Source organism: Sphaeramia orbicularis, chromosome 10 (assembly GCF_902148855.1).
Source record: "Sphaeramia orbicularis chromosome 10, fSphaOr1.1, whole genome shotgun sequence".
Classification (NCBI taxonomy): Eukaryota; Metazoa; Chordata; class Actinopteri; order Kurtiformes; family Apogonidae; genus Sphaeramia; species Sphaeramia orbicularis.
The window spans coordinates 33292647-33364735 of record NC_043966.1 but is presented as its reverse complement, the minus strand read 5'-3'; the positions used below and the strand labels follow the sequence as shown (position 1 = coordinate 33364735).

Sequence of the window (72089 nt, the reverse complement as noted above, 5' to 3'; positions counted from 1 at the left end):
CCTCCCCTCTTCGGGCTCTGCGTGCTGGGTTCCACACACACACACACCCCCACACCCCCCCCCCACCATAGCCATATTAATTTAAATAGATTCATATAAACTCAAAACAGATAGTAACTGATACAAATACACTGTTACAAATATTCAATTATTTAACTAGTTGTACTGTGACTGCCTCCGCCGCTACCGCTGCCACAGTAATACTAGCAAATTAGGCTACTGGTATTATTAAATATTTTTGTATTATTACAAAAATTATTATTTTCCCCCTCACTCCCCCCTCTCTCTTTCTCACTGTCATTTACACCCCCCTCTTCCCCTTTTCCCTATCACCCCTAACCAAGCTATATGGTTTAGTTGCTATTTACATTTATGATCTTTTTCTTTGTAATATGACGTTGTTGTTGTTGTTTGTCAATACTCTGTCATTGTTGTTGTTTTTGGTTTGTTTGTTTGTTTATTTGTTTGAGCTTCCCTTTGTTTATGTGTTGTTGTTTTTCTGTCCACATTGTCTTGTTAACTATCACTAATAAATTAAAAAAAAACAAAAAAACAAAAAAACAAAAAAAACAAGAGCCCAACAACATACAATGAATTTATGCTGCCTTCACGTGCTATCGGGAAGATGATCCTTTCTACTTTTACATTTGAAATTATAAGTGCGTTGTGTTCAAGTGCTTTTGTTGTTGCAGCAAAATGAAAAATGGCTGACGCACGATACATTGTGACCTGCTACTTGGGTAAAACAGTTTTGGACATGCTAATGCATCTGCTACAGCATTTTTCTGTCTTTCATTCATTCATTCATTCATTCATTCATCTTCTGAACTTTATCCTCGAGAGTGTGGCATGGACATGTGTGCACTAATGCATATAGAGACGAACAACCAGTCACACTCACATTCACATCTATGGCAACGTGACATCATGACTCTATGTAAATATACTGTACATGCCACTTCAACTGGCGTGTTATCTGTATGCATTACAAGCTTTCCGCGTGTGTGTTCATGCTGTTATTAGCCCCCAGTCCAACCTGAATTGATGCATCAAATACTACGGACTGAGGGTTAGGGTTAAGGTTATGGGAACCAGAGATCTTGGTGTAAATTGACACGCGATTGCTAGTTAATGTAAGCCAACAGAGGCCAAATGGTGTTGAATAATACACAAAAGGTTGAAAATGCGTCTGTGTAGCACGCCAAATACCATAAGAACTGACATAATACGCTGAACCGATTAACCTATTAAAGCATGTCTTTACCCAGAGAGAGAACACACACACACACACATACACATACACATACAGGGAGAACATGCAAACTCCACTTTTTTTTGTAAAATATTTTTTTTTTTTTATTGTTTGTACTATAAATGCGCAAAATCCTCAGTTAACAGCAGCAGAACGTTAATAAAAGCAGCGTTTATCATTCACATTTAATCCCTTGTTGCTCTCCATCATATTGAAAAGTTCAAAGGTTATTTTCATTTTAGCAATTCGTGTATCAAAATTTTTTTCCCAGTTCCCCAGTGGAAAATATGACATGAGGGGGCGTTCGTGAGCAATTTTTGAGCTCGTGAGTAGTATTTACCATAATTCCCAAAGTACGTGAAGGCAGTATTAATGCTTCAGATGTTTTTTCTTCTTATCTGCGTGTCTGTAAGTCGGTTCAAGCAAACTCCAGTCAGTTGGTCTTTATCTTCTGGGCTATCACCTCAGTCTCATGTTTAGAAACAGGACATTTATTTATGGAAGAAAATATTTGTACCTTTTATCACTAAATGATTGTGGTAATGTGATTTATTCCTGATAGATAAAGTCTAACTGGGACTCAGTATGTAATCACTGCACCAGGTTAACCCTTTAACCCCTGACGTGTCTGTGGTGAGCATTCTGAATGTAAGATGTATTTTGAATATTCATAAAAATTCAACCATTTATTCCAGTGTTTTTTAACCTTGGGGTCGGGACCCCATGTTTGGTAACCTGGAATTCAAATGGGGTCACCTGAAATTTCTAGAAATTGATGAAAAAAAAAAAAAAAAAAAAACTTACTAAAAAAATACATGGTGAGTTGACAGAGACAATCACAATCCAGAAAAGACATGACAAACTGAAGCTGAAACTGCAGCACTGTGGTACTGTTTATCTTTCAAATGGTCATTGTGGTCGGTTTCAGATGTTGCAGCTCTTTCATAATTCATAGTTTGAGTTTTTATTTTTCCAGTATTGATTTGCAGCCTTGTAAATACAAGCTGGACTGACTGTACATAAAAAAAAAAAAAATTTCACTGTGCAGTAATCTCAACCTGGTTTTTCTGCCTCCGTCCATAATAATATACATTATATAGATTAAACGTTGTCTAAAATTAACATTTATTTGCAACATAGAAAAGCCAACTATTACATGATCAAAAACAGGTTAATTTTAGCAAAAAAAAATGTCTCAGTTTTGAATGTCTGGGGTCGCCAGAAATGTGTGATGTTAAAATCGGGGCCTTGAGCCAAAAAAACACTGGGAACCACTGATTTACTCAATAAGAAAATTTCTAAAACATGCTGACAGAATAGACTTTGTTCTTTGCACAAAAAATAAAAAAAACCACGGCACTATGTTATCATTTTAAAATGCCTATATTAATTATGACACCATTATGACACCATTAAAAATCGTAAGGGCGCGATATGAAAAAAAAAAACGCAATTTTGATCCAAAATTTTTTTTCCTTAAAAATAATTCTAAACAATCCCAAAGGCATCAATGAGTCACATGTGAGGTATTTCAGATGTTTTGAAACCATTTTTCAGGGTGCCATGTTTCCCTACCGGTATAAAAAATTGTAAGGGCGTGATATGAAGAAAAACGCGGTTTTGGTCCAAGATTTTTTTTCCTTAAAAATACTTCTAAAGAATTCAAAAGGCATCAATGAGTCACATGTGAAGTATTTCAGACTTTCTGAAACCATTTTTCAGGGGATCATTTTTTACTACCAGTATGAAAAACTGTAAGGGCACGATATGAAAAAAAAAAACGGGAATTTGGTCCAAAGTTTTTTTTTTGCTTTAAATACTTCTAAATAATCCCAAAAGCATCAATGAGTCACATGTGAGGTATTTCAGATGTTTTGAAACCATTTTTTAGGGGGTCATTTTTTTACCACCGGTATGAAAAATCATAAGGGCGCCATATGATAAAAAACGTGATTTTGGTCCAAAATTTGTTTTTCTTAAAATACTTCTAAACAATCCCAAAGGCATCAATTAGTGACATGTGAGGTATTTCAGACTGCTTGAAGCCTTTTTTCAGAGGGTCATTTCTGACCACTGGTATTAAAAATCGTAAGGCCGTGATATGTAAAAAAACAAACGTGATTTTGGTCCAGATTTTTTTTTACCTAAAAATACTTCTAAACAATCCCAAAGGCATCACTTAGTCACATTTGAGGTATTTCAGACTGCTTGAAGCCATTTTTCAGAGGGTCATTTTTGACATCCGGTATGAAAAATCGTAAGGGCACGATATGAAAAAAAAACGCGATTTTGGTCCAAAATTTTTTTTGCTTAAAAATACTTCTAAAAAATCCCAAAGGCATCAATTAGTCACATGTGAGGTATTTCAGAGTTTTTGAAACCATTTTTCAGAGGGTCATTTTTTACTACCGGTATGAAAAATCGCAAGGGCGTGATATGAAAAAAAAAAACGCGATTTTAATCAAAAAAATTTTTTTCTTAAAAATACTTCTAAACAATCCCAATAGCATCAATTAGTCACATGTGAGGTATTTCAGACTTTTTGAAACCATTTGTCAGAGGGTTATTTTTTACCTCCATTATAAAAAAATCGTAAGGGCGCGATATGAAAAAAAAACGCGATTTTTGTCCAAAATTTTTTTTTCTTAAAAATACTTCTAAACAATCCCAAAGGCATCAATTAGTCACATGTGAGGTATTTCAGACTGTTTGAAACCATTTTTCCGTGGGTCATTTTTTACTACCGGTATGAGAAATTGTAAGGGCACGATATGAAAAAAATGTGATTTTGGTCCAAAATTTTTTTTTCTTAAAAATACTTCTAAACAACCCCAAAGCCATAAATTAGTCACATGTGAGGTATTTCAGTCTGTTTGAAGTCATTTTTCAGAGGGTCATTTTTTACATCCAGCATGAAAAATCGTAAGGGCGCGATATGAAAAAAAAAAAAACGCGATTTTAGTCCAAAAATTATTTTTTCTTAAAAATACTTCTAAACAATCCCAAAGTCATCAATTAGTCACATGTGAGGTATTTCAGACTGTTTGAAGCCATTTTAAGGGGGTCATTTTTGACATCCGGTATGAAAAATCGTAAGGGCGCGATATAAAAAAAATGTGATTATGGTCCAAAATTTTTTTTTCTTAAAAATACTTCTAAACAATCCCAAAGTCATCAATTAGTCACATGTGAGGTATTTCAGATTGTTTGAAGCCATTTTTAAGAGGGTCATTTCTGACCACTGGTATTAAAAATCGTAAGGCCGTGATATGAAAAAAAACAAACGTGATTTTGGTCCAAATTTTTTTTTACCTAAAAATACTTCTAAACAATCCCAAAGGCATCAATTAGTCACATGTGAGGTATTTCAGACTGTTTGAAGCCATTTTTCAGAGGGTCATTTTTTACTACCGGTATGAAAAATCGTAAGGGCGCGATATGAAAAAAAACGCGATTTTGGTCCAAAACCTTTTTTGCTTAAAAATACTTCTAAAAAATCCCAAAGGCATCAATTAGTCACATGTGAGTTATTTCAGACTAGTTGAAGCCTTTTTTCAGAGGGTCATTTTTTACTACCGGTATGAAAAATCGTAAGGGCGCGATATGAAAAGAATAGGTAATTTTGGTCCAAAATTTTTTTTGCTTAAAAATACTTCTAAAAAATCCCAAAGGCATCAATTAGTCACATGTGATGTATTTCAGACTGTTCGAAGCCATTTTTCAGAGGGTAATTTTTGACATCCGGTATGAAAAATTGTAAGGGCGCAATATGAAAAAAAAACGCAATTTTGGTCCAAAATTTTTTTTGCTTAAAAATACTTCTAAACAATCCCAAAGGCATCAATTAGTCACATGTGAGGTATCTCAGAGTTTTTGAAACCATTTTTCAGAGGGTCATTTTTTACTACCGGTATGAAAAATCGTAAGGGCGTGATATGAAAAAAAAACGTGATTTTAATCAAAAAAAAATTTTTCTTAAAAATACTTCTAAACAATCCCAATAGCATCAATTAGTCACATGTGAGGTATTTCAGAGTTTTTTAAACCATTTTTCAGAGGGTCATTTTTGACATCCGGGATGAAAAATCGTAAGGGCGCGATATGAAAAAAAAAACGCGATTTTAATCCAAAATTTTTTTTTCTTAAAAATACTTCTAAACAATCCCAGTAGCATCAATTAGTCACATGTGAGGTATTTCAGACTTTTTGAAGTCATTTTTCAGAGGGTTATTTTTTACCTCCATTATTAAAAAATCGTAAGGGTGCGATATGAAAAAAAACGCGATTTTTGTCCAAAATTTTTTTTTCTTAAAAATACTTCTAAACAATCCCAAAGGCATCAATTAGTCACATTTGAGGTATTTCAGACAGTTTGAAGCTATTTTTCAGAGGGTCATTTTTTACATCCGATATGAAAAATCGTAAGGGCGCGATATGAAAAAAAAACGTGATTTTGGTCCAAATTTTTTTTTGCTTAAAAATACTTCTAAAATATCCCAAAGTCATCAATTAGTCACATGTGAGGTATTTCAGACTGGTTGAAGCCATTTTTCAGAGGGTCATTTTTTACTACCGGTATGAAAAATCATAAGGGCGTGATATGAAAAAAATATGTGATTTTGGTCCAAAATTTTTTTTGCTTAAAAATTCTTCTAAAAAATCCCAAAGGCATCAATTAGTCACATGTGAGGTATTTCAGACTAGTTGAAGCCTTTTTTCAGAGGGTGATTTTTGAATTCTGGTATGAAAAATCGTAAGGGCGCGATATGAAAAAAATATGTGATTTTGGTCCAAAATTTTTTTTGCTTAAAAATACTTCTAAACAATCCGAAAGGCATCAATTAGTCACATGTGAGGTATTTCAGACTGTTCGAAGCCATTTTTCAGAGGGTCATTTTTGACATCCGGTATTAAAAATCGTTAGGGCGCGATATGAAAAAAAACCGCGATTTTGGTCCCAAATTTTTTTTGCTTAAAAATACTTCTAAAAAATCCCAAAGGCATCAATTAGTCACATGTGAGGTATTTCAGACTAGTTGAAGCCTTTTTTCAGAGGGTGATTTTTGAATTCTGGTATGAAAAATCGTAAGGGCGCGATATGAAAAAAATACGTGATTTTGGTCCAAAATTTTTTTTGCTTGAAAATACTTGTAAACAATCCCAAAGGCATCAATTAGTCACATGTGATGTATTTCACACTGTTCGAAGCCTTTTTTCAGAGGGTCATTTTTGACCACCGGCATGAAAAATCGTAAGGGCGCAATATGAAAAAAAACGCGATTTTGGTCCAAAATTTTTTTATCTTAAAAATACTTCTAAACAATCCCAAAGTCATCAGTTAGTCACATGTGAGGTATTTCAGAGTTTTTGAAGCCATTTTTCAGAGGGTCATTTTTTACTACCGGTATGAAAAATCGTAAGGGCGCGATATGAAAAAAAAATGCGATTTTTGTCCAAAATCTTTTTTGCTTACAAATACTTCTAAACAATCCCAAAGTCATCAATTAGTCACATGTGAGGTATTTCAGACTGTTTGAAGCCATTTTAAGGGGGTCATTTTTGACATCCGGTATGAAAAATCGTAAGGGTTGCGATATAAAAAAAATGTGATTTTGGTCCAAAATTTTTTTTGCTTAAAAATACTTCTCAACAATCCCAAAGCCATCAATTAGTCACATGTGAGGTATTTCAGAGTTTTTGAAACCATTTTTAAGAGGGTCATTTTTTACTACCGGTATTTAAAATCGTAAGGGCGCGATATTAAAAAAAATTGCGATTTTGGTCCAAAATGTTTTTTTTCTTAAAAATACTTCTAAACAATCCCAAAGTCATCAATTAGTCACATGTGAGGTATTTCAGAGTTTTTGAAGCCATTTTTCAGAGGGTCATTTTTAACCACCAGTATTAAAAATCGTAAGGGCGCGATGTGAAAAAAAAACGCGATTTTGTTCCAAAACTGTTTTTTTCTTAAAAATACTTCTAAACAATCCCAAAGGCATCAATTAGTCACATGTGAGGTATTTCAGACTTTTTGAAGCCATTTTTTAGAGGGTTAGTTTTTACCTCCATTATAAAAAAAATCGTAAGGGTGCGATATGAAAAAAAACGCGATTTTTGTCCAAAATTTTTTTTTCTTAAAAATACTTCTAAACAATCCCAAAGGCATCAATTAGTCACATTTGAGGTATTTCAGACAGTTTGAAGCTATTTTTCAGAGGGTCATTTTTTACATCCGATATGAAAAATCGTAAGGGCGCGATATGAAAAAAAAAAACGCGATTTTAATCCAAAATTTTTTTTTCTTAAAAATACTTCTAAACAATCCCAGTAGCATCAATTAGTCACATGTGAGGTATTTCAGACTTTTTGAAGTCATTTTTCAGAGGGTTATTTTTTACCTCCATTATTAAAAAATCGTAAGGGTGCGATATGAAAAAAAACGCGATTTTTGTCCAAAATTTTTTTTTTCTTAAAAATACTTCTAAACAATCCCAAAGGCATCAATTAGTCACATTTGAGGTATTTCAGACAGTTTGAAGCTATTTTTCAGAGGGTCATTTTTTACATCCGATATGAAAAATCGTAAGGGCGCGATATGAAAAAAAAATGTGATTTTGGTCCAAATTTTTTTTTGCTTAAAAATACTTCTAAAATATCCCAAAGTCATCAATTAGTCACATGTGAGGTATTTCAGACTGGTTGAAGCCATTTTTCAGAGGGTCATTTTTTACTACCGGTATGAAAAATCATAAGGGCGCGATATGAAAAAAATATGTGATTTTGGTCCAAAATTTTTTTTGCTTAAAAATACTTCTAAAAAATCCCAAAGGCATCAATTAGTCACATGTGAGGTATTTCAGACTAGTTGAAGCCTTTTTTCAGTGGGTGATTTTTGAATTCTGGTATGAAAAATCGTAAGGGCGCGATATGAAAAAAATATGTGATTTTGGTCCAAAATTTTTTTTGCTTAAAAATACTTCTAAACAATCCGAAAGGCATCAATTAGTCACATGTGAGGTATTTCAGACTGTTCGAAGCCATTTTTCAGAGGGTCATTTTTGACATCCGGTATTAAAAATCGTTAGGGCGCGATATGAAAAAAACCCGCGATTTTGGTCCCAAATTTTTTTTGCTTAAAAATACTTCTAAAAAATCCCAAAGGCATCAATTAGTCACATGTGAGGTATTTCAGACTAGTTGAAGCCTTTTTTCAGAGGGTGATTTTTGAATTCTGGTATGAAAAATCGTAAGGGCGCGATATGAAAAAAATACGTGATTTTGGTCCAAAATTTTTTTTGCTTGAAAATACTTGTAAACAATCCCAAAGGCATCAATTAGTCACATGTGATGTATTTCACACTGTTCGAAGCCTTTTTTCAGAGGGTCATTTTTGACCACCGGCATGAAAAATCGTAAGGGCGCGATATGAAAAAAAAAGCGATTTTGGTTCAAAACCTTTTTTACTTACAAATACTTCTAAACAATCCCAAAGGCATCAATTAGTCACATTTGAGGTATTTCAGACAGTTTGAAGCTATTTTTCAGAGGGTCATTTTTTACATCCGATATGAAAAACCGTAAGGGCACGATATGAAAAAAAAAACGTGATTTTGGTCCAAATTTTTTTTTGCTTAAAAATACTTCTAAACAATCCCAAAGGCATCAGTTAGTCACATGTGAGGTATTTCAGAGTTTTTGAAGCCATTTTTCAGAGGGTCATTTTTTACTACCGGTATGAAAAATCGTAAGGGCGCGATATGAAAAAAAAAATGCGATTTTTGTCCAAAATCTTTTTTGCTTACAAATACTTCTAAACAATCCCAAAGTCATCAATTAGTCACATGTGAGGTATTTCAGACTGTTTGAAGCCATTTTAAGGGGGTCATTTTTGACATCCGGTATGAAAAATCGTAAGGGTTGCGATATAAAAAAAATGTGATTTTGGTCCAAAATTTTTTTTGCTTAAAAATACTTCTCAACAATCCCAAAGCCATCAATTAGTCACATGTGAGGTATTTCAGAGTTTTTGAAACCATTTTTAAGAGGGTCATTTTTTACTACCGGTATTTAAAATCGTAAGGGCGCGATATTAAAAAAAATTGCGATTTTGGTCCAAAATGTTTTTTTTCTTAAAAATACTTCTAAACAATCCCAAAGTCATCAATTAGTCACATGTGAGGTATTTCAGAGTTTTTGAAGCCATTTTTCAGAGGGTCATTTTTAACCACCGGTATTAAAAATCGTAAGGGCGCGATATGAAAAAAAAACGCGATTTTGTTCCAAAACTGTTTTTTTCTTAAAAATACTTCTAAACAATCCCAAAGGCATCAATTAGTCACATGTGAGGTATTTCAGACTTTTTGAAGCCATTTTTTAGAGGGTTAGTTTTTACCTCCATTATAAAAAAAATCGTAAGGGCGCGATATGAAAAAAAACGCGATTTTGGTCCAAAATCGATTTTCCTTACAATTACTTCGAAACAATCCCAAAGGAATCAATTAGTCACATTTGTGGTATTTCAGACTGTTTGAAGCTATTTTTCAGAGGGTAATTTTTGACATCCGGTATGAAAAATCGTAAGGGCGAGATATGAAAAAAAACGCGATTTTTCATCCAAAATTTTTTTTTTTCTTAAAAATACTTCTAAACAATCCCAAAGGCATCAATTAGTCACATGTGAGGTATTTCAGACTGTTTGAAGCCATTTTTCAGAGAGTTATTTTTTATTACCGGTACTAAAAATCGTAAGGGCGCGATATGAAAAAAAAACGCCATTTTGGTCCAAAATCTTTTTTTTCTTAAAAATACTTCTAAACAATCCCAAAGTCATCAATTAGTCACATGTGAGGTATTTCAGACTGCTTGAAGCCATTTTTAAGAGGGTCATTTTTAACCACCGATATTAAAAATGGTAAGGGCGCGATATGAAAAAAAACGCGATTTTGGTCCAAAAATTTTTTTTGCTTTAAAATACTTCTAAACAATCCCTAAGGCATCAATTTGTCACATGTGAGGTATTTCAGACTGTTTGAAGCCATTTTTCAGAGGGTTATTTTTTACATCCGGTATGAAAAATCGTAAGCGCGCAGTATGAAAAAAAAAAACGCGATTTTTGTCCAAATTTTTTTTTCTTAAAAATACTTCTAAACAATCCCAAAGCCATCAATTAGTCACATGTGAGGTATTTCAGACTTTTTGAAACCATTTTTCAGAGGGTCATTTTTTACTACCGGTATGAAAAATCGTAAGGGCGCGATATGAAAAAAAAAACGCGATTTTTGTCCAAATTTTTTTTTCTTAAAAATACTTCTAAACAATCCCAAAGGTATCAATTAGTCACATGTGACGTATTTCAGAGTTTTTGAAACCATTTTTAAAGGGTTCATTTTTTATTACCGGTATCAAAAATCGTAAGGGCGCGATATGAAAAAAAACCGCGATTTTTGTCCAAAATTTTTTTTCCTTAAAAATACTTCTAAACAATCCCAAAGGCATCAATTAGTCACATGTGAGGTATTTCAGACATTTTGAAACCATTTTTACGGGGGTCATTTTTTACTACCGGTATGAAAAATCGTAAGGGCGTGATATGAAAAAAAACGCGATTTTGGTCCAAAATCTTTTTTCCTTACAAATACTTCGAAACAATGCCAAAGGCATCAATTAGTCACATTTGTGGTATTTCAGACTTTTTGAAGCTATTTTCCAGAGGGTCATTTTTGACATCCGGTATGTAAAATCGTAAGGGCGCGATATGAAAAAAAACGCCATTTTGGTCCAAAATTTTTTTTGCTCAAAAATACTTCTAAACAATCCCAAAGGCATCAATTAGTCACAAGTGTGGTATTTCAGACATTTTGAAACCATTTTTAAAGGGGTAATTTTTTTCTACCGGTATGAAAAATCGTAAGGGTGCGATATGAAAAAAATGTGATTTTTGTCCAAAATTGTTTTTGCTTAAAAATACTTCTAAACAATCCCAAAGGATTCAATTAGTCACATGTGAGGTATTTCAGACTGTTTGAAGTCATTTTAAGGGGGTCATTTTTGACATCCGGTATGAAAAATTGTAAGGGTGCGATATAAAAAAAAAAACGCGATTTTTGTCCAAAATTTTTTTTTCTTAAAAATACTTCTAAACAATCCCAAAGGCATCAATTAGTCACATGTGAGGTATTTCAGACTGTTTGAAACCATTTTTACGGGGGTCATTTTTTACTACCGGTATGAAAAATCGTAAGGGTGCGATATGAAAAAAAACGCGATTTTGGTCCAAAATCTTTTTTCCCTACAAATACTTGGAAACAATCCCAAAGGCATCAATTAGTCACATTTGTGGTATTTCAGAATGTTTAAAGCTTTTTTTCAGAGGGTCATTTTTGACATCCAGAATGAAAAATCGTAAGGGCGCGATATGTTTCAGTGGACGAGGGGTAAACCAGTATTTTGATGAAGGCCAGCAGGCTGAGATGTGTTGGAGCGCAGTGAGGTCCATTGGGAGATGTCATAATTAATAAAGGCATTTTAAAATTATAAGAGTGCCTAGGTTTTTTTATTATTTTTTGTGCATTGATGGTCCCTTCACCAAAGACCACCTCTCATGCTATTTGTCATTACTGTTTTATTACAGCCTAGAGGTCCAAGAAGCTTTCGTCTTTATCATTTGTTCAAGACTTTCTTTCCATAGACATCTGAGCATGCTCAGTGCACCCCCCCCCCGCCACATATGGAATGGTGGCAAAACACAAAGCAGTGAGTGAGACCGACTCGCTAAAAACATAGACGGTTTGAGCCTTTTTTTTTTCTTTGTCATTTTTTGTGTTTACTGTTGTTTGTAGTGTGGTGTTGTCATGATTTTTCTTTTCTTTCTTTCTTTCTTTTTTTTTTTTTTTTTACTGTATTTTTACCAAGTTTTGACTGTGTAACTGCTTTTTGGTGTTCAACCAAGTGCTGATTTAGAAAAAAGAGCCCCAAAATAAAAACTACTGGAGCAAAATTCAAATACTTTTTGTTCAGTGTGTTCCAGTTCACAGTTCATGTTAAATATCCTAAAGCTCTTACTGATGTACATTCTGAGTGCCTTATTTAGTAAAAACCTGTCAAACGTCAATTCCTCTCTTAGTCTTTTTCTGTTATTCCACCATTTTTTGACCCTAAAACACATAGTAAAACAAAACCACTGAAGAAAAGGAATACAAGCACATACTCACAGCAGCTTTTATGACACTGAAACAGACGACAATTCACAGCAGAAATAATATCTCAGGGGTTAAAGGTGATTACTGATGTGTTTAAATAGGAGAAAAAAAGATGAATGTGTCTGAGAATAAAATTATTCCAACTTTTAGGGTGATGTGTGTGATTCCCACCAGTTGGAAACATACAACTTTAGTGACTAATTCCATCCGGGCCTGCTGAAGGCATGTCTCCATCTGTATTTCTTAGAAAACAAGGCTCTAGTAGAGTGGAATATTTGTACCTTTGGAGCAGATGAGTTCAGTTACTTCATAGCTGAAAACGCTCGCCTCAGTATGTGCTCGATCCCCTGAGGAGGGGAGAAGATGAAGATCATATGATTGTCCGAAGATCCTCCACAAGATCTATGTCATCCGGTAAGCAGTGGGAAGGAAAACAAGCTCAGCAGGACCGATGTTGTGGTCAGGTTTTTGTTTTTGTTTTGTTTTTTTGTTTTTTTTGGAGGAAGGAAATGTTAAAGCTTGTACTTTATGTCAAACAACCATAAAGTGCTTCAACTAGAGCTGAGTACAGGTTGCATAACTGTACAACCTGATAATATGCATGATTAGATGTAGAGCTTTTCTGACATGTGTTGACTTATCGCCTGTTTCTATTGACAAACCTGTCCTGCTGGGCATGAGTCACAATCTGATCGACCATTTAATCAGAATAAACTGTACATTATAATGACATGCTGTGTGGAAAGGCATGTACAGGGTGTTTATGTGTTATGACAGCGGAGAACATCCTCACAGCTAAACAGCGCTGTTTTAGCAAAGATGTGTTTGCAACAGCTACAGGATTATGCTTTATTTTTATTCCTGCATTTTTGGTTTTTGCGTGACAAAACAAAATGAATGCACAATTAGCACTGATCAGAGAGTAGTAAACAAAAAGGTCTCTCATATCCAGTAGTGCTATGGGTTTGGCTGTTTATTTACAAATGCAACCAAACAGGCCAACATCTCTGCCCTGAGGATTTATGTAAATGGAAAATTCCTCCAAATGTGAAAACACTGAATGAGTATGTGATCCCTGCTCAGCACATTCTGACCTTTCCCATTGTAAGTATTCGTCACATGTTTGCAGCTTCCGAAGACACTATTTCGTATTGTCTTTCACAGCGTTAAATATAAACTAAACACTGACCAGAGCATGCAATTGACATTAGTGAAAGCCTGGAGCATTTATAGAGATGTTTATCTTATCTTGACAAAAAATCATATGACATCTAAGGCATGTGAACCAGACAGGGCAGGCTACTGTTTCATTTTTGTTGGTTTTCTCTCAGGATTGTTGCTCCAGAACTACAACAGACGCTTTTAGATTGGTTTAGCTGTGCCTGTAGTGCAGGGGGAAAAAATATATATCTGAGACCCTCCATTTGTGCACAATAAATTACAGCATGTCTGCTTAGACACAGACAGGGACTGAAATCAGACAAATAATCCTAATATACTCATTTTATTCTAATAAAGCATATAGACACTCTGGCAACTGTGACATTTCACTTCACATTTTCTTAATTTTATTACAGGCCCGGGGCATACCAACATCTATTCAATTAAATCTGTTCTCGGAAAAGTTAGTTAACTCTGTTATGCCCTCATTTTACTTCTCAGCCTCATGTCTGCAGTCCATACTTCATATGACATGGTGTATTACCATAAAATATGATTTTCTAGGGCAGGATATTCATCAGTATTACTGTCTGTCTGATTAAAGTTAGAGTTTTAATCATGCAAAACATGCATGTGATGCAGAATTGTAAATCCTAAAATACATTGTGTGTGTGTGCTTGCTCTGAATCCACAGTGACTGTAATATCTGCATCCATTCATATACTGTACACATGTCCACTCCAAGATATTCTTCTAAACAAGGTACAATACTGTTATTACAGTAATTCTGCCCACATGACTTATCTTAACCTATAAAGATCCAGTGCTACTTCAATTGGCAGTTCCCAAATTTGTGGCAGTTACTCACAATTTATGATTTATCACCAGATTTCATAATATTATCCTCTATATTTAGCATTTTTTTTCAGTGAAAATCTGGTATTTTCCTATATTTAATTTACTGATCATGTACTTTAATCATCATGATGAGGCTTATTATATCAAAAACAGAGAAAACTTAAGAAAAAAGGAGACTTTTTCAGTCAAATCTATCATTAACTGAATATAAATCAAGTGTGTTCATCCACTGTCATTGATCCAACTCCATGGGTTTTACTGGTGAATCAGTGTTGAAGATGATGGTGTTTCCATGTTCACTATGGAGCCTCTGAACATCCAAATGGGTCATATCTGATGACCATGAAAAGATGTCAAACTATGTTTTACACCAATTATTTTATATTATATTATATTATATTATATTATATTAGATTAGATTAGATTAGATTAGATTAGATTAGATTAGGTTAGATTAGATTCAACTTTATTTTCATTACTCAGTATAAATACAGGGTAACGAAATGCAGTTAGCATCCAATAAGAAGTGCAAATAGCAGAAGTGCAGTATAATACAGTTAAATACCGTATGTACAGATAAGCAATATGTACAGATGAGTGCAGTTATTTAAACATATTGATAAGATTAGTGGTTTTAAAGTTATTAAACATTTTAGATCAATAGATGGTTTTGGTCACTGGTGGATATTTGGGTCTTTAAGGGTTAAATATTTCTGTATACATTGTAATGTAAAAATGACCACAGATCAGTAGAAACTGTCAACAAAACTGTGAAGTCTGCCACCAGACGTTAGTCTGGTTTTCATGTTTGTCTGTCACTTCCTGTTTTATTTTGTTAATTTTTCCTCATGTGTCGTATCTGTTGTCTTTACTTCCCTTCCTTGATCGTGTTCACCTTTTCCCTGATTACCTGACTCCGCCCTGATGTGTGCCACCTGTGTCTCGTTGTCTTCCCTCCCTTCTGTGTATTTAAGTCCTGTCCTTTCCCCTGGTCAGACACCAGTTTGTAATCTCTCGCAGTTTACTTACCAGCGTTTTGATCTTGTTTGTTTGTTTGTTTGCCTTCCTGTTCTTTGACCTGTTTTGTCATCCTGTTTTGCCTGATTTTGCCTGCTCCCTGTCGGTTTTGTCAGCCTCCTTCTGCCTTCCTGGTTCTTGACGTCTTCGCCTGGTTTTTTGGTACGTGAGCTTGTCTTACCCTTATGTCCTGTTGCCTGTCTGTTCTCCCGTGCATGACCTGTTTCCGTCCCTGACCTCCCTCTGCTTTTCCCTAGTCGGGGTGCCGACTCAAAACCTGGAGTCAAACCGTGGGTTCGTGTCCATAGACCGGAGGATGAATCCCTCGAGGACTTCCTTGGCCGCTGTCCTCAAGATCCTGTTCATTATCATTATCTATCTGTACTACCTGTACAAAATAAACTCTGTAAACTTTTACATCCGCCTCCTAGTTCTGCATTTGGGTTCTGGGTCCGTACTATCAGCATCACAAAAACACTGTTTCCAGCACATTAAACTGTGGACGATACAAACTTCACATCATATTGGATGTTAAAGATGTGGAGGCTTTAGTCCAGTGTTTTTCAGCCTTGGGGTCGCCTGAAGTTTCTAGTAATTGATTTAAAAAATAAAAAAAAAAACTAATAAAGAATATGATTCAAAATCTATTTCATTATAATTAAAACACTACACATTTTCCCTAATAAAAATAAAGTTCAAATAAAATGCAGAATATAATATCTGAGAGCACATATCTTGATTGACCCAATCATGTGACCGCGTACGTTACCACACTTCAACCTACCCGGACACAGTCACAGTCAGAAAACTGAACCGAACAGAGAATGAAGAGGTTTCTTCACCCGCCTGGCCCCACTAAGACATCTCCAAAAGAAAAATGTCTCCGTTTTGAATGTCTGGGGTCACCAGAAATTTGTGATGTTAAAATGTGGTCAAGAGCCAAAAAAGGTTGGGAACCACTACTTTAGTCAGTTATGAAACTGAGCAGCAATAACATGTTAATTTAAAAAAAAAAACTTTGCTTGACATTGTTATTTTGGGTTGAAGTATGTTCTCATGTAGTAAACGTGTCGGTGCTGACCATGATCTACTGCCAGTAAAACACTGACCTTAGCCCTATTCACACAGGACCAGTAGAACCAGTGAACCTCTGGTCATTTGTAATAATTGCAAAGGTCACCTGTGGACTTAAACATATGTGAATGCACCGTATTTATAATTTGAAAAATACAAATTCCACTGCAAATCACCTTTGTTATTTCACCATCATATAGGTCCTGTGCTGTCTTAAAATTGGTGTGATAGGCAACTTTTTTTGTTTCCTCTGCACATTTTGTAGTTGAGAATGATGAAGAATGTACTGGTGACAATAAATGAACCCATAAAGGATTCCGAATGGATTTTTCTGTATATTTAACTTTTCTTAAGGGATTTATCATGACTTTTGTAATATTATCTTCTTTATTTTAAGTTTTTTCAGAGTAATTCCTGTATTTTCTTAAATTTAATTCACTGATCATGTAGATGTTCATAAAAGCTCAGAGTAAATTCAAAGGTTATTATATCAAATCAGAAAAAAAATACCAGGAAAAAGCTACTTTTTCAGCAAAAATATCATTGACTTAACATAAAAACAACTGTGTCCATCCACTGTCATTGATCCAACTCCATGGGTTTTACTGGTTGATTCACCAGTAAAACCCATGGAGTTGGATCAATGACAGTGGATGGACACAGTTGTTTTTGTGTGGTAGAAGATGACGATGTTTCCACGGTAACTACAGAGCCTCTGAACATCCAAATGGGTGATATCTGATGACCATGAAAAGATGACAAACTGTACTTTACACCAATTATTCATGTGTATTGATAGGATTAGTGAATCAACAGTTTAGATCAGTAGATGGTTTTGGTCGCCAGTGTGTGTTTGGGTCTTTGTAGTTTAAAGTTTGAAAAGTGTTTTTGGAGGAAATTCAAAAGGCACATGTCGTGATACGGCATAGATGTTCACCGAAAGACCAAACTTAACATGCTTAACTACAATAGAAAACGTTTTTCTGTGTTTCAACACTTTTATGTAAGTTTTGAATCTGCTGTTGACATTAGAACTAGGGAGTAATGTCACTAAATTCCAGTGATAAACAAATTTTGTTACATCTGTGTGATACACAGATATGGTGATTTACACACTTATTTGACCTACACTGGTGTTTCAGGTGAATGTTTATTACAGAAACAAACAGGACTGAGTCTATCATTTCTGATCTTAATTTTTCTTGAAAATCTTCTTTTCTGAAAATGTTTGATAAAATCTCTAGTAGTTAGCTAATAAAGAGGCTAATTGCTAAGCCAAAGGGGAAAAAAAGCTAAATTTTTATGGATATTTGGCAGCTTTAAACCTATTAAACTCTGGGCCATTTTTATAAAGAATCTACATCATTCCAATGTAACACAAAACACCGGATTAGCCGATAACAGAAGCTTCATTCATATAAAACCAGAAAAGGTTCATTATTGTCTATTCATAATGCAATGTTTATTTTTGCTCTTCTTTGTCTTGTTCGATGTCTTTTATTGGTAGAGAAATAGTACTTATACTGTTGGATCTGTTTAGTGTTAGCTTAGCTTTACAAACTTATTCAATTATCCATGACATATGCTGGTCTCAGACTGTTCAGATATTTGCCCATTTAAGTACTGGTTGTTCAGACTGTGTTCTGTTTTCTGACAATTGGTTTTGTTGAGCTTTTAGGTGATGTTCTTCCGGTTACACTGATGTTCAGAAAGTGTATATTGCTACAAGTGTCATGGAGCATTACCATGGCAACATTGATGGAACTGCAGTAACAGGGGCAACCAGATGTAAGAGGCTACTGTGGAGTGTAGTGGTCCACTAATGAAGGGTACGTTGGATTTGAAGACCTCCGGATGTTGTTGCTTTAGTGTTTACAGACGGCACTGTTTCTGTTTATTGTCATTTTGAAATAATAGGCTTTTGGATTATTTGACCTAAAATGGGCTTTTTATTTATAGTATAGTTTTTTGCTATTTATGTCATTTCTGAATTTTGCCGAATGTTTTTTGTTTTGTTTTGTTTTGTTATAATAAATAAATAATAATAAACTTAAAACCTGAAACCTGACTTAACAGTACACTAATAAAAGTGAGTGATTTTGTTGTTAGTTTTAGTTAGTCTCATATTTGTTTGTTTGTTTTTTTCTTTAATTTAAGCATCTGTGTTATGTGTGGATGTGAAGTCCAAACATGGAGAAAATATAGGATGTATGCATATTAGTGTGTACAGGACTATAGTCTGCATGCTGCTGTACATGACATGTACATTGTTATACCAAATATGACCAGTATGACATTTATTTCATATGGACAGTAGGATGATATCCTTATCGAGGTTTTGGATGTGACTAATACTTGTGGCAACAATTTTCACAATATGTTTCAGATACCAAAATCTGTTAGAGTGATGCACATTCAGTCAATGAACTGTAATTATATCCAGACCCAGGACACGCTGGAGAGACTATGTCTCTCAGCTGGCCTGGGAACACCTCGGGGTCCCCCGGAAGAGCTGGAGGAGGTGTCTGGGGAGAGGGAAGTCTGGGCATCCCAGCTTAGACTGTTGCCCACGCGACCCGGCCCCGGACAAAGTAGAATATAATGGATGGATGGAAGGATATTTAAAATTTTCCTCTGTTGCATCCGCTTCACTGCACATGTTGTGTGCTGTCGATTTGTTCATGCCAACATACTGTACTTTGTCCTTTGTCACGATTTTTCATACCGGTGGTAAAAAAATGACCCTCTGAAAAAGGGTTTCAAAAAGTCTGAAATACCTCACATGTGACTCATTGATGCCTGTGGGAATGTTTAGAAGTATTTTTAAGCCAAAAAAATTTTGGACCAAAATCGCGTTTTTGTTTTTCATATCGCCCCCTTACAATTTTTCATACCAGATGTCAAAAATGACCCCCTTAAAAATGGCTTCAAACAGTCTGAAATACCTCACATGTGACTAATTGATGCCTTTGGGATTGTTTAGAAGTATTTTTAAGCCAAAAAAATTTTGGACCAAAATAGCGTTTTTTTTTCATATCGCGCCCTTACGATTTTTCATAGCGGTAGAAAAAAATGACCCTCTGAAAAATGGCTTCAAACATTCTGAAATACCTCACATGTGACTAATTGATGCCTTTGGGATTGTTTAGAAGTATTTTTCAGCAAAAAAAACTTTTGGACCAAAATCGCGTTTTTTTTTTCATATCGCCCCCTTACGATTTTTACTACCGGTGGTCAAAAATGACCCTCTTAAAAATGGCTTCAAACAGTCTGAAATACCTCACATGTGACTAATTGATGTCTTTGGGATTGTTTAGAAGTATTTTAAAGCAAAAAAATTTTGGACCAAAATCGCGTTTTTTTTCATGTCGCGCCCTTAAGATTTTTCATACCGGTAGTAAAAAATGACCCCTTAAAAATGGTTTCAATCAGTCTGAAATACCTCACATGTGACTAATTGATGACTTGGGATTGTTTAGAAGTATTTTAAAGCCAAAAAAATTTTGGACCAAAATCGCGTTTTTTTTTTTCATATCGCGCCCTTATAATTTTTCATACCGGTGGTCAAAAATGACCGTGTGAAAAATGGCTTCAAACAGTCTGAAATACCTCACATGTGACTAATTGATGCCTTTGGGATTGTTTAGAAGTATTTTTAAGCCAAAAAAAAAAGTTTGGACCAAAATCACGGGGTTTTTTTTTCATATCGCCCCCTTACGATTTTTCATACCAGTGATCAAAAATGACCCTCTAAAAAATGGCTTCAAACAGTCTGAAATACCTCACATGTGACTAATTGATGCCGTTGGGATTGTTTAGAAGTATTTTTAAGCAAAAAAAATTTTGGACAAAAATCGTGTTTTTTTTCATATCGCGCCCTATCGATTTTTCATACCGGTAGTAAAAAATGACCCCCTTAAAAATGGTTTCAATCAGTCTGAAATACCTCACATGTGACTAATTGATGACTTGGGATTGTTTAGAAGTATTTTTAAGCCAAAAAAATTTTGGACCAAAATCGCGTTTTTTTTTTTAATCGCGCCCTTACGATTTTTCATACCGGTAGTAAAAAATGACCCCTTTAAAAATGGTTTCAATCAGTCTGAAATACCTCACATGTGACTAATTGATGCCTTTGGGATTGTTTAGAAGTGTTTTTAAGCAAAAAAAATTTTGGACCAAAATTGCGTTTTTTTTCATATCGCGCCCTTACGGTTTTTACTACCGGTGGTCAAAAATGACCCTCTTAAAAATGGCTTCAAACAGTCTGAAATACCTCACATGTGACTAATTGATGTCTTTGGGATTGTTTAGAAGTATTTTAAAGCAAAAAAATTTTGGACCAAAATCGTGTTTTTTTTCATGTCGCGCCCTTACGATTTTTCATACCGGTAGTAAAAAATGACCTCTTAAAAATGGTTTCAATCAGTCTGAAATACCTCACATGTGACTAATTGATGACTTGGGATTGTTTAGAAGTATTTTAAAGCCAAAAAAATTTTGGACCAAAATCGCGTTTTTTTTCATAAAAAAAACTTACAATTTTTCATACCAGTGGTCAAAAATGACCGTCTGAAAAATGGCTTCAAACAGTCTGAAATACCTCACATGTGACTAATTGATTCCTTTGGGATTGTTTAGAAGTATTTTTAAGCCAAAAAAAAAAGTTTGGACCAAAATCGCGTTTTTTTTTTTAATCGCGCCCTTACGATTTTTAATACCGGTAGTAAAAAATGACCCCTTTAAAAATGGTTTCAATCAGTCTGAAATACCTCACATGTGACTAATTGATGCCTTGGGATTGTTTAGAAGTATTTTTCAGCAAAAAAAATTTTGGACCAAAATCGTGTTTTTTTTTCATATCGCGCCCTTACGATTTTTAATACCGGTGGTCAAAAATGACCGTCTGAAAAATGGCTTCAAACAGTCTGAAATGCCTCACATGTCACTAATTGATGCCGTTGGGATTGTTTAGAAGTATTTTTAAGAAAAAAAAATTTTGGACCAAAATTGCGTTTTTTTTTCATATCACGCCCTTACGGTTTTTAATACCAGTGGTCAAAAATGACCCTCTTAAAAATGGCTTCAAACAGTCTGAAATACCTCACATGTGACTAATTGATGCCTTTGGGATTGTTTAGAAGTATTTTTAAGCAAAAAAAATTCTGGACCAAAATCACGTATTTTTTTCATATCGCGCCCTTACAATTTTTCATACCAGTAGTAAAAAATGACCTCCTAAACATTGGTTTCAAAAAGTCTGAAATACCTCACATGTGACTAATTGATGTCTTTGGGATTGTTTAGAAGTATTTTTAAGCCAAAAAAATTTTGGACCAAAATCGCGTCTTTTTTCATATCGCACCCGTACGATTTTTCATACGGGTGGTAATAAAATGACCCACTGAAAAATGGCTTCAAACAGTCTTAAATACCTCACATGTGACTAACTGATGACTTTGGGATTATTTAGAAGTATTTTTAAGAAAAAAAATTCTGGACCAAAATCGCTTTTGTTTTTCATAACGCGCCCTTACGATTTTTCATACCGGTAGTGAAACATGACCCCCTTAAAAATGGTTTCAAAAAGTCTGAAATACCTCACATGTGACTAATTGATGTCTTTGGGATTGTTTAGAAGTATATTTAAGCCAAAAAAAATTTTGGACCAAAATCACGTTTTTTTTCATATCGCGCCCTTACGATTTTTCATACGGGTGGTAAAAAAATGACCCTCTGAAAAATGGTTTCAAACAGTCTGAAATACCTCACATGTGACAAAAAGACTAGCTAGTGACAAACAAAATCACCAGCACCAGCACTATGGAGAATAATGATTAACAAGCAAGGGGAAATTTCAGTGTGAAGAAAAAAGCTAAATAAAAATGAAAAACAGACTTTAAATAAAAAGAAAAAAAAGTACGACACAGACTTCTGTCCTCTCTTGGCGAGCTTTCAAATCAGCAGGACATTGACCTGTTGGGAACCAAGGGCCCTATTAATACCGTTATCTAAGGACTGAAGGTCGTAAATGCATCGTTCCTGTTTTTAACTTAATTTCCCATGATGCAGTGTGGTATTACACTTCCAATCAACCAAGCAACGTGATTTTAAGGCTATTGTATTCCAAAATGACTAATATCTCCCAAAATATTGGTCCTGTCAACTTGCCAAGATATTTAATGTGGCGTCAGGCGTATTCCTCAACTGCAGGTACCAAACTGGCCAGTTAAAGACGTCCCAGTTTCTCAGAGCTGTGCAGATACACACACAGATGCTCTCAGATCCTCCAGTATTATGATAGACAGTCGCGGAAAAAATTATTAGACCATCAAAAGTCATCAAAAACAATGGTTATGCAATCAAGTACTAACTCCTGTGTGTATCATGTGACTAAAACAGACAGAAAAGAAAACATGGAATGTCTAAAAGCACTGTTTTTGTCAGTACAATGCCATAGATACTGATGTAAGAACTGAAGTGATTTTGTTTATTATCAAGAAAACCATGGAAAATTGTTAAATATCAGCTCTGAAATTAAACTATTATGAGCTATTTTTTTTTGTTATCATTATATTTGTCCAAAGAAATGTACTTTTAGTTGTACCAGGCATTCAAATGAACAAGAAATTGAAGAAAACAGGGGGTGGTCTAATAATTTTTTCCGCGACCGTAGACTGTGTGATGAATTTCAGTCAGTAAATGCCACCATCAGTGAATGACCTTATCTGTAGCAGGTTAGAGACACAGACCTGATGTGGAAACAGGTGCACGTCCAGGGTTTCAGGTGTGATGTATGTGGATTACATGGAGAGGTATTAATGATCAACATTAGTTCATCAAATATAGGCTAACCATTGAAAGGCAAACTCTGAAAAACCCTAGGAGATCTTTATCAGGTGGTTTCATAACATCATATTTACTCATTATTGAAAATTGTCCTCAGATATAAATGAGGCCTTGTTAACCACATGTTTCCGTGTTTTTTTTAGGTTGGTTGTTGCTCAGACTAAAACTACTCCCTTGTGTTGCTGCTTTTACTTCCAGCTCTGTGAGTGTTATTCCACATAAAACAAGTTGAGTTAATCAGAGACACCCCAGTAGACAAACAGCCCTCTGTTATCGTATTACCATGGAAGTGACACAGAATAATGCGAGTCATGAGTGATGGCTAGTGAAAACACAAATCTGAGTTACTTGGGTGATCTTGTTTTCGTGCACTTTTAATACTCAGCGGCGGATTCATTACTTCTACCACAAAAACACTCCACTGGAGGATACCCACAATTCTTTTCTTCTCACCACTTGAGCTGAGCTGCAGCGGGTTTAACCTGAAACACATGGAGGAATGATGATCCCACAGGAAATCAGCGCAAACGCCTTAATACTTCTTTCAAGTGAGTTAATGTCACAAGCAATTATACTCTTCACAATAATGCATCCTCAAGAAGCTGGCGAGTGCTTAGAGAAATGTGAGGGGAGAAGGGTGTTGATGTGCCACAACAACACCAATGTGACACAACTATTTACAGATAAAGGAGGTTTAACGTCATCTTAAAAAGTCATATGTTTATTATAACTGTGGAGGGTTAACCCATAAAGATGCAAACAGCCTACTGATGTAAAATGTAATGTTTAATACCTGTTGATCCATTAATCCTATCAATACATGTAAATAACTGGTGTAAAATGCAGTTTTTCATCTTTTCATGCTCATCAGATATGACCCATTTGGATGTTCAGAGTTTCTGTAGTTACCATGGAAACACTGTTATACAACATTGATTCACCAGTAAAACCCATGCAGCTGGATCAATGACAGTGGTTGTAGATACTTGTTTTTACATTCAGTTGTTGATATCTTCGCTTCAGTTTTCTCTGTTTCCCATATAATGACCTTCAACTTTAACACATAAAGACCCAAACAGCCACCAGCAACCAAAACCATCTACTGATCTAAAATGTTTAATAACCTGTGAATCACTAAACCTATCAATACATGTAGATAATTGGTGTGAAATACAGCTATTCTTTTTTTTTATGGTCATCAGATATGACCCATTTGGACGTTCAGAGGCTCCGTAGTTACCGTGGAAACACCGTCATCTTCTACAATATTGATTCACCAGTAAAACCCATGGAGTTGGATCTATGACAGTGGATGGAAACACTAGGTTTATGTTCAGTTAATGAGAAATTGGACTGAAAAAGTCACTTTTCCTTCAGTTTTCCCTGTTTTTATATAATAACCCTCAACTTTACTGTGAGCTTTTATGAACAACTACATGATCTGTGAATTAACCCTTTCATGCACGAATTATGACAACCATAGTCAAGATTTTTTTCTTTCTTCTTGTTTTTATCCCCCTTAGGCATGAAAAAAAAGCAATCGAGTTTTTTTTTAAATGAAGTTACAAAAATGTCCATGCGTTTAATTTTTGAAGTAAAGAAACGTGTTTAAAACCCAGTATCAGAAAGTGAGATAAAAACAAATGAAAAGATTTTAATCCTACTAATTTGATGTTTTCTCACATTTTAACATATTCTGCTGCTAGTTATTACTCACGTCATGGAGGTAATATGCAAAAAAAAAAAAAACTTTTTGTCTAACAAATAACAATTGATTTACACTAAAACATGTTACTGCAGATCAGGTTTATCAAGAACAACAAAGTTACAGTAATGGGATGAATTGCAGTTTATGGGATGATGTATAAGCGTCCGCTGTGTTGGCTGATATGGAACTAAAACAACAAAACCCATGAATCTACAAGAGAACAGCTGGAGAATAGCTGTCCACTGTAGTGACCACTATGCATGACAGGGTTAAATATAGAAAAATACATTATTTTCACTGAAAAAATGCAAAATATAGAGGATCAAATAATAATAAATGGACTATAATAAATGAATAATAATAAGTGTACCCCGCCTTCACCCCTATGTAGCTGGGATAGGCTCCAAGCGACCCCAGTGACCCTAGTGAGGATAAAGCAGGTTCAGAAAATGAATGAATGAATGAATACATGATCTGTGAATTAAATATAGGAAAATACATTATTTTCACTGAAAAAATGCAAAATATAGAGGATAAAATAATAATAAATGGATAGGTTAAGATAGGTTAAATATAGAAAAAAAATTATTTCAGAACTGTCACAAGAGTAGTTTTGGGTCTTTATGGGATAATCTGGTGCTTTATTGAACATTTACATGATCAGTGGTTTAAATATGGGAAAATACACGATTTTCATTGAAGAACTGCAAAATATTACTATAAATGGTGATAAATCACTTAAGAAAGGTTAAATCTAGAGAAAAAATAATTTGGAATTGCCACAAAATTACCACTGGGTCTTTATGGGTTGAGCTTCCCTAAAAGCAGACGGTTTAAGGAGGTATGAGCACCCGGACGCTCAGAGCCTTACAGGCACAGACTCTACATGTGTAAATTAGATTCTGTTCATTTGAATTTAACTCAGACATACTTATGCAACATTTAGATGGAACTGTGTTAATGATAGAAACTGAGTCAGTGAACGCCCTGATTACAAGATGTGCGCTTTATTCCTCAGAGATTACAACTGTTTTAATGAAGAAATAATCCCATTCATGCATCAATCTGTGTATTTATAGCACCTGGGTGATGTACTTAATGTATTCTGGTGTTAGAGAAGGTAAATCCAAGCCTGATAACATTATCCAGCACCAGCGCTGGAAGGGGGAACTGAAATAACCTCATCATTATCATCATAATCATAATAATGAATTGTGTAAAAATGAAGCCCAACTACAACAGGCTCCATTATCATTAAAGAGAATACAAGAACCACTTCTGTGCACTCCACATGGACATAAATGAGCTCTCCATTCCTGTTGATGTGAAACATTACCATGACAAAACCCTTCATGTCTGTTGTCATAGAACAATAATTATCATGAATCATTATTTCTTCTAAATGTAAAGGTTGATTTTCCTTCCTGGCATAAAACTTCCAGCTCCCTTCCTGTGACAGTTGAAGAAATCAGACAATTACTTGTGGTTTAAAATGATTATTTATGGTCAGAACATGACAAATGATTTGGAAATGTAGAGGCAGAACATTTAAGACACTGAGTAGAATTAAGTAAAAGCAAATTCTTATCTATTTTTTAAGCAGAGATGACAATGTAAATAAAATAAAAATGTTCAGTGATATAATATTTATTACAATATAAAATTAGATGGTATTTGTCACTATTATTTTAACAATGTAACACCCGAATTCAATAGTTGCTTTTCCATTGACCCTCAAATTGTACTAATATAACTTGCCCATGAAAATTTACCTAATGGAAAAACGACAATTTCGCCAAAACTTTCGTTTTTCGATGAAAAGTTTTTGTGCTTGCAAGAGGTGGTTTTTCAGCGAAATTGGTATATCGCACAAAACTGCAATAGAAAGACCTTTTAGTGCAACTAGAGTCACATGAACAAAAAAAAAAAAAAACAGATGCTGATGGATGTTACAACAAGTGAAGAAGAAGAGTGCAGTATGTGTAGACACATGACGAAACCCAATTATTTTTTAATTTAGTATGAGATAGATACTATTGAGCACTATAAATCTGTAAATCAACGTGATATTTATGTTTGTCGTCATGTTTATGGAATGACTTCTCATGACACCTTACGATAATAAATAAACAAATCATCGCATTTGTGATTTAATGGAAAAGCTGACAATACACACTTCTGCTTTTTCAACATTTAATAAATATCGGTAAAGGTTTTAAAGGTTTTTGCGCATTTATCCAATAGAAAAGCAACTAGTGTGTCCAAATACTTTTGTCCAATTCCCTCAATGATCAATAAATAATATGATCATACAATTCAATGTGACCATACGATAACTAACCGAGGTGTCTACATAAAGGTATCCATGGCACTGACAGGAAAGGGGCGGAGTCAGCAGCTGTTCATGTGCAGTTAAAACAACAGCCACTGAAACTGAACAGGATGGAAAACCAGGTACAGAACTGTGTAAAAGCTTGTTTCTCAGTCCCGTTTCTTCACATGCAACATAAAATTTAGGTATTACGAGCTCAGTATTAAAAACACACAAAAATCACACCGTTTGTCTCATGTGACTTCTGCTCCCACAAATCACCCAGACAGTAAAAAAAAAAAAAAAAAAAAAAAAAAAAGCAGGTATAAAACTCATATCATTAGATTAAAAGTGGATAAATTCCTGATAAAGTGAAGTTTTTCCAGTAACTTTTGTTTTTAATTCTGCACATATTTTGTATATATCACGGTGGTTTCATAAAATACGGAGATGTTATGTATGTATGATACCTAAATAACAGAGCGGGTTAAAACTTTTGCACTGAATTCAGTGTTGAAACTAGACATACACTTGATCCTTTATTTACTTTAAACGTAAAATAGAAAAAGAAGAGGAATTCTGTTGTGAGCTGAAATATAAAACTGTAGATTAATTAATTGTAGACTAATGACAAAATATTGAAAGCACATGTTGATGAATGACATTTTTCAAATTACAGCCTCTTAAACTGAACTTACATGTAGTTGAGTGTTAAAGCCGTCGTAGATGCACTAACCAAGGTGAAGTTTGAGTCAATGGACAAAAGGTGCTTTATGAGAGATCGCAGAAATACGTTTACCTTGAAGTTCTGTAAGTGTGAAAACCATAAAGCCGCAGCATTTATTTTTTGATAAGAGAAAACCCACACAAGAATCTTACTGAAAACCATGAGTGAACATCAGTTACGTAACTTACTGTTATCCATCAGAGTTGAGGCAATTTTCACCTGTGAAGCACCTCAACAAGTTTATATTTGTTGTGTTGTGTGTAATGTGGACTTTATGTGATGTGTTCCAGCTTTTCTGAGGATAGTGATGGGACTTTTGGCTCTTTGAAGGGAGCCGTTCACTGAAAGAGCCGTTCAAAAGACTGGCTCTTTTATGTTTTTTGCATTATTTTGAAACACCAATGTTTTAATGACTAAATAGGCTACATGTGATGATTGACATTACATTGTAAAGGTGTTTAATTGGCGCTGCAGTAAATATTATCATACCATAAAAAAGAATAGTTAGTTCAAATGTGTGGGCTAAATACATGACATGAGAGGTGACATTAGGCAAATGCTGGAATTGGACAAAAAACATCACGGTACATTATGTGGACTAGTCTGTAGTCTAAAAATGAAGAAGAAAATAAAACATTTTCTTATGAAATAACATTTTACTCTCCTCAAAACAAGAACAATAAATGTGTGTAAACATATGGAAAAAATTGCACGAAACACAACAGTGATTAATTACTGCAGTTACTTAAATACCTGAACTGGAGTGCAATTCTCAGAACAAGAACAATAAATATCAGTAAACAAATGGAAAAAAAATTGCACAAAACACAACAGTGATTAATCATTGCAATTACAGTACTTAAATACCTAAAAACTGTAGTGCAAATAAAATACTTCAAGTAACATTGCAAAATACCTGATATCTCTAATGTAAATATCAAAATGATACCACATCAGGAGTTCTCTCACTTCTACTCTGTATATAAAGCCAATGCCTCCCCAGTGAGTGATGCTAAACTGACAGGCAATCGGACACTCCCTCCAAAAAAAAAAAAAAAAAAAAAAATTAAAGGCTTTTTCCAAAGACTTGGTTCCCATCGTTCGTTTCAAAGAGCTGTTCAAAAGATTTGATTTGTTCGTGAACGTCACATCACTACCCAATGGTACTTCTGTGGCAGCCCCTAAATGATTTTTTTCTCTGTATTCGACCTTTCTTAAGTGCTTTATCGCCATTTATTATCATATTATCTTCTGTAATATTGCATTTTTCAGTGTAAATCAGGTATTTTCCTATATTTAATTCACTGATCGTGTAGATCCTCTTGAAAGCTCAGATCAAAGTTGAGGGTTTTAAAGAGAAACCTGGAGAAAGAGTGATTTTTTTCAGCAAAGATATCAATAACTGAAGATAAAACCCAGTGTCTCCATCCACTGTCACTGATCCAACTCTATGAGTTTTACTGGTGAATAAATGTTGTAGAAGATGACAGTGTTTCCAAGTTCACGATGGAGCCTCTGAATGTCCAAATGGGTCGTATCTGATGACCATGAAGAGATGACAAACTACATTTTACACCGATTCTTCCAACATATTGATAGGATTAGTGGTTTTAAAGTTATTAAACATTTTCGATCAGTAGATGCTTTTGGATGCCAGTGGCTGTTTAGGTCTTTATGGGTTAAGGAGTGCATCCAGCTGTCGAAAGCAACAAATCCATTTTAAGATGTTGTTAAAGCTATAAGATTAACACTTCTTGATTAAGACCCGCACTGGTTTTATTTTGTACCCTGAGACATTGTCTAAAATGTTCTTCAGAACAAAGTCTCTTTTTTAAAGCCTTTTCTGGTTTAGGGAATGTGCTAATGTTTCCTGCTGCACAGTCTCTGAGGTGTAAACCTTCACATCAGGCAGCTGACGAGGGCGAGTGCCGTCCTGAGCCGTCAGCCACTGAGCAGATGGGAGGTATGACCCCAGAAACCCCTGTCATACACAGTACCTGTGATGGCAGCCGTTGAAGGAATGAAAAGATGTACAGCTCAGGTTTAGAGATCTGTAGCAGATCAGTTTATGAAACACAAAAGTAGATCCTTGCAACAGGCGAATCTCCTTAATCCCTTGTACCTAAAAAAGCTCCTCACATAAAACATAGATATATTTCTCACCATTTCAACTACAGTACTGTGCAAAGTCTAACTTTGTTGTTTTTGAAGGGTTGAAATGTACTTACATATTTATTTCTCAGTCTCTTTTCTGTGAATAATGCAAGAAAATACAGGGAATACGTGCACAGCCTTAAAAGACACACAGAAAACTGAACTAAACGGTTATAAAAATTAAAGTCAGTATGTTGTGTGACCTCTGACCCCATGACAAGAAGCAGCACAAATGATTAGAAACATCTGACGGGGGTTGAATGAAACCTGGTAGAAAACTTCAGAAAACAAATGGTGCCAGGCACAACAAACCCCAACCCTCACACGTATTGTAGCTTATTTTGGCATCGATCCAGCTGATGTTATGTCTATGCATGTGCTGATGTCAGTGTATCAATTGCCTCCATATATGTGCCAAGTTTTAAGTAAATTGAAACAAAATTGATGTTTTTAATAAACATTTGAAATTTCACCCATTATAAATAAATGGGAGAAAAGAAATATTTTAAAAATTCATAAAAAAATTGAAACTTTGACCTACTTTTTTCCAAAATGTAACATCTATTCTGGGTCACTGGCAAACTATAAACCCAGTTTGGTATGAATTCAACCAATAGTTTTGCTGCTACAGACATGTGAAATTTCACCCATTATAAGTAAATGAGGGAAAAAAAAAAAAAAAAAAAATTAATTCATAATAAATTGAAACTTTGACCTACTTTACCCAAAATGTAATGAGGTATATTCTGGGTCACTGGCAATCTGTAAACCAAATTTGGTATGAATTCAACCAAAAGATTGCTGCTAGAGTGTTGACAGACAAACGAACAAAGAAACAAACAAACAAACCGAGCCAAAAACACTACCCCTTGCCTCCCCTTCAGGGGGGCGGGGTAAGTAATACAATAAATCTCATATTGTCTGAACAAAAGTGCCATGGGAGGTCATACTAAATACTACCACTATGGTTCATAGAAACTGCTTCTTTCCTGAAATGTTTTGGTTTTTACTGCTGTACATACAATATATATCCAGATTGTATCCTTAATACAGAGCTTGAGAAATGCATATGTGCGATCATTAGAATCTTTACTAAATCAACAAACCTTGGATGAGGACTTTTACACAGCACTGATGAAAAGCAAACATTTTGTTGAGCAGAAGGCAGAAGCAAAAAACCCAAAAAACTTACCATTGGAGAATAGGAGGTGGTAAAAGACTTACTAGTTTGTTTATTTTAGTTTTTTAACCTTTATTTGACCAGGAAAACTCACTGAAGAACTCAAATTATTATAAATGTCATGTCATGTGAAAAACAAGGCCAGTATGAAACAAAATGCGCAAAGAGAGTAGTTTAAGTGTTAAATTATTTAAGGAGAACATCTACAAACAGATTTTCTTCCTCCCTGTCATTTAACATTCTTCTAAAACTGTTCAATGAGACCAGCTCCTTGTTTCAGCTCATTTTGTCATTGATTCCAAGTGGAGGGAACAGCAGATTTAAAGGCCTTTTCTCTCATTTCAGGCAGAAGAATAAATCCTGAGACCTAAGATTGGAACCATCTGTACTTTTTTGACATGTAGTTTAGAAGATATGATGGAGGCAGACCGAGGGTACATGTATAAATGAGAACATGAAAATACTTCAGCCTGTGTGGACCAAGCAGACGTCCAACATGAGCATTAAAGTTTGGAATAAACTTCAGAGGTGAACTGCATGGTGAATGGGATTTAGATCAGTGATTCTCAACTGGTGGGTCGTGACCCAGCAGTGGGTCGTATACCCGTTTTCAGTGGTCATGGGCCTTTGCCTGAGAAAAACTAATGTTGAAGGTGCCCTGCCACACAAAATCATTTTTACCTGTATTTTTTAAAATGTGTTCGGTCCATATTGTTTGTGTTATGTTGTGAATTTGTCTGTCTGCTATTACCACTGAAAAGAACTGAGTGGAAAAATCAGGTCAATTATTAAAGCTGGTCAGTGTGATGTGTTAAAGCCTGAGCTCATTACTATTCATGAGTTTGCCCAGGTGAGACCACGCCCACAGAATATGTCTAGATCAGTGACAGTTTTCGTATACAGCAAACTGGGGCGCCGTAAAGGGGGGGTAAACGTGACAAATTCATGGGGCCCAGCATTCCCAGAGGGGCCATAGAGCAGTGGAGGTGGCCCAGTGGATACAGGTTAGAAGTTGTGAATTTTTTTTTTTTTAACTTTATTTACAGAACTTTTCAACATTTATAGAACTTTTCATTTAACAAGTATAACATTTATAATTTCAAGTAATGTATTCATGATACAGAGACTGACACCGGACATGATAAACAAAAAGAACCCACGGAAAAAAGAACAAAAAAAAAAAAAAGCAGTACAAACAACACATGCATAAAGACAGTCAAGACAGTGCATACTGGTACCGTTAAAGAAGGAAAGAAAATAAATAAATAAATAAACAAAACAGATCAATAACAATAGAAGAAGTTATGAAAATTTGGTGTGAGATTCGCCGTACAAGAGAGGCATAGAAGCTGGGAGTTGTCCAAAGCATGTTAATTTTCACTTTCTGTTTCCCCAGTTCCTCTACTTATGGTGCAGGGCTGAAAAGCCAGCCTCTCATTAGCTAGCTAGCTGTCAGCCAATCAGAGTCAAGCAGATTAGTATGTTGAATATTCATGAGAACTGGCACAAATGGAGCTGAGTCTTCCAGCAGGCTTTCTGTACTACATTAGAATGGCTTGAAACTTGGAAACCAAGGCATTTTTTCCACAAAAAATGTTACAGAGTCCATGGTAGAACTTCAGACATTACCACAAAAGTCATGAAATATATATGTGGCAAGGCACCTTTAAGAAACCAATCCTGTGCTTTATTTTTATGGAGCTGAGTGCCGTCCGTTCATACTCCCCAACAGTAGGTGGTGGTAATGCGCTGTGACGCTAATTAACACCAGACATTTCATAGCATAAAAGAAGACCCAAAAGTTTCTATTCATCATGGCTGAACTCAGGTATGACAACGATTACATCAGATATGGTTTTACCTGCATTGGACAAAAACCTCAGTGTGTTTAATTCTTGAATAAGTGACTGAATGTACTTTTAATTTTAACTGAGTCTACATTTGAATTCTGGTTAAAATGTACCTGATTTAGTTTGAAAGGGAATATTTCCCTCTTTAGCATCACCACCTGCTGGTCAGTTTGGTTTATCATTAAACTTGTCTTTGTGTTTTCATACTGTGATATTATGTCAGGTTCAAAACACACTTTTTTTTTTTTTTTCTTTACATACATTTGAGATATTTAATGGTTATCAGTTTCGGTCTTGTCCTGTGTGTTGGGGGGGGGGGGGGGGTGAGTCCTGAGGCTGGACCAGTGACCCACTAATCTAGAGCCTGTAAGCTTTGAGAGGATACAGGTATGTATGTCACATCACCATAGACCAGCACAGACATAAATATTTCAACAATTCTACTTTTGGGCTCAAATTAAAGACAAGAGTTGATTCTAAAAAATAAAAACCCACTTTCAGTTTCTTCACTGACTGTTGAATATGGGGTGTGAAAGAAACAGAATTATTAAAAGCAACTTGCAATTGCGATAGCGCCAGGTTGGGAGTGGATACTGATTACCAGTTCATCAGCGTAACACTGAAAATTCACATTAGAGACATGGTGATTAGTAGTACATATGGAGAATGATTTGACGTGGTCCTAGGATCAACCCTTGAGGCGTCCCTTTGATTATAATGAGTGAACCAGATTTGAAACCTACTGCCTGAACACAATGAGTTCTGTTTGAGAGGTAATTACCAAACCAGCTGACTGGATGTTCAAAGAAACTGACACTAGTGAGTCTATGAATTACAATTTTATCATCAGTGTCAAATGCTTTTTATAAGTAGTTGCAAAAAAGACTCATAAAAGACAAAGTACTGATTGAACTTCCTTACTGCAATATACTGTTATTAACCCTTTATCAGGCAAGTGACTATTTTGGGCAATTTCCCCAAAATTAAATAAGGGGCCAATCCCGTGCCTCAGTGAAGTCAAGAAGCATGTTTTATAAAACTATACAGTGATTCAGAGAGATTTTAGAGACATTTTGAAGCTGTAAATAGTGAATATGAGTGATTTTTATCAGTTTATGACCTTATCACAGTTGTTTTATCGCATGTGTTTACCTTTTGGCAAGTGCTGTTTTATGTGTTGTATGGCAAGAAGAGGGAGACTGTTGTCATGCCAACCGATGAGGAGTTAGATGGTTGAAATTTGGATTTTCAGAGTATTTCAATGAGTGCCCTATAAAGGGTTAATGTACTGTGAGGACTTTTGTAACATTAGGAAAAAAATGAAAAAGCCTGTTTTATGATGATCAGAAAAATTAGTCCAAAAAACAAAACAACTGAAGTACAGTCATTTTAAAGTTCTACTTGTCTAGTACTGAAGTGTTTCTGTTTTATTCTCCACCTCTGGTGAGAATATATGTAAAAGAAAGGATAGATAGATAGATAGATAGATAGATAGAGAGAGAGAGAGAGAGAGAGAGAGAGAGAGAGAGAGAGAGAGAGAGAGAGAGAGATAGATAGATAGATAGATAGATAGATAGATAGATAGATAGATAGATAGATAGATAGATAGATAGATAGATAGATGGAGAGAGAGAGATAGAGAGATAGATAGATAGAGAGAGAGATGGAGATAGATAGATAGATAGATAGATAGATAGATAGATAGATAGATAGATAGATAGATAGATAGATAGATAGATAGATAGATAGATAGATAGATAGATAGATAGATAGATAGATAGATACTTTATTCATCCCACAGGGACATGTACAGGTTCCAGCAGTATCACACACTTAAAAACAACACTAATAAAAACACATTAGTACAAAATCCTTTAAATTTCCTCAAGGAGTCAGTCCAAGACAGTGTTTAGAGTCTGTGCAAAAGGTGAGTCTGTGCAAAGTGTACAAGTGCAGAGTGAACAGTGTGTGTGCGCGTGCGTGTGCATACGTGTGTGTGTGTGTGTGTGTGTGCGTGCGTGTGTGTCCTAGAGTCCAGGACCAGGAACATGAGGAGTGTTCATATTAAATACTGCTGCTAAAGTTCTGCTAGTTAAAGCTAACGTTGGAATAGTGCAGTGTTGAAGTATTTCTGTTTTATTCCCTACCTCTGTTGAGAATATGTAAAAGTAATGAGTGTCAGATGATGTATAGGTGCTTTCAATAGAACTCCTTGTCTCTGGCTGCCTACTGAGTCTCTTTGTGATGAGATTTTCCTCTTTTCTTCGTTCACCACCATTCCTCCTCTTCACCGGTGGAGTCAGCAGGCAGCCTTCCTCTATACGAGCCAGATGAGCACATCACACCCCAAGATGTCGCCAGCCCTGACCTTTAAACTGAAGGAAAAACAAAACCAAACAAACGCAGGGTGGCTGCACTGAAGAAGGATTCCATTTCCTCCACATTTGATCCTTACAAAGCATTGTTTGACGTCAGTGTAAGCTCACCTCATCCAGATTCAGACTGGTTTGCAGATGGCGGCTTGAAACCGGCGACTCCATGTCAACAACTGGAAGGATGTAGTGTTCTGCACTGTATCTGTTGAGGAAGTGCAGAGAGAAGCTTTGCCTCTTGACAAACCTTTCAGATAAAACCTTTGCGTTCAATGACACTCGACAGAAAAAGAGCGTTTTTTTTTTTACTTGCAGGTCTAAACTGAAGTGATCAAGGTGATAAAATAAAAGCCCCAGCTGTCACAGAACTACACTCTGAAAAGCTTATTGAGGCGGGACTGACGTTTGCTCTGGGAAAAGAGAGAAATTTGGACCAGTGAGCAGTGAGAATGGAAAAAAAATCACAAAGAATTTTACATCAAGGCCAATGCATCTCATTTACCAGTTTCAACAAAAAAGAAGAATCATATGGATGGAACAAAGGGAGCCTGAAGGCAGCACGAGGGGCACTCACAGACAGTATTATAGTGTAATCCCAAAGACCTGTTGTCAGATCCCTGCAGAACTGCCTCCAACCCAACTCTGCAACATGTAGTCAGTGACACAGGCAAAGGGAAAGTGCATCTTTGATACGACGGTTGCATGCTGGGCTTCGAGGCATTTTCATCATTAGAAAGCCTAATTGCTTTGATAACCTAAATCAGTTCACTTTCTTAAAGCTGAAACTAATCATGATCTGGAGGTGGTAAAAAGGAGCCCCGTGGAAATGTATTCTAATTGATACAGAAAAAGACACAAATCCTTTAGTGCATTTCATTTTCATGACAGTTTAAGCACCATTTAAGAAAAACTGGCATCTGGTTTAAGCAATTATGCCATTTTTGCAATCTAAAGGTAAAAGCATTACCTCACAGCTATTACATTTTTGGATGATTGTTAAGAAGTCACTGTCATTATGGTGCTAATTATGATAAACTTTATTAGCACAAGAAAGAACAAAATCATTAAGATTGACATAAAGGAGAAAAAAAATATTTTAACAGAATACTGGAAAGCAACAAGCCATATTTTCAATTAATAGCAACTTGTGTGTGAAATGGAATAGGCAGAAGCTTATCTTATCCCCAATTTGATGTTACACGACTAATCAATTAAGTCAGTTTTCCTTCCTCAAAAGAAAGAAAACAAAGCAGCCTTACACAGCCTTCACCATCAGCAACTGTACTGCTACTGTCTTTTTTACAGTACTATACCTTTGAAAAATAACATTTTCATACATCTTCTTAACCCATAAAGACCCACAAGACCACCGGTGACACAAACCATCTACTGATCTAAACTGTTTAATAACTATTGATTCATTAATCCTATCAATCCATGTAAATAATTGGTGTAAAAGACAGTTTGTCATCTTTTCATGGTCATCAGATATGACCCATTTGGATGTTCAGAGGCGCCATAGTTACCATGGAAACACCATCATCTTCTACAACACTGATTCACCAGTAAAACCCATGGAGTTGGATCAATGACAGTGGATGGAGACACTTAGTTTATGTTCAGTTAATGAGAGATTTTGTTGAAAAAGACACTTTATCTTCAGTTTTCTCTGTTTTGATATAATAACCCTCAACTTTAATCTGAGCTTTTATTAACAACTACATGATCAGTCTATTTTTCAGTCTGTGAATTTCCCCATTGTGGGATCAATAAAGGAATATCTTATCTTATCTTATCTTATTTGATACAGGAAAACATGATTATCACAAAAAACCCCAAATACAGAGCATAATATTATAATAAATGGTGATAAATCACTTAAAAAAAAAAGGTTAAAATAAAGAGAAAAAATTATTTGGGGACTGGCACAAAAGTAGCACTGGGTCTTTATGCGTTAAATTAAGTATTTTTACTCTGATATTTTTTTTCATTCCATTCCACAAAACCACTTCAGAATGTGAAATTCACATCTTTTTAATGTTTGTTCAGTCAAAATGTTGTTTCACATTTAGTTATAACTCCCTTCTCTATCTATAGTTCTCACTTTGAATATTTTTAACTCATAAAGACCCAAACATCCACTGTCGACCAAATCTAAACTGTCCATCTGTTAATCCTATCAATCCATGTAAATAATTGGTGAAAAATACAGTTTGTCATCTTTTCATGGTCATCAGATATGACCCATTTGGACGTTCAGAGGTGCCATAGTTACCATGGAAACACCATCATCTTCTACAATATTAATTCACTAGTAAAACCCATGGAGTTGGATCAATGACAGTGGATGGAAATGCTTGGTTTCTGTTCAGTTAATGGGACAGTGTACTGAAAAAGTAATTTACTTTTTCAGTGTACTGAAAAAGTAAATTTCAGCAATTTTCTCTGTTTCTGATATAACCCTCAGCTTTAATTTGAGCTTTTATGAACATCTACATGTGAATTAAATTAAGGAAAATACCTGATTTTCCTTGAAATATTGCAAAACACAGAGGGTAATATTATAAATAAATGGTGATAAATCCCTAAAGAAAAGTTAAATATAGAGAAAATAATATTTTACAACTGCCACAAAAGTCACACTGGGTACTTATTGGTTAAATTCCACTGGATCTTTATTCTTAAATGTATGTGACTGTAATGGGACTAGTACAAAGGCTGAACCCAAATGCAAGACCAGAACACAGATGACCAATTGAGAGTGTTTATTAAACACAATCACGGTAGTAAAAACACAGCACAAAATTGTTAACACGTCTGTGAAGGCGTGTGATACTGGACTCTTCGTCCGGGCTGTGAGCGGAGAATATGGATGGTCAGCACGGCCGAGCCGGAGGATTCCCGTCAACACCCCGACTAGGGCAAAACAGAGGATAGTCAAAAAACAAGCCAGGTCATACACAGGAGGGCAATTCAGGAGGCAACGGGACATGAGGGAAAGGCTACTCACGGTCAAGGTCCAGGCGAGGGTCGAAACACAAGGTAACACGTTGGAGGCTGAGGTAGTCAGGGAATAGGCAGAATCAGAAGTCGATGTACGAACCAGGTCAGAACCAGACGAGCAGGCAGACAAGGAACAGGCAGGATCGGTGGTCGGAAGGCAAAAACGGGTCAAGAACGGGCAGACAGACTGACAGGTATCCAAAAACGCTGGTAAGTGAGCACACAAAGGTAGAACACAAACTGGCAAAGGAACAGGGGAAAACACAGGGTTTAAATACACAAGAGGGCGGGAAGACAATTGGACACAGGTGGAGATAATCAGGGAGGAGTCAGGTAATCAGGAGCAGGTGAAACAATCAAGGAGGGGAAGTAAAAACACCAGACATGACACAAGAGGGAAACTTAGCAAAATAAAACAGGAAATGACAGAGAAAACAGAAAAGACAGACACAGTCTGGGAGCAGACATGACAGTGACAATAAGGATAGTTCACTAGCATCCACCAGATATTCTGCATTGTTTGTTTGTTTGTTTTTTTATCCATATAGTTTTTGTTTTTAAAGCGTGCGTAATGGTCGCAGGTTGGTTTTGTATTAAACAGATATGAGCTTTTCCTGGTCAGTGAGACAGTCTTCATATGGGATCCACTCAGCGTAAATTCCCTTTCCCTTTCCTTTTTTTTTTTTTTTTTTTTTTTTTTTTTTTTCCTCCATTTGCTTGGATAATCACATGAAACAGCAAATGATCTTTAAAGGGAGGGAACTAATGTCCTCTGAGGCGCAGATGTGTTTGGAAAAGCGGATGCGCATGGTAAACTATCAGATCAGACATGAACATATAGCAGGACGCACCACAGCTTTATTAGATCTATGAAACAGGTCTGTTTGTTTTTAGTTCCAGGAGATTGTTGGAGGTAAATACTAACAGCGGACAGAAGACGCGCTCCTGGAGTTTGCCAACTTTGGAGACCGCGCGTCTGCTGGAGTGCGCCCCGGGTGCGCTTTTTTCTTTTTTTTTTTTTTTTTAACTATTCTTCTTCTTCTTATTCCAATCCCCATCGAGGTGATTAAAACCGGACCCAAAGATGAACGACACGGACATATTCTGCAAAAACAACCAAACAGACAACTTAACAGACTCATCATGTGTGAGCACCACTCCTCCACCTTACAGCCACATCGACATCACTACTTTCATGCACATATTTCCAACTATTTATGGCATTTTGTGTTCGGTTGGAGTTATAGCCAATGGACTCGTTATTTACGCAGTGGTGGCGTGCAAGAAAAAAATGGTTTCGGACATCTACGTGCTGAACTTGGCTATAGCTGACATGCTGTTTCTGCTGGTGATGCCCTTCAACATCCACCAGCTGGTCAGAGACAGACAGTGGGTCTTCGGAAACTTTATGTGCAAAGCGGTTGTAGTGGTGGATGTGAGCAACCAGTTCACCACAGTGGGAATAGTAACTGTGTTGTGCATTGATCGGTAAGTGTCACCAAGGTTTTATCCTATTAATAAAAAATAAAAATAAAAAAAATAGCAGAAATCACACTCACAGAAACCAAACAGTGAAAAAATATTATTACTCTTTTGTAAGTTGAGGTAAATGTGTAAAAAAAAAAAAAAAAAAAAACATCATGCCAAATGCTTTTCCCCCAGCTTTTCTCACGGTGGCGTGCTTTTTTTTTTTTTTTTCAAAGAGGCAATTAACCCTTTCATGCACAGTGGTCACTACAGTGCACAGCTATTCAGAGCTGTTCTCTTGTATATTCATGGATTTTGTTGTTTTACTTGCATATCAACCAACACAGTGGACGCTTATGCAACACCCCATACATTACAATTCATACTATTTCTGTTCCTATTCTTGCTAAACCTGATCTGCAGTAACATATATGAGTCTAAATCAATTGCTAATTGTTATTAGACTGTAATTTAGATTTCTTTTAAAACAAAAAGTTGTGGTTTTTTTGGTTGCATATTATCTGAGTGAGTAATAACTAGTATTATAGTATGTTAAAATGTGAGGAAACATCAGATTCACAGCATTAAAAATGATTTTATTTAATAGTAATAATAATAATAATACATTTTATTTATAGGCGGCTTTCTTGGCACTCAAGGACACCATACAGTAAAACAGTAAAACAGGAGAGTATAAAACAAGCAATAAAGCAGAGTAAAAAATAAAAGGCAGGTTAAAAAAGTGGACAATGCAATTGTGTTCACAAAGAGAAAGAGGTCCACAACAGATGCCTTTTGAGTCTGGATTTGAAGAGAGGGAGTGAAGTGGTGTTTCTGAGATCTGGTGGCAAGGAGTTCCAGTTCCTATTTCATAGTTTTCACACAGTATGTCAGTAAATACATGTTTCTTTGCTTCAAAAATGAAATGCATGGTGTCCAGCTGAGGAGTCATTTTTGTAACTCCATGAAAAATAGTTCTATATAAAAATTTCAATCACATTGTTTTTATCATGCCTAAAGAGGAATAAAAACACTCAGGAAAAAAAATCTTGATTAAGGTGCTCATAATTCATGCATGAAAGGGTTAAAAAAAAAAAAAAAAAAAAGAGCAGAAATCACACTCACAGAAACCAAACAGTGAAAAAATATTATTATTGTCTTATTAAGTTGAGGTAAATGTGTAAAACAAACAAACAAACAAAAAAAAAAAACCAAACATGTCAAATGCTTTTCCCTCAGCTTTTCTCACGGTGGCGTGCTTTTTATTTCAAAGAGGCAATTAAACACCCCATGTGAAGCTATACTAATGGATCATCATCACAGACATAATGTTCCCTGCATAAATGATGTACACATGCCAGCCTTGTAATGTGAACACATATAGGACATTTAAGTGTTCATCTGATAAACATCTCCATTCACAGGCTATCTCCGGAGAGTAATGTGCCATAATGTCACCCATTTTCTATATTACTCTACTGTAGGCCTTTCTGAAGCTATTTCTGTTCTGATGACGGTGCACTGTTATGAAATGATGATGGAAAACGTCTGTTTATTTCATTTTGCTCTTGGAGATTTTTGTTTCGGTGGGATGCTTTAATCAAAACTATGTTTCTACATTTTAATTTAGTATCAGTTGTTGTAAAATTATCATCTAAATCCTATTTCCCTATATTGAATTTAATGATCAAATAGATTTCCATAAAAGCTCAGAGTAAATTCAAAGGTTATTATGACAAAATAGCAAAATATATCAGACAAATTTGGTGAATCAATGTTACAGAATGCACTATGGTGTTTCTGAATGTCCAAATGGGTCATATCTGCTTTTTTATTTTATTTATTTAGACAGGGATAATGCACAATATACATTAACCTTAAAAAGGAGAGATGTAGTGTGCTAGGTTCTAGCACTAGTGCTAATTTCCAATGAAAAGCTCAGAATCTGCATTTTACCTGAATTATTTACATATATTGATATGATTAGTGGTCCAAAAGTTATTAAACATTATATATACTTGTGCCATATTCTATATACTTATGTTTTGTGTTCTTAAATTGGCCTCTGATAAATCCTTACACATCACTGACTCATTTACATAAGGGTGCTTCTATGAAACTGGGTTTATTTTGGTATCTGGCACTTTTCCAGCTTTTTAGACCCAATAATAAAAGAGAAATTCAGACATATTTCCCCCCAGGATGTACCTCAGATAAATGCAAAAAAAAAATATACTCTTACTCTGAGCCATCCCAAAATTAATGGATTTTTAATAAAATTTTGGGGCCAAAAATAGGACCAAAATTGGGACATGAAAAACTACCTATGTGTCAGTGCATTTGATCTGGAAAACATGGCTTGAAATGGTCTTATATAGCGCTATAAATAAAGACACTGTGTTAATTTGATGATCCTAGTGGTTTTTCTAATCCAGACATGCAGGTTTTTCATGAATCTCAGTCTCATTCCAGTTTTGTGTCTAACCCATCACGTCCACTTGTGTTACATGCAGAACCTGCCCACTTAAACACATATAAATCACAAATGATTTTGCAACAGTGCTCATTTTTGTGAAACACTCTGCCTTGCACAATTCTTGTAATATTATCGTCTTAATCTGGTATTTTCCTATATTTAATTTAATGATCAAATAAATTTTCATAAAAGCTCAGAGTAAATTCAAAGGTTATTATGTCAAAAAAGTAAAATATATCAGACAAACTTGGTGAATCAGTGTTACAGAATGCACTATGGTGTTTCTGAAGGTTCAAATGGGTCATATCTGATGCCAATGAAAAGCTGACAATCTGTATTTTGCCTGAATTATTTACATATATTGATTTGATTAGTGGTCCAAAAGTTGTTAAACATTTTATTCATTTATTCATTTGTTTATTTATTTCATTCATGGATGTGCATTTCATCAACAGTCATTCAATAATCATCATGTGAACAAACATTTACACACCCATGCTCGAAAAGGAGCAGGATGAAAAAAATCTTATATTTCCTGCCCCCTTCTAAATAATGATAGCCTTAATGGTGATAAAGTCAGACAAACCAAACAAAATACATCCAAAAATAATACAAAATGAATACAAAACCAAGTGCAAAACTACATATCCAGGAAGTACAAAGCAAACAAAACATAGGTAAATATATACCTGATGAAATAATGCAAAACAATTATGACACCAGACCAAAATAAGTCAAAAAATATGTCATAAGATGCAAAACAAATCCGAAGCAAAATGTAAAACTTATAACTGTTCATATAATTTCATCAGTATCAGTGAATGTTTTTGGTCACTGGTTGATATTGAGGTCTTTGAGGGTTAAAAGGCTGAAGAAAGAGGTCCACAGTTCTAATAAAAAAAGACAAAAACATCTCTATCACCATGAAATGTGAATGAAACATTATAAAACTACAGCATAATGCCTAATCTGCAGTACATAACACAGAAAGGATGTTCATATTGGTGTATAGTTTAAGTGTCTTTTATTTGCTTCAATATTCAGAAAAATCGCTTCATAAAAAACAAGCACAAGGCTCATATTTAACTAAAATACCACAGCTTTCTCACGGGCTGGATTATACATACATTGAACTTCTGTTTTTTCTCAGATTTATTTCGAGGCTTTACAAGGTCTCTAACTCGATCAGTCGGTTTTGGACCAAAATGTTCTTGTTTTCAGACAAATGCGCATTATTCCTCAAAATCACATGATGTAATTTCAATGTAGATGAAGTTGAACATGATCAGAAATGTTGCCGGAGCACATATGAGCTGTTAAAGAATGGCAAATATTGCTGTAAGCACATTTAAGGAGGTAGCGTGATCAAACAAAAGACACAAAAGAGGGAAGAGGAGTAAATCATGCCTATTATGTGAGCTCCGCAGGGGTGATATTAAATGAGAAAATTGCAAAAGTCTACAGGAGAATAAATATGAAAGCAGCACAGAATGCCTCAGAGCTTTATTGTAGCTGAAATTGTGTGCTTTCATTGACACCGGGAAGATATTTTTACCATAAAGTGATACAGAAAGGACACAAAGAATAACAGGAATGCAGGAAATGAAGTGTTATTACTCAAAATAGGAGCCCCAGACCCTAACTCTGGTGCGAAAACGTGGAAACTTCATGTGCAATCAGGAAGTTAGTTTTCCATGTGAGTTCGAAAATACCAGTGGTTTTGTTGTAGGAGCGAAATGAAAAAATGGCTGACATAATTTATCGTAAAATGCTACTGGGTAAAACAGTTTTGGACATGTTAATGCATCTGCTACAGCATTTTTTTTCATTCATTCATTCATTCATTCATTCATTCATCTTCTGAACTTTACCCTCAAGAGGGTCACAGGGACATGTATACAATGACATACAGTATGTCCCAAAAAAATTACAATCGGACTTTCTGCATTGATGATGTTCAAAATAATTAAACAATCTAAATGCTATTTCAGGGTATGAAACTATAACTTGTTACCTACATCTCGCAGAAAACCCCATTTAATTTACTTCAGTGGTCACAAAGAAATGTGGATCTTTGTAAAGCATGTCAGAAGTCCCTTCCCTCTAAGTTTTGTAAGGAGACGCATTATTCATTGTGTTCACACCTTACAAATACGAAGTTATTCATTGTGTTCATTGTCACTCAATGTGCTAATTTGAGCATTTATATTATTTTGTTTTGACCAAGAACCAAATTTTTTCGGTTTTTAAGGGAAGAGTTCAGTGTAAATATGTGAATATTATTGTTCATGATCATCTTGATGAAAAAAGAGAGAAAAAAGAAAGCAGAAAGCCAAAATGGAGGAAGAGCTCAATCCAGTCTTCCATGAGTTAATAATTTAATATCTTTCTTTAATTATTCATTTTCGCACCTTACCGACGTTTGCAAAAATCTGCTTCCTTTTATATGTAATTCATTATTCATTTCGTTAGTTGAAAATGAAAAGAAACAAGCAGCCACTTTTTCAAAAGAGATATTTTTGTGTGAGAACACAATGGATATCTTCCTATTTGTAAGGCGTGAACACAATGGACAACGCGTCTCTTTACTAAACTTGGAGGGAAGGGACTTCTGACATGCTTTACAAAGATCCACATTTCTCAGTGACCAATGAAGCAAATCGAATGGGGTTTTCTGCTAGTTGTAGGTAATAAGTTATAGTTTCATGCCCTGAAATAGCATTCAGATTGTTACCTCCGCCAGGTGGTATTGTGATCGCTTTGCTTTGTGTGTTTGCGTGCGTGTGTCCATGTTTGTTTGTTTGTTAGCAAGATAACTCAAAAAGTTATGGACAGATTTTCAGGAAATTTTCAGGAAATGTTGATACTGGCACAAGGAAGAAATGGTACAATTTTGGTGGTGATCAGGGGTGGGGTGGGGGTGGGGGGGCCACAGGGGCCCATTGATCTACCTTGGCGGAGGTCTGCGCTCTCCGAGTGCTTTTCTTGTTTAATTATTTTGAAAGTTATCAATGTGGAAAGTCCGATTCTAATTTTTTGGGGACATACGGTATACAGAGATAAGCAACCAAACAATCCCACATTCACATCTACGGGCAATTTAGCCTTACTAATTAACCTATTAATGCATGTCTTTAGAGGCCGGAGTACCTGGAAAGAAACCACACACACAGGCAGAACATGCAAACTGCACTTTTTGTTTTTTTATTTATTTTTGCCAGTTGTTTAAACTATAAATGTGCAAAATCATCAGCTAACCGTAGCACAATATTCATAAAAACAGTGTTTATTAGTCACGATTATTCCTCATTGCTCTCTCGTTAAAATGTTCAAAGGTCATTTTCATCTCTGCAGCTCATGTATCAATTTTTTACCAGTTCTCCCGTAGAATACAACATGAGGGGGTGTTCAGGTGCAATTTTTGAGTTCATAAGTAGTATCTATATATGTGTTTGCATGTGTGTGTGTCTCGGGATTCATACAAAATCCGTACAGACCTGACCGCTGCAGTTTGTTATACTTTTGTATTTTTGGTCAAGGAACAGACTAGTGAAAACGGCAAGTTGATAGGACCGATATTTTGGGAGATATTAGTAATTCTGGAATACAATAGCCTTACAGTCACATTACTATGCCCACAAGGCTTTGGCTGTGACTGCTGGACATATATGTTACAGCATTTCATGTATCCACAACAGCATAAAAACTATCACATATAGAAACCATGGATCCATATGGGTAAATGCACTAGTTTACCGCAATTCCCATAGTGCATGAAGGCAGCATTAGACCCACGGTTGCAATCATACTGGGACAATGCAGTGATAATCAGTCTTGTAACATTAGAACCCTTCATAATCCTCCATAGGCCCTTCTACAGTGACTTTTTTGATGAACTAACTCCAACAACAACCCAACCTAATCAGAGACAGTGGTTTCTGTACACGAGAAAAAAAAAACTCTTGTATTTACTGCATTTGATCTTGTGTTTCTGTATCATCTCATTTCATGGGAGTTTTGTGGGTGTCAATTAAGGTTCCTCATGACAGCTGATAAACAAATAAGGGAAGGATGTAGACAGTATCCCTCTGTATCAGCCTAGTGGGTTTAATAGAGGCTCTATAGATTGTTTTGTTAAGTTTACAGAGGAGTTTTTATCTATAAATAAAAGCATAGATGGCTCAGACAGTGGATGCTACTGCAAAAAGCTGCTTGTACTGTAATGTTGTTGTTCCGTTACTGTCAGAAAACCTACAGAACAGAAAGATCAATAACCTAGACATAAAGGTTGATACAATTTGTGGCCTTTATTGCAACAGATTCTTCTTCCGTATAAAACTAAATGGATGTTACAACATCTGCAGCCATAGTGCATTTAGTTTTCACTGAAGTTAAGTCCAAGTTTTTGATCTGCTTTCACTTCAGCGCCTAAGATGAGTATTGATTTATGCTTATTGATTCAACTACCTGACTAATAGTACAATTATTTATCTCTGACTGTGTAATCCAGTTTGAGTGGCTGATCAGAATGCTAAACTATCAATTTATGGTCTAAGCTGATTGATTTTCATCAGGAGAAAAGTGTGTGACCGTTGGCACTTTAATAGTTTAGTAGGTTTTAATCCCATGAGACATGAATATGCACAGACATTAATAATAATAATAATAATAATAATACAGTGGTCCCTCATTTATCAGGGGGGTTTCGTTCTAAAAATAACCTGCAATAGGCGAAATCCGCAAAGTAGTCAGCTTTATTTTTTACAATTATTATATATGTTTTAAGGCTGTAAAACCTCTCACCACACACTTTATACACTTTTCTCAGACAGGCATTAACATTTTCTCACATTTCTCTCTTGTTTAAACACTCTCAAAGTTTAATCCTTCGTAGATTTTAAAAAATAAGTACAGTATTATAGAATGAAACCAAAGATCAAAACCTGTTTTCAGGCCCAAACATTTGTTTGAGAAATAAAAATATAAACATTTTCCTATAAATAAATATGATAGCATTTAGAAATAACAAATTTAATTTTAATGATCAACCTGCCTTTTGGGTGCAACCACAGGTGCCTTTGTCGGTGCAGAACGTTTTGTCGACATTGTGGGTTTTGTCGGGGAAGAAAACTTGCAAACATACAGCACTTCGGAGTCACACTGCTAGCGATCGAACATTTGTGTAAATTTGGCAAGCCGAACACATTCTGTACTGTACAGGAGACATGGCACGGAGGAGACTGATTGACAATGTTCTACAGTCCCTTTACCAATCAGGATGCAGAACACAATGCGTGGGTTCTCCCTTAGCCAATCAGGACACAGAACACAATGCGCGGGTCCTCCCTTAGCCAACCAGGACGCAGAACACAATGCGCGGGTTCTCCCTTAGCCAATCAGGACGCAGAACACAATGCGCGGGTCCTCCCTTAGCCAATCAGGACGCGGAACACAATGCGCGGGTTCTCCCTTAGCCAATCAGGACGCAGAACACAATGCGCGTTCATATGCTGTAAAAAAAAAAAAGCATGCAAAATTGCACCAAAAAAAATCTGCGAAACAGCGAGGCCACTAAAGGTGAACCGTGTTACAGTGAGGGACAACTGTAATACATTTTATTTGTATAGCGCTTTTCATGGAACTCAAAGACATTTTACATACAGCATATTAAAACAGAAACCAAACACATTAAAAACACCTGCTTTTAACTAATTAAAAACAGATAAAAGCAGGTGCAGAAGGCAGGAATATAAATATAACACAGTTAAACATTAAAAGCAATCTTAAATAAGTGAGTTTTTAAAAGGGATTTAAAGGTGTTGAGGTCGGAGCAGTGTCAGATGGTAGGAGAGAGAGAGTTCCAGAGGGTTGGGGCAGCAGTAGAAAAAGCTCTGTCCCCCAGATTCGGTGCTTGTTTCCCATGTTTCCCATGATGCCCTTCAAACAAAATCTTAACCAGAATCATAGAAAAATCTCCTAATATAACTCCAATGTGATGTTTATCACAAGAAAAAAAACAATGGCGTTCTCTATCTGACTGCAGTTTTATAGTTAAAAAATGAAATGCATAAGAAATTGACTTACTACAGTAATTACTCTAATGCACTGTGACTTGTTTTCTCAGTGTGTGCTTGTTTTAATTCTTCTAAAATCATTTCCTGTTTGTAATTTTTCTATTACTTAAAGTGTCAAAATATAATGTGTTGCTACTGTGGATCTATGAGTTATTTAGAAAATCTATCCTAAATCTGTTCAACTGCATTAAGTCATTTGATTTAAGTCTGTCTGAGCTAATGTATATTTATGAAGTCATTTTTACATAGAATAGAATAGAATAAAATAAAATAAAATAAAATAAAATAAAATAGAATAGAATAGAATAGAATAGAATAGAATAGAGTAGAAATTTAAATGACATCCTGTGAAAAAACTATAAAGGATCATAAAAAAACAACTAAGAAAAATGTATAAAACAGTTAAAATAAAAGTGGATTAAAGTTAATATAAGTATGACATATTATTCTGTGTTTCTAAATGCTTATTATATTAATATGAAACATAGTAACATTGAGATGAATCATTCACACCTCATGACAGACAATTCATCTAAATGTCAAAAGAATCAAATTATTTCTCAGTTTTATTATGAACCCATTGTTAATGTTTGTGCCATATTCTATATACTTATGTTTTGTATTCTTAAATTGGCCTACGATTAATCCTTACATGTCACTGACTCATTTACATATGGGTGCTTCAGTGGCGGCTGCTCGTCCTTCAGAGAGGGGAAGCTCATTGTCAGCTTACATCAAAAAAATTGCCAAGTTATTTAAACATAAATTCGACCCTCCATTCCATTAGCATTGTCTGCCATCATGTGCACCTTGCTGGATAGCTAGTTCACTCCAACCTAGCCAACAGTATGATTGATTTAACTATCTACAAAATGATATTAAACTCGAACAAGAAATGATTAAATTATGTAACTGAAATGAGAAAACATTGAAATTATGTTACATTGAAATTAGGAAGTACAATGAGTGTGTTTTATTTACAGTGCAAGAAATGAATTTCGTAGTGGTTTCTCTCTCGATTTCACAGCAGAATGCGCAACGGTTTTAAACTGAACTCTGTCAAGTGAAGGAGTAGATCTCAAAATAGCTGTCAAACGGGATTCAGCCTTTCGACTGATCCTCCAATCAGCACGTGGAAGCCCAGCGTCCAGCCCGGCCGAGCTCCGCCCACAGCTCCATTCATCCCCAGAGATGCAGAGTGTCCGGGGGCGGGACAACATCGTGGCATTTATCCAATTACCGTCCAGTTTTGAGGCAATGAAAAAAACTGTTCCACTCAGTCCCATTGAAGTGCATGGACGCTGAGCGTCTACGGACAAATGCACTGAGCAGAGATTGTATGAGAAAACAGCGCAACAGGAATGGATGAGAAGTGAACAACATCGAGTCCGTTAATTTGTGATAAAGCGGATTCTGAACGAACTCATCTGTGAGATGAACGTGTTCTAACACATTTGTAGTCAATGAAATGTCAACACAACCCTACATATTTGACCATTTAATTTTCATAATTTTAGGGGAAGCCGAGCTTCCCTTGCAGTCTGTGAGAAATCACCTCTGGGATGCTTCTGTGAAATTGGATTCATTTTGGTATCTGGCACTTTTCCAGCTTTTTTAGACCCAATAATAAAAGAGAAATTCAGACATATTTCCCCCAGGATGTACCTAATGATGACCTCAGATAAATGCAAAAAAATGATACTCTTGCTCTGAGCCACCCCAAAATTAATGGATTTTTAATAAAATATTGGGGCCAAAAATAGGACCAAATTTGGGACATGAAAAGCTACCTAGGTGTCAGTGCATTTGATCTGGAAAACATGGCTTGAAATGATCTTATGTAGCGCTATAAATAAAGACACTGTGTTAAATTTGATGATCCTAGTGGTTTTTCTAATCCAGACATGCAGGTTTTTCATAAATCTCAGTCTCATTCCAGGTTTTGTATGTAACCCATCGTGTCCACTGGCTTTACATGCAGAACCTGTCCAGGTAAACGCATATAAATAAAAAATGATTTTGCAACAGCTGTCATTTTTGTGAAACACTCTGCCTTGCATAATTAGTTCAATTCCCAAAATGTACCTGTGAGAGAATAAAGAGATTAAAAAAAAAAAAATTGTACCATGTAATTTTCATGTCCTTTTGACCATGTTACATGCAGATTGCATTGTGATTGTATTAAATATAATGTAAAATAATATAAAAATGTGTTTTATCTAAAAAAAAAAAAAAAGTTTCTCTTTTATCTCAGTAAATATTTATTTTTAACATAGACCCCAAGTGCTTCCAAACTTGCTTCATAACATTAGTCTACATCTGGTTTGAATTTTTTGCCCCTCCGTCCTGTTTTTAAGAACCAGTTTCATAGAAGCACCCATGTGATAAAAAAAAGTATCATTTGCATATTTTTCTGATGTTGCCACCTCCAGATCTTAATGGGTGGTGTTCATGAAATACACAAACACTGCACATGGTGAAATTCTGTTGGTTATAACTGCAGTCATGGGGGCAGTGTAAGTTTTTTTTCAAAGTGGTTGTGTCCACAGTACTGTGGGACTACTTTCTCAGTTGTCTACTACCACAGAGCCATCAGTGCCCTCGTTGTATCATGTGTAGACTGGTAACCTGTAACCTGTGCCTACCCAGTTACAGGAAAAGGCCAAAGTACCAGTTAATGGAAGCTGGTTTGTGCTCCTATTCACACTTCCAGTTTCAGCATGGAGACAAACAACATGAAACGTGGCTATTGTTTTGCCTCATATGAGGAATTTGCCCAGGTTTCAGATGAATGTAAATCAGCCACTGGGATAACGTTCAGAGTGCAGAATTCGGATCATTTGATTGGCTCTGTGGCAATAGACAAACCGATGTTTCGTGCCCCAGTACTGTGACCATTGCCAATAACAGTAAAACTGATTATCAAATTGATTTTATAAGATAATTGTCATCATTGAAAATAAATTCAAAAACTAAAATATGTCGTGTGTAAGATGTTTAAGCCAGTTCATGGTATGGTTCATGTGATTGATATGGTACCACCTCTGCCTTACTGTGAAACAGGAAAACCCCTGTTCAGGAAATTATAGTGGAAGGAGGAGAAGCACATAGAAAAGGACAGAGAACTTAAAAGTGTAGAAAAGAAAAAACAAAACAACTGATAAACAGACAGACAAAGAGCACTGACAACATTAAGAGGACATGAATATTGTTCCCATAAAGTGGCCGAGTGACTCTGTAAACAGATTTATGTTCCGATAATACAAAAATACAGAGACGTACACGCTTAGAAACACACACAAAAATGACCCAGCGTCTAGCATCTACACTGAAACTGGAAATGTGTAATTTGCTCCACTTCAGTCACACTTATTGTAACTAATGACAAAGTGGTCATTCATTTCCTGCAGATGGCTTGAAAAGTGAACCAACCGAACTGAACCGGCTGCACAAATTGAAACACAATGAAATGCAAAAATCCTAATGGAAATGTGTTTCATATTCAAAGTCACCTTGTCAAATTACACCAATTCGTCACAGCATTCATCACTTTACCGAGCACGTAATATATTGAAGGTATATATCTCAGACATGGTACTTTGTTTCATTACTCCTATTTGCCTGATTTGATTCTCTGGGCTTGTCAAGGATGAAATTGGCCTCTTAAAGTAAAACTAATATTCTACACTTCACAAGTTGGTGCTGTCATTTGTGTTACAGACCCTGGTCCACAGATGTGAATAGAAACAACAAAGTACAAATACTTTGTGCTTAAGTAGAGTTATACTGGTATCCTGCCTTCACTTCAGTGTTTAGTTTTGGAGAATGTTCTCCTTTTGCCTCCTACATTTTTACACATTTTACACCCACTAAATTCTCAAAATAGACTCATTAATATGTTTTTGTATATGAGGGAAATTATTCTTATTTTGTATAATTCAGTGCCTAACTGATTTGGACATAAAGAAGTAAAATAATACACAGAGACATATATATATATATATATATATATATATATATATATATGTGTGTGTGTGTGTGTGTATATATATATATATATATATATATATATATATATATACATAAATAAAACAAGGTGAGGTGAATACAGTTTAAAAGACACAACAATATGAATACAGCAAAAGATCTAACAAGATAAAAACAACATAAAACACATATAAGATGTAACAAGGCGTGAAAAACCCCAAAACACCCATGGTCTTTAATTTTGTGATTTAGTGCTAATTTTCTTCATTTTCTTTATTAAATCAAAATTGTGTGATGAAGATGTAAATGAAACAGAAGATATGGAGAAATGCTGTCATAATGGTTTAAGTTACTGTTTCTAACAATGAAACTAATTTGCCTAAATGAGCAGCTGAACATTATCTCAGCCTATGGTTTATTTGACCTTAACCCATAAAGACCCAGTGCTAGTTTTGTGGCAGTTCCCAAATTATTTTTTCTCTCTATTTAACCTTTGTTAAGTGATTTATCACAATGTATAAAAATATTATCCTATATATTTTTCACTTTTCACTGTAAATCATGTATTTTCCTATACTTAATTTAGATGCTCATGAAAACTCAAGAGTAAATTCATAGGTAATTAGATCAAAACCCAGTGTGTCCATTCACCGTCATTGATCCAACTCCATAGGTTTTACTGGTGAATCAATGTTGTAGAAGATGACGGTGTTTCCACGGTAACTGTACGGAGCCTCTGAACGTCCAAATGGGTCATATCTGATGACCATGAAAAGATGATGAACTGCATTTTACAACATTTATTTACACGGATTGACAGGATTAGTGGATGAACGGGTATTAAACAGTTTGGATCAGTAGATGCTTTTGGTCAGCGGTGGCTGTTTGGGCCTTTATGGGTTAAATGACACTGTTTATGTGCCTTCATTATGTTACTATGACATCAGGTTCCATTAGCTTTGCACAGAAACAAGAAGTAGACTTACTTTTTTCACTTTTTCATACTATCTCTACTTCTTCTTGAGTAAATATTGTGTCCCCTCATGTGACCTCTTCTTGGTAGGTACATAGCGATTGTCCACCCCACCTCGGAGAAGAGGACCATCCAGTGGACCATCATCATCAACATCCTGGTGTGGCTGGGCAGCTTCCTGCTCACTGTTCCCGTCATGATGTACGCCAAGGTTGTGCGCCCACAACATCTGGATGTGTGTATGATGTACCTGGATGGACCCGAGGACATGTACTGGTACACCCTCTACCAGTCCATCCTGGGCTTCATCATCCCCCTCATCATCATCAGCACCTTTTACTCGCTCACGCTTTACCACGTCTTCAGCTCCATCCGTCGGGTCAAACGCAAGCAGTCGGTGTGGGCCAAGAGGGCCACCAAGATGGTCCTGATGGTTATCGCGTTGTTCCTCATCTGCTGGTCGCCCTACCACGTCATCCAGGTGGTCAACCTGAGCAACAACACGCCGACCATTGCCTTCGTCTACGCTTACAACATTAGCATCTGCCTCAGCTACTCCCACAGTTGCATCAATCCGCTCATGCTGCTCCTATTCGCTCAGAATTACCGCGAGCGTCTTTGCCGCAGAAATGCTTTGCACAGCTCCCAGCAATCATCAAAAGTCACGGTGGTCAAAATGGACGCTTCTAGTACCGCCAATGACCCCAGCTACCGTTGTACTGTCATCTAATCAGTCAGAATCACTCTGTACATAGACATGTAAAGGTTTTTATACTCGCACAAGGAAGAGGAAGACGCCTCCTGTAAAGAACTCTGTAGCTTTTCATTCTAAACGACAAAAAATCAGAAATCGAAGCTGGACAACAACAAAAAAAAAACCACCCTGATGCCTGAGTATCAATATCAGGCAAGACTGAAAAATGTTAAATACATGTGAGATGACTGGTCAGAGGAAGGTGGACATGCCAAAAAAACATGGACAGCAGCTGCCTCTGAGCTACAACAGGGAATATTAGCATTTACTGTCAAAGATGAGAACAGACGGAGGAGCATCTTAGGTGTAGACCAGGAGCATTCACTGGCCTTCATTAGCAAAAGGCTTAAACCCAAACGTTATGCTAACTACACTCAAGTGCAGCTTGTGAAATCAGTCATGGTTTAACATTAGCGCAACCAGGCCTGAATGAAGTAAGGAGGTAATGAGTGGTTTGTTATTCGTCTGAACAGCAGTGTCCTGTGGCAAACTTATCGGACTTAACTTCTAATTTAAGTCTCAACCACAAATTTATTAATGTTGCCACTGTATGTACTGTATATCATAAGGATTTATAGATGACCTGAGGATACTGATGAGTTAAGCTGTGCCTAATAATTGTCATAAATGATTTGCAATGTTTGATGCAACACAAAAACTGTACACAATGACAAATACTGGTCTCATCATGAGCATATATTAAAGGTCTCTTCTTTTGTTACTTTAAAGATTCATCAGAGGAGATGATTATATTCATTTTAGCCTCTAATACCTCAAATTGCAGCATAAAATACCAGTTATTTTATGCCACAGAAAAAAAAAACATTCGTTATTATGGTCTATAATGGCCATTTGAGGCTGGCTTCCACATCCCCAGACCTCCATCCACCTTTACAGCAGGAATGAACATGGTGCAGCAAGGAACAAAAACACTCTTTAGCTAATATCCTTATTCATTAGAACTGAATGGGGGGTGGATTTTCTGTAATTCACCCGTTTCATTGATATTAAAGTTAGTTCTGCAGGGGGGTGGCTCCTGTGATTGACAGGTGAGTCCCATCTGTGTGTCTGACGTGGGCTTTGACTGCTACTTCAGATAACCACAGCTTCTGTTTGTTGGTTAAAACATATTTTTTCTGGACCGGTAGCTCTGCTGTAGTTATGTTAAAGAAGTGACACTAAGAAGACTGTCACTACTAATGACACTAAGAGGGTTCTGTAATGAAGTTTATTGGCACTTTGTTATGATCTGGCACGCCTTAAAGTTGGGGGTAAACCTGACAAATTCATGGGGCCCAGCATTCCCAGGGGGCCCAGTGGATATAGGTTAGAAGTTGTGAATATTTTGTGGAAGCTCCGGCACACAACAGAGGCATAGAAGCCAGGAGTCAGATGTTCAAAGTGTGTTAAGTTTCACTTTTGGTTTACGCCAGTTACCGTAGTTACGAAACGTGAACACCCCCCCCCCCCCCGCTTTGACAGATACTGTCTTCTAGCAAGGGCCCACAAGGTTTAGCTTTCAGTGGCACCCCAGGTTACGATACCTGGACTTGTAGCACAACTTAGGCCTTGTCCACACAGAGACGAAAACATTTTTATTTTAAAGAAGTTTTTCGTCCTATAACTGGTGCTGTAATGCTGCAACAGAAATACACCAAAAAAGAGACGAAGACATGGAGTGTGTGTATAAATTTTTTGCAATGTAAACAAACACTATAGAAATAAGATGGCGGTTAAAGGAGAAGAAAAGATACATATGGATTGTAAACGTGAAAATGCAAGGGTGGTGTTTTAAGATTTATTTACTCTGAGACCAGGCTCCCAAAATGGTTCCATGTGGATGAAACACCCATGTATGATGAAAAACTTTAACAGATACTCCTAAACTCGTCTCCATGTGGACAGCCCCTTAGCTACATGAGCTAATGTTATTGTTATTGCTAATGTTGTGGTCTGTCAGCTAGCTAGTGTTTATATATTACACAAAGCTGAGTGTCCTTAATTATAACTGTATGTGTTAATATTTATTAAATTACCAAAATTCCATGTCTGTGTTTAATATGACGCTGATCTGGTTCATTCAGTGTTTTTTGCTGAGTTAATGTTAGTTTGGTGGGTTACACGAGCACGTTTTTCACAAAAAACAACAATGATGGTGAGGATTTAGAGCAATCCAGGATTCATCTGCGAGTTATAGGTCTGCACAGCCTGTCTTCTCAATGAGAAAGTTCACAGTTTTTTCTCTTTATATTAACTCATCTTAGTCAATAGTATTCGAGAGTGTATTACATAACATAAGATGGGAGCAAAAGGAGAAAGTACACAGTGAAAAACTACATCCTACTAACTCTGTCACTCACTGAAGGAGTAACTGTTATAAAATTGTCGTCATAAATATTGAATTTAATGGTGTTGGTTCACACATGCCAGGGTCAGACTATATCATGTCAGATCGATTACAGCCTGATCTGAGAAACTGAGGATAACAGAAACAAAAACCAGTATAGTACAGTAGACAAAACTGATAATGATAACGTCCTGATGTCTGACATTATATTAAACATGGCAAATGCACTCGTATATGAAACAACACCATTCCTCAGAAACCCAATCAGTGCGGCCCACAGTCGCCTGATCTAACATAGGCTATGTTCAGACTGCAGGCAAATGTGGCTCAAATCTGATGTTTTTTGTCCATATGTGACCTGTATCTGATCTGTTAAAGACAGTTTGAATAGCAGAAATCCGATTTTTTATAAATCCGAACGAGGCCTCTTTCATATGTGGTCCTAAATCCGATACATATCCGATATTTTGCAATGCGACTTCAGTCTGAATGGCCAGGTCGCATTTATCTGACCGTTATGTCATTGAAATGCAACAAACGCCACAATTGTGCGTCCCAGGCTCGTCACTTCCGTAAACACAGTGTGTGCATAGTGTGTGTCACATATTATGTCGGGACCTCTTTTGCGCATACAGGTCATTTCAGGGTCGCATTCAGTTTATACACAAAACATCTAGAAGTCGCATTTAATGTGTAATATGAACGAACACATACAAGAAAAAATTAGATTTCACCAAAAAATCCAAATTGTGCATTTAGACCTACTGTCTGAACGTAACCTTATGCCGCGTTTCCAGTACGTGGAACCGGCTCAACTCGACTCAGGTACCAGGTCCTATTCCTGGACATCATTTCCATTACAGGATACTACAGACTTTACAGCACCTGGTTGTCATAGCGATGCGGCGCGTTACTTCCATGTTGTCTGCTCAGAGACTTGCTGATAAACTCGCTCGTTGCGTGTTGTCTCGTCAAGCTCATGCTGAGTTTTTACGTCTGAACCTCCTCAACAAACCATGGTGTAGTTTTGCGGGCTGTCATCATGTGGATTAACCTACCGCTGTATTTACTGTCAACTTCCACATCTGTTTTTTGTAAAACGGCGGGTCACAGAGACAACTCTCTGTCCAACCAGTGGTCTGCGGTGTTTATACGTCATGTTTTAGTATCTGGTCCCCAGTCCTGGAACCTCGGCGGAGGTGATACCAAAAAACTAGTACCAGGTACCAGATTCCAGGTCCTTTTTCATAATGGAAACGCAAAAGGGCTGAGTCGAGTCAAGTCAAGTCAAGCTGAGCCGATACCACGTAGTGGAAACGTAGCATTAGTGGTCTTCAAACCCTGGTATTATCCCTCACTCTCTACTATTTAATTGTAAACTTACTATTGTATTTCCTGTGATGTCTCTATGCTGTGACTCTGTGAATATTTGTCTGTTTATTCTCACAGAAAAAAGATCTATCTGTCCGCACTTAAAAACCTCAAGAGGTGCTTTTATGTTCTGACTTAGAAGTGTTTTGTTTTTGTTTTTTTGATGGGTCAAAAATATAAACAGATGCAGAGACAACATGTTGAAGGTAATAATCTCACATTGTTATGGTGTCATTTGTGTAATTGTACGTTTGTATAATGAAAACACAAAGTCAATGTACAGGAAAATTATATTTGCATTTCAAATCATCATCAAAGTTATTAAGGATGTTTACAATGTCACTGCTAAACCTGATGTAATGTACGTCGTGTACACAAATCACTTCCCCATAGCAGAGGTGTGTGACGCACTGCCATACTTGGTTCTCCTTGGTGCTGTGTGTTGTGTTAGTGGTATTTTTTCTTTACCATGGCTGGATTATCACCTGGGCAAAGTGAGGAACTTGAGCCAGGACTCAGACATTGGGTTGATCCAGTTCTTTTCTTGTAAATTCTACACTGGTTTCAGTCTCACCGTTGGCTCTTTTCGAGACGCGTTCACACTTTGTAGCCTGATATTGCAGTGAAAACACGTAAAACTTATGTGGTTGTTATAATCTGTGGTTGAACTTCCAGTGCCGTATAGTTTTAAATGTTTCCCAGTCGTTACGAATAGAGAAACTGCAGTCTGTGCTTTGATAGTCACTAATTTGAGTAGCACTTTCATTTTTATTTAATTCATTAGTGGTCTTATTTCTTATCTTAACAACCATAAAGAATACCTGGCGGAGTTTCAGCCTTTTAATCAGTGATTGGTGCGGTGGTAATATTTGAGATTTATCTTTGATTGCCCTCACCCGCGTACATCAAACAAAAACATTGACTTTGCTATTTACGATGTTTCTTATAAGCTCTTAAATTATTTATGACCGTGGCAGACTCGTCGACATGGGGGGTGGGGGGCATGCCAAGTCAGGAAGTAGAAAGGACTGCAGGAAAGTAACAAGTACTGTCATTCTTTCCATTTTATCAGTGTAGGAAGTCTGAAGGTGTGTAATTATTTTTGTGTCTGCATGACCTTTTGACAGCAAAAGTCATGGGACAGAGAGCAGGAAAAAAAAGCACCTGAGTAACGCAGAAGCAGGGGATCGATCTCAACCTTGGACTGTCAGACGACTTTATACTGTAAACAACCACAGAGGATAATTGTCTAATTAATATATATACGTCACCACAGCACTTTTATAAGATTTCATTAATGGAATATATTGAAGAAATCTGCCATTTTGTCCCATATTTTACTTATATTACCTACCTAAAAGGGAGTATAGTGGTGGGATTGCCTTATAGTTGGATGTGCATTGTCATTTCATCTGTCCATAAAAATGACAGATACGGTTCGTTTAGGCCAGGGGTGTCAAACTCATTTTACTTCAGGGGCCACATTCAGCTAAATTTGATCTGAAGTGGGCCGAACCAGTAAAATAATATCATAATAATATATAAATAATGTCAACTCCAAACTTTTCTCTATGTTTTAGAGCGAAAAAAGTTCATTTACATTATGAAAAGGTGTACATCTGCAGACTATCCCTTCAAAAGATGTGAATGACATGAACAAACTGAAAAAATAAGTGTAATTTTAACAATATTCTGCCTCAGTTTATCATTTACACATGTACATTATAGATTACAGTAGGTCTACAAATGCACAAAACATTGAGTAACAGGTGGAATGTTGTTAAAATTGTACTTACTTATCTTAAGACATTTCAGGTTGTTCAAATTTGTTCAGGTTATTCACATTATTTTTTTTGCAAAATTATACTTTGTTTTAGTGGAAATACATGAAAATATTTACATTTACAAAGAGAAACATTTGAAGGTGTCATTATTTTTATGTTATTATGATAGTATTTTACTGGTCCTGCCCACTTGAGATTAAATTGGTCTGAATGTGGAACCTGAACTAAAAGCATTGTAAATATTTTAGTGTAATTTTTGCGTTTCACAAAATCATTCTATGGGACGGACTGGACCCTTTGGCAGGCCGGATTTGGCCACCAGGCCGCATGTTTGACACCTGTGGTTTAGGCGGTTTGATTTAGGGTAACAGGTCAACATTACGAAAGAAAGCTTATCTGCCTTTCTGCGGAGAATTAGCCCAGACAATGAGCACCGCTCTCTTTATCAATGCCTTATTTATGACATTAGAGCGAGGTCACAATTAGCTTAGCTTAGTTTAGCAATACAGAAACAGAGGAAAAACCTTCACTCACTTCGCTCAATGTACATGTTTGTGTGCATATGTAAAGTTTGTGTTGGGGTCTGTTGTTTTTTGACCTTTGCTAACTACATTTCTAAGCTAACGGTTGTGGCTGTAACAGACCGAAAGAGATGCATTTAAGGTCTTTACACAATGGCAGCATGACAAATAAATAAAAAAAAAAAAAACATTAACGTGTGTAAATATTTTGCAAAAACTATTCATGCAGTAATGTGTTGCAAAACTTGTTCAATAAAACATTTGATTATATTCATGCTAAGGCGTTTGACAGGAATAGTAATGGATTGTGTTCTGTCCCTCTGGATCCACTGGCCACTGTGGAAAAGACACACTTGATGCAAACTGTGTTTGATTCATGTGGATCATGTTACACACACTCCTCATTATCCTGAAGGTCTAGTTGTTTGTCGATGCTGCTTCACATGTTGTCTTTCATGTCATTTTCTTGATCATACTGGTGTTTCAGACTAAACAGCGCAGCTACACGTCAACAGATGCAGGTTCATCACCATTGTCACATAGAACTGTGCAATATGGACAAGTTTTTTCAATGATGGTTTTCTTGCTAACATGATTCAGAAATACTCTCTCCTGACTAAAACACTATCCTATACACAACTGGAGAAACACAATCATTTTTTTCTTGGTAGTTTTTCTCAGTTCAGCTGGACCAGTTTAGGCCATGACCTGGGCAAATGAGAATATACACAGACACAATTAATTATTACAATTAATATGTATCTAATCTTGATTTTGTGATTTTGCAGTTTTTTGATTTTGAGAAAAAACTTGATGAATCAAATGAATTCAATAATCTGCCCATAGTCAAATAAGGTCAATTTCACACAAATAAAAGGTTGATGTCTTAAAAAGAAAGAAAAAAGAGATAAAGAAAAGGAAAAAAAATCAACCTTTTCCCAAAACAATAAAACACATTTTGTATGAAAGTACTCATGACATAAACAATGAGCGGCAAAAATAAAATGGTGTGTACAATAACTGCACAAAGATAGATGAGTACTTCAGTAAATGAGTGTCCCCGTTGTGTAAAGGCCTTTAAGTGGAGGAACTGAGGATTGAGCAAAAGTATTTACAAGGAAAAACTGCTGGAGTCTTCCTTGTAGAAAACAGCTACAGACTGTTACAATGTATGTCTGTAACAGAGACAGCCATTAGCCTGTACATGAATCAGATAACATCAACAAAACAGACTCCAACACATGAGCACTGACCCTTTCAAAATACAACCAGTACATTTTATATATATATATATATATATATATATATATATATATATATATATATATATATATATATATATATTAGGCCTGTAACGGTACACGTACCGAACCGAACCGTTTCGGTACACACCTGTTCGGTTCGGCACACAGCTGTACCGACACGGCACAGTATAAAGAAAAGTAAAAAGAAAAAGAAAAAGAAAAAGGAACGAAAGATGTCGTTTAATGCGGAACTTTAAATTCGCGCAAGTTTCACACGGACATATTAAAGGACACGCACATTGACCCAAAATACCAAATAGCAGCTGATATAAGGTAAAAAAAATAAATACATAAAAAAAATAAATGATGTGAACCTGGAAGGAAGAGACTGAAGACCCTCCACCATCAGTACAGTCCAGTTTGGATCACTTCAGGTCCCGGTGAAAGACAACAACGAGGAAAGAGACGTCGATAAGACGGACGTTGTTTGGCCCCTAGGAACTACGGTAGTTCTAAAACACACTAGCTCTCTCTCTCTCTCTCTCTCTCTCTCCTCTCTCTCTCTCTCTCTCTCTCTCTCACGCACGCTGTATAACAGAGGAATAAAACTCGGAGTTGGCCACTGACAGTATATAAAAATAAAGTTTCACTTTCGTTTCACGCCAGCGTTAGTTACGTTAGTTATGGACCGGACCGCACCCCCCCACCCCCCGGCTCCGACCAAAAAAAAACAAAACAAAAAAACAACAAACAAACCATCCCCCAGACAAATCGTACGTTCCATGCGCGCGCGCACACTCAAACACATACACACAAGTACACACAGTGTCCTAAACAGTTTATTCTCTGTCCTAAAATAAATAATTTGGTTCAGTTTGTTGTCAATGTTGCTCTTCAGTTTGTTTAAACAGAATACCAGTTTACCCTCCTGTTAATGTTGCACTTCATGCAGAATTTTTTTGCTGATATTTTTCTGCAGAATGTGAACTGACAGAACTGTGATTAGATTTTTCTTGTTTGTTCAAAACTACCTGTCAGAGAAAAGTGCAATACTAATGTTTAAAATACATTTAGTCATATTAATAATTTATTTTATTTTCTATTTGATTTATAGCAGCAGAATTATATTATTCCTGTTTTTCTATATTCTATTGTGTCCAAAAATTGGGGGAAAAATGTTAAAAAATTCATAAATGTATTAAAGACATTTTGAGGGGTTTTCTTTCTTCCCGTACCGAACCGAAAAAAACCGAACCGTGGCTTTGAAAACCGAAAACGTACCGAACCGAAAATTTTGTGTACCGTTACAGGCCTAATATATATATATATATATATATATATATATATATATATATATATATATATATATATATATATATATATATATATATATATAAAGTCGCCTAATGAACTGTCAGAATCAGTTTGTCTAATGTGTCGTCTGTTGTTATCACTGAAAAACCAAACAGACCCCAGAAAGTCCTTGTGTTCCACTTCCGTGTGTTCAGTGTTTGGTAGGTTAGGTTAGCTAGGTTAGGTTAGCTAGCTAGGTTAGCTAGGTTAAGCTAATCACATCTGGGCTGTAGCTCTGTTTAGCATAAAGATATTACAGGAAAAGTGAACTTTTCATATAACCCTCATCTAGTAACCAAATTAAGTCATTTTCTCCGTTCTGCCAAGCATAATTTTATATTGGCTAATTTAGTTACATTTGTAAGAAAACTCAACTAAGGACAATCAAAAGTCTGTAAGATACTACGTATAAATATATTACGTATAACCCATGAATAAACGTTATTTTTCCTAATTAAACTTCAGATTCCCTCATGATATTTTTTTTAATGAAAAATAAGAAATGAAAAGAAATATGGTTGTTTTCTCTTGTGTTCCTTGTGCACAGGAGTCTGACTCTGTCCACCTGTGTAGACTAAATGTCAGCACTTTATTAAGAGTAAGAAGATTGCTGTTTGTGCGTTGACAGTTCATTATTAAAGAGTAAAATGATTAAGCGTGTCACTTTGGCCTCCTCTTTACATTCAGCCTTACACCGCGCACCTGTTCTGTAACAACACAACAACACATTCCAGTTCACTAAATGGTCGGACAGCAGTCCTTTTATGATCTGGACAAACACATAAATCACACCATTTTCTCCTCACCTCCTCTCTGCACTGACTTCTCTTTCCTATCTCAGTGAAGCAGATCCCTCCGAGTTCTACTGGAGACAACATAAATCAAATTATAGATTCTTTACACTGGTGTCTCAAGGCCCCAGAAAGAAGTCAAAGTTTTTTTTTTCCTGCTATACAGAAGAGCTATCGTCATGAGATCATAAAAGATGCACATCTGACAAATTTTCCGCTCTACTGCTGAAACATTAAAGAAGATCAATGCATGTGGAATAAGTGGGTCTGTTTTACTGTGCTTTGCAGGTGCTCAGGTGGGGAGTTATGGCTGGTGAACCTGACTATAAAAACTTCACTTGTTAAGACTAAAATGCTGTGGTAGCAGAGCGCTGTCGCAATAACGTTGATATTACACTTGGAAATATTGCCATGTGGAAGGTGGAAGAAGGGTCACCTCTGCTAAATGGTGGAAACTTGGACTACGAATTAGCAGGGAGCATATATATTTTGTTGCTTTAATCAAACATTAATCCATAAATATGGAGGTAGATTTGTTTCTATATTATTCAATCAAAAGAAAAGTTGCCTTAATCCCAAAAAAATTTTCAGAAAAAAACTTCACTTCAAACAAAAAACCTTTTCAATCAAAGAAAAAAAGTGTTGGAACGCAATTTCTTTGGTCTCAAATATTTTTTTGGCATTCCAACACTTTTTCTTTGATTGAAAAGGGTTTTTTTGATTGAAGTGATTTTTTTTTTGATTGAAAATATATTTTTTGGTTAAGGCAACTTTTATTTTGATTGAATAATAAAGAAACAAATCTACCTTCATGCGGAAAGACCCACAAAGTCACCAGTGACCAAAAGCATCTACTCATCTCTAATGTTTAATACCTGTTGATCTCCTAATCCTATCAATACATGTAAATAATTGGTATAAAATACAGTTATTTGTCTTTTCGTGGTCATCAGATATGACCCATTTGGACGTTCAGAGGCTCCGTTTCTGCAAATGGCTTGTTTACACACTCAACTTGATGCCAAAATGACACTAAAAGATGGTCAGGAACCTACATTTGTTGTGCAAAAATTACTCTTATTATAAATTACAGGATTAAAGACTGGGATGTTGTGTTCATGGTTCCTTCCTGTTTTAACTCATAAAGACCCAAACATCCACTGGCAACCAAAATCATACTGTGTTTTAAAATGTTTAATACCTGTTGATCTTCTAATCCAATCAATACATGTAAATAATTGGTGTAAAATACAGTTATTCATCTTTTCATGGTCATCAGATATGACCCATTACGGAGTTCAGAGGCTCCGTAGTGTGAACGTGGAAACACCGTCATCTTCTACAACATTGATTCACCAGTAAAGCCCATGGACTGACAAATGATAGTGGTTTTTGAGGCTTGTTTTTATGTTCAGTGAATGATATATTTTGCTTAAAAACATCACTTTTTTCCAGTTTTCTCTGTTTTTATATGATAACCTTTGAACCATTGCTGAGTTTTCATGAACATTGACATGATCAGTTTATTAAATATAAGGAAAAATACATTGTTTATGCTGAATAATGCAAAATACTGAGGATAATATCATTATAAATAGTGATAAATAACTTAAGAAAGGTTGAAAAGAGAGAAAAATGCATTTAGTAGCAGCCATAAACATAGCACTGAGTCTTTGTCGGTTAAATAAATGTATCTGTAGTTCTGTGACTCTGAAAACAGTCTGAATAGGATCCTCCATGGCTGCTTATACAGATTTGTTGAACCAAATAAGCACACATTTTTTTCCTAAATTAATTTATAGCTTAAAATAGCCTCAACCAATAAAATTATTAGGTTAGTTTTAGTGTTTCCTAAAAACTGCAGTGCTATATAAAGTATAGTGATCCTGTTTCAAAGACATATGTCCATAGTAGGAATGAAATGTTCTAGCGTTGACATCCACAGACAGACCTGACACATTACTGCTGATTCTGTTTTTCACTGGATCTGTAAGTTGTTCGTGCTCCAGCTCTTCCCGCTTCTCTGTGTGTCCTCATGTTTGTCTGTTTATGTTTTGCAGCACTGACAACCGCACCACCAGCTGCATTTCCTCACCATTTACCGTGTTATTTAGTTGAAATAGCGGGGGTGATGCCTCCCACACACTCTGTATTCTGCCTGCTTCGAAGATGTGGTGAATATTTACGTTTACTGAGAAAACCCAGAGCGTCTGAGGACACTGCAGATCTCTGGATCCCTTCCTGCTAAAACTTAATAGACCAAAAAGCTAATAACTCAGAAATTAATGATTTTCACTGAGGTGCGGCGAATGATTAAATCTTTTTGAAAAATAAATGCATTTCTGCAAAGGGCTGTTGTAGTTTTCTATTGAAACAAGGCACTGTTGTTTGATGAATATTTACACACAACAAAGCAGATAAGTAGCATAAAATGAGTTCAGAAATGTGTGCATATGCACTCCGACAGTCTGTTTACTTCACTGAAAGAGCTCCATACATTCAGAAAACCCATCCCACTGTCTTACACTTGCGATTATAATGTGCAGTCAATAATCAAACAACAGGAAAGTGATTGAATTCAGTGAACTGGAATGCGTTCCTGTCGTCATTATGTGAGGAACAGGGTCAGATTAGCCTCTTTAATAAACCAACACAAAAGCATCTGCCTCCTCCCACTCCCTGTGATCTGTTTTTTTTTTTTTTTTTTTTTTTTGTCAAACACTCGGTACAAGTGTCCTTTCATGCATTTGTGTGTTTTGTTGAGATTGTTGGCAAAGCATAAAGGGGTTTCATGAGGGGTTCTAAACGCCATCTAATCGAAACTAACAGCGATACCTGTGAAACTACAAAGAGATCTTCAGTCAAATCGGTTCTTTCTACTTGTGTGGAAGTCTGACAATGCAAAGCTTCAGTGTGTCAACAACCCTCACCTCAGCTCAAAGAATAAAGAAGAAGTTATCACAGAGGGAGCTGCAAGCCGCAGACACTATTTCTTTATGCTGCATTCAAGTGCCCACCATTGTCAGTGAATTTTAACAGCAAATCAAGGGAGTTTTCTATTTCTCACTTACAGAATAACACAAGGCTGTGAGGTCTCGAATGCATTTGAAAGGGTTTTTTTTTTTTTTTTTTTTCAATGCATAGTTTTACAGCATGTCAAATTGTGCCTCAGTGTGGATGGGAAAACAGTGTGGACACAGTCAGACAACATACAGTGTCAATATTTCAGTGCTACAAGAATAAAGAATGAGTGATCACGCAGAAGGCTGCAGGCCATAACAATCTTTATGTTACTGCCTCATTCAGTGTCCGGCATTGTCACTGAATTTTAACAGTAATACAAGAGTGTTTCCAAAACTTCTCTTTTATTACAATGTTTTCTACAGACTCAGTTTTAAAGCACGTTAAACTGGAGCACAGTCTGGATGGACTGACAAAAACAAAAAGGAAAAAAACAGTGTGGATGAAGTCTACAAGCACAGTTTTCAATGTTCGCTCACAGGCATAATTTATACCAATTGTGAACTATTGAAAACACACATTCCTGCTCTCTGTTAGAGCATCCTTAATATGACCACGTGATGTTTTTTTCAAAGTCCCATCTGCAGGTGCATGTTGTTTCTATTGTTTGGCAAGAAAATAAATTAGTTCCACAAGGCTGATAGCTCTGATATTGACAGACTGCATCTATTGATGTTGAAAAATTGTTTCACTCATAATAAAAGTATTTCCAGCGCTTATTTTTTAGTAATATTTAGTACATTTAGTCCATGTGGTTTGACTTTTCGCCCCATCCCTAATAGTTACAGCATTAATGGGGACTCTTTGGTTCTCTTTGTTAAAATGACTTTATTTGTTTGGTTTTTTTTATTGTTATTATGGTGATGTGGTTCAGACACAGTGTCAGTCTTGAAGTGTTGAGGTCATATGTCTACTTATCTCAGATTCAGATTTAAAAAAAAAAAAAAAAGTTAAGCTGTTTGTTAAGTTGTATAATTGAGTCCCGCAAAAGTAAATCTTTTTTCATTTAGTCTAGAAAGAGAACCCATTCATCCAGTCATCTTCTCTCATTGCTTAAGCCTTTATAGAGTCGTGGGGGGGCTGACGCTGATTCCAGCTGATATTTGGGTGAAAGCAGGTATAACTCAACTACAATTTGCCTTTGCTAAATTTTCCTGACAATATAACAAATATGTAAATAATATCTAAAAAAATATGTAAATATATCTCATTAAACAAATTAAAGCACTATTAGGCATAATGTAAAGGATTAACATTATTTCAGTCAATAATTCATTCTTTCAAGACTCAACCAATGTTTTTGGAAAGCCATAGTGCCACTGCACCAGTGGTTCTCAGTCTTTTTCTCTCAGGCCCCCCTCTGTAGGATGAAAAATCTCCAGGTCCCCCTGAAACCCCACAACATTGTAACAGTGGTGCTATTATAACTTTTATTGAAAGAAACATCAATATCGTAACAATAATTTTTGCTTTTCCTTGAAAAATTTGTTGTACAAATTCAAAATAACTTAGATTTTTGCTTGAACAATACAAATAAACTCAACCAGACTGCTCCCTGAGGCAATATTTTTCCAAATAAAAATAGGAATTGCGCAATTATCTTACAACTTTGACAATAAAGTTACTCGTTTTCAGAACAACAAACACATTTTGGTAATAAAGATGAACATTTTAGCAATATCAGTGGCTGCAATGAGCCCGTTTCCATTGGACGTCAGAACATTAAAGTGCAAACTGTGCAAAAACAGAAACATTACACATTTTTCTTTTCCAGTCCAATCCTTGTCCATTCCCCAAACCCGACCTCTTTGTCTAGTCTAGTGACAGATTTTTGTTTTTTGTACATCCCTGAAATGAATCCAGGGTGCTCCAATGCAAAAACATTAGTTCCACCTGCTACATGTTCAAACAAAAAAAAAAAAAAACACCCAGGAGACACACACACATACATTTTAACCCTCAAAGACTTAAACATTCAGCAGCAACCAAAACAATTTACTGATGTAAAATGTTTAACAATTTATGAACCACAAATTCTATTAATACAGTAAAAAAAATAAAATAAATAACACAAATAAAATGGAGTTTTCTAACTGGAAATTTCTATTTAGAAACATTGTCATCTTCTACAACATTGACTCATCAATAAAACCTTTGTAATTAGAAAAATGACAGTGGTTTGATCCAGAGTTGCCATAAATATCTACATAATCAGTAAATTAAATGTAGGAAAATACCTGATTTCACTGAAAAATGAAAAATGCGGAGGATAGTGTTATAGTAAATGCTGATAAATAACTCTTTTAAATATGCTTAGGTTAAATATAGCGACGTATTCACAAGAAAAATAGCTGTAGGTCTTTAAGGGTTAAAGATATACTGCTGCTCAGAAGCCTGAGGGGCCACAAAAGTACAATATCAACATGTTGTAAATATTACTCGAAGCAAGCCTAATGCCTAAAAACAATGGATACACAATTTAGTAAGCCTCTGAAGTCCTGAAAGATAATATTTCCACACATGAGATAAAAAGAATCCAACTTGTCAGAACTTTTGTGTGTCCTAAGTCATTCACATATGATAATTAACTTAGTTGTACAAAGTATTAATTTATTACATGGAAAGTATAATATATGTTGCATCCTGTGTTCAAAAACTCACACCACTTTGGCTCTCTGGAACAAGAAATATATTTGGACCAAAAGGTAGAGAAAGCATAAAGGCTGGTGGGCTTAAAACCACAGGAACCAAAATCACAGGCAATAAATCTCCACCAAAATATGAAAGTACACCCCCTCCTTCTGCAGGTCTCTCCTCTTTGTCCAAAACAAAAGACTAAATATGTATACTGAAGATCTATTTATTTAGATTAATGTGACCAAGACACAGAGAAGGGCAGTAGCATCATATCCAGGTCTATTACAATTGGTAGTTACAGCTGTCAGTTACTCATTTAACCCGCCTACATGTCTGAAAGTGCCTGTGATTGGACAAAAACTTGTATAACTCAGTGGGTTTTCCACAGCTCAAGAACACAGTAAAAGTTTAAATGACTTCATATGAGAGGAAATGATGGATTTTTTTAATCCAATGATGCTAAAAACTGCAGCTTTAATGCTAATGCTAACAATAACTTACTTAAATGGGGAATTGGTCAACTTTAAGAGAGGTCATTTTAGATTTGCCTCCTTATGGCAGTGTTTCTTAAATTGAGAGGTGGGCTCCCTAGGGGGGGCGTAAAAGCTTGTTAGGGGGGGCATTAGGGACATACAACCAAGGTTAAAATAGTTTTGGATTTTTAATTATAGTTTAGTTTTAATTAGTTTTGACTTTTTTTTCTCTTATTCAGTTAGTTTTAATTAGTTTTTAGAGCAGGTTTGTTAGTTTTTATTAGTTATCGTTTTTTTCTGAATGCTTAATTTTAGTTTAGTTTAGTTTTAGTATTAGTTTTAGTTATTTCATATATTTTATCTTCCTCATCATCCTATTCAAAGAAATTAGTGAGGCACGGATATGGGTTACCCTGGACACTTTATTTGGGGGTCGGGTTAGGGCGGCTCATGGACTGAGCAGAGACCCAATGTACCGTACAATGTATAAATTCCCTATAGCAGGTTGAGGGGGGGTGCAATCCATACACAACGTCACTTACGTGAAACAATGCGAAGATGTGCAAAGCATGAGAGGAGATGCACAAAGCAGCCAGCAGTTAAAGCAGATAGAAACATATATAACCAGCTAACCAGCAGTTAAATCAGATAGAAACATATATAAACCAGCTAACCAGCAATTAAAGCAGATAGAAACATATATAACCAGCTAACCAGCAGTTAAAGCAGATAGAAACATATATAACCAGCTAACCAGCAGTTAAAGCAGATAGGAACCTATTATAAACCAGCTAACCAGCAGTTAAAGCAGATAGGAACATATTATAAACCAGCTAACCAGCAGTTAAAGCAGACAGAAACATATATAAACCACTTATAAACATATATAACCCAGTTCCTCATCAGTAAACCACACCTTAGCAGATCTCTCATCTCTTAATCATCTCCAGTTCCATTATTAGCTAACTTTGCTTCAGTTCAGTTCAGCTAGCTGTAGCTAGTAACATCAAACGTTTTTTACCATTCTAACAGGTTCCATACCTCTGTAATTGGATTAGTTTTCATCCTCCTCTTTTCTCCTCTTCTAAACTGTGCAGTTCAGGGCTTGGAAGGCCTTTTCATGGTGATAAACTCTCCAGTTTTAACCTGGATGCTAGTTCAACACTGACTCTGTCCTTTAGCTCTGCTCTGTCTCTGTCACTCACGCGCACACACGCGGTACGCCAAAAAAAAAAAAAAAAAACCTGACCCATGTATCACTACAGTAAACCCCAGACAGGACTGTGCTGCTGTATCCCAGCTTTAGTCTGTATGTTCCAGGTAGAGTGGGGACCAGAAGACGACTGGAAACCACCAATGACCAGACATGACAGACTGTGTAGTGTCGTATGGTGTCACCAGCTCAAACTGCTGGAGCCAAATAAATTAATTTCATATCAATCCGACATTGACAAAGACGAAAACGAAGGGAATTGTATCCATAATTTTTATATGTTTTAGTTAGTTTTGTAAGCTCACGATACAGTTTCAGTTAGTTATCGTTTTTTTCTTTTAATTAGAGTTTTTATTTATTTCAGTTAACGAAAATATTTTTTCAATTTTAGTTTTCGTCATTTCGTTCGTTTTCGTTAACGATAATAACTTTGCATACAACAAACCAATCTATTGACATGGTGGTCTGTGACTGGACTAGACAAAGAGTTTAGGTTTGGAGAATGGACAAGGATTGGACTGGAAAAGAAAAATGTGTAATGTTGCTTTTGCACAGTGTGTACAGTTTGCACTTTAGTGTTCTGAGATGTGCAACATAAACAGGCTCATTGCAGCCACTGATATTGTTAGAATGTTCATCTATGTTAATAAAATTTGTTTGTTTTTCCAAAAAAAAAGTAACTTTATTGTCATACCTGTAATATAATAGCGCATTTCCTGTTTTTATTTGGAGAAATATTGTCTCAGGGGACAGTCTTGTGGAGTTTATTTGTATTGTTCAAGCATAAATCTAAACTCTTTTTAATTTGCAAAACAAATTATTCAAGGAAAATATTGATGTTTCTTTAAAAAAAAGTTATAATTGCACCACTGTTACAATGTTGTGGGGG

The 72089-nt window shown here is 35.9% G+C and overlaps 1 protein-coding gene across 1 annotated transcript; it reads left to right on the top strand.

Annotated features, from left to right (window-relative positions):
- The first annotated feature begins 39666 nt into the window (after positions 1 to 39666).
- On the top strand, positions 39667 to 55691 carry mchr2b (melanin concentrating hormone receptor 2b). Its single transcript, XM_030145772.1, has 2 exons — positions 39667 to 40202; positions 53782 to 55691. The coding sequence occupies exons 1-2, from the start codon at positions 39799 to 39801 to the stop codon at positions 54419 to 54421; spliced, it is 1044 nt and encodes a 347-aa protein (XP_030001632.1). The 5' UTR covers positions 39667 to 39798; the 3' UTR covers positions 54422 to 55691.
- Positions 55692 to 72089: the final 16398 nt, after the last annotated feature.

Bases quoted from the DNA above. Each gene is read 5' to 3' on its own strand.
- mchr2b (XM_030145772.1), top strand. From the start codon at position 39,799: ATGAACGACACGGACATATTCTGCAAAAACAACCAAACAGACAACTTA. The intron at 40,203-53,781 runs GTAAGTGTCACC...TCTTCTTGGTAG, and splicing joins ACTGTGTTGTGCATTGATCG to GTACATAGCGATTGTCCACC.